Source organism: Nothoprocta perdicaria, unplaced genomic scaffold, assembly GCF_003342845.1.
Source record: "Nothoprocta perdicaria isolate Ctin4 unplaced genomic scaffold, notPer1 scaffold_42, whole genome shotgun sequence".
NCBI lineage: Eukaryota > Metazoa > Chordata > Aves > Tinamiformes > Tinamidae > Nothoprocta > Nothoprocta perdicaria.
The window spans coordinates 3,602,380-3,674,468 of NW_020455666.1; the positions used below are offsets into that span (position 1 = coordinate 3,602,380).

Consider the following 72,089-nt stretch of genomic DNA (forward strand, 5'->3'; position numbering starts at 1 on the left):
TGTGAGATGTGTGGTTGAAAAAACCCCAAATAGTAAGTGTAAATTATTGCTTTTAACAGTAATAAGTTTAAGATGACTTAGTAAGTCAGAAAGATTTCTGTCTTTCCTGGGGATGACTGGGGCTTAGATATTAAGTATACACCAAGTGACATGTCTTCGATTGATACTGATATTTAATATGATAACTTGATTAAAGGTGTTGCTTATTGGTTTGCTTCAGTAGTGCAATTTAGTGATGCAAAGACAGCTTATATTTCAAATTTTTAACACATAGGGCTTACGCAGTAAAGAGTCTTCCTGTCCCTTTGGACTTCTCCCTTAATTGGTTACCATAGACTTCATCAAACGTAGAAGTCTGAAAATTAAAAAATAAGACACGAACATTTGTAGAAGACAGTAAATAAGGAAATTCTGAAACAGTTCTGAAAGCAAAACTTTAACTAAAACATTTAGACTTACAAAGTACAGAAAATAGTTTCCTATTCTATTATTTATTAAATCTGATTACTTACAGGTAATAATAATAAAAAAGATCACCTGTAAGGCTGTATAGCATAACTTTGTATCAGGTAGTGTGCTGCATTCTTGGAGTTACTTTCAGTTTTGTCATGAGATTTTACTCACAAAGTCTTAACATACAAATTTTAGCTCTGATACAAAACAAATCCAATTTATTTTGAATGTATGAAGACAGAACAAAATTATTTGGAATAATAAATAATGTATAAGGACAGTTTTACCTTTCCTTGTTTGTACAGTGTTATGCACACTTCTATTAGTTACCTCTGCCTACATATACACATGCAATRATATTTCTGAAGCAGCAGGAGTAACATAACAACAGCAACTGAATACACTGAAAACTAATTTAATTCCTGAATTATCTTAAACAGTATTTATCAGGAGAGTTCACATCAAGGTAAAAGTAATGTAGTTGCCTCTTTTCTGAGGCAAAGTAAGGGTGCAACATGTGCATGCTTGTTTATATTTGCTAAGAACATTTTTGTGAAATGTGCGATTTTCAGAATTACACCTTAAATATATATTCTTGCATATTTATACATCATCTGACATGTCTTATTCTCTTGGTAGAGCTTTATTTGCCAGATATGAAGCCGTTTGGAGACTATTTCTGTGATAGTCGAGGCTCTGTCTGAGCAAATGTACCTCCTGTCTTTGGTAAACCACACTACATCAGGAGATATTTGGAGAAGTCAGAGCTTCATATTAGAAAGAGAAAAGACATCTGTTTTTCTATTGCTCTTTATGTCTGTCTGTTTTTATTAATGGCTCATACATAAGTGGCCAAAAACTGAAAATGAGGCTTATTAGATTTATGCACATGCTAAATGCAAAATAGTTCCTGTATTGCCTCTGAAGATTTCAGTTGGGGGTTACCTCCAGGTGGAGAAACAGCTATGTTTTGCTCATGGATTCATGAACTACGCAGTAACTTAGGGTGTAGCCGGAATTAGGTGCCATGTATATTAAAACTGCAGGGAGAGTTTTTCATAACCTGACTTGCAGGCTAGAACAGGGAAAAGGGCCAAGTAACTTCAGTATAGAAAGTGATAGAAAAAGGGCTTTTTCCTCAATCCATCCTCAATGTACTCATGAAAACCTTTCATGAAAAGAGTTTGTTCCACGGCTTTCACAGAACACAGGCAGATGCTGGACTTGGGATAGTTGTTGTGGCACTGAGATTGTGTTTCAGCATAGCAGGTTGCCTTGGATTGCTGCAGTGATTGCTGGAGACCTCTTCCCAGCTGCCTGGTAGGTGGAAGCACAGAGGAAGTTCTCCTAATATCCTGTGTTCCTGGAGACAGGCAYAAAAACCAAAATGTTTAATGGAAACTTGGATCTCAAGCACTGAGATCCTTTGTTTATTTGTGGTTTTCTGTCCTTGTCTAGAAAGATAATATTGTTGCCTCAGGCTGGTGAGCGTAACCAAAACTGCTGACCTGAGTGTTGCTTGGAGGTTGAAAGAGAAGGAAGGCAGGAGTGAGGATAGGGGAGTGAGGACTGCCTTTCTTCAGTGTGTTGCTTACATTTTTAATTCCTTTTGAACTTCACATTCAGATTTTTCAATGTAAGGACACCCAAAGGGATGCTGGATATTAGCATATTAAAAAGGGAGTGTGGGATTAAAAAAGAATAGCTCCTACAGAGTTTCAAGGGGGAATTTGATTTGTGCTCTTTTTTTGTTCTGGATTCTTAGAGCACTCAGATCCACCTGAAGGATCAAAAATGTCCTCAAGTCCTTAGACAGATGACTCGGAAATACTTGAAATGTGTTTCATTTTATGGTAAGTTTAATGTTTCTAATCTCAGTGCAATTTACAATTATAATAAATATCACAAAAAAATTAATGTGACCACTTCAAATACAAAGGARCGACAAAGTGTAATCTGAGAATTTTATCAACATGCAATTTCCTTAACAAAAACATCAATGTATCATTTCAGCATGCTGAGAAATATTTATCTTTTGGGACAGCAAAATCATTTGCAGAACGTTTTAACTGCTAAATAAATATTTTACTGGCAACTTCTGAGGCATCATAAATGCAGTCAATATAAACAAAGCAATGTGGAAACCAGCTTCAGTCTCTGTTCAAATGACTTGGCTAGATCGTGGCAACACAGGACTCTGGGATGCATTTGGCTGAGTCTCAGCATTTGGAAATATCTCATTTCTTCCTGCTATTATAAGCAAGTTTACTTAGTTTATTTTAAAATTCTGGCAATTAAACGTACAGCAAGCTTTTAGTTCTAGTGATGCAACTAGTCGGCATTTAAATGTAGCCTGTTTTTTTAATAGTTATTATTTTTTAATTGAATCCAGTGCTTATGAAAAATACTGTTTTTTCAGCCTTAAAGGCGGAGGTTGTCTGCTTGGCTATGGAATAGGAACATCACGGCCATGCTAGTTTGAACTTCCCCCTGGGCTGCTCATCTCTGTACTTCATCTCTGACCTGTAACTACATTTTTTTTTCATTGTCCACTTTATCCATAGCCTCTAACCTTCCAACTGAATTGACACTTGTAAGGACTGTTTTAGAAAGTGCATCTGTCCATTTGAAATAAAGGAGAATTATTTTGTAGAAGTAGCAGAGTAGCATTGGAAATCTATTCCTTCTCGAGACTGTCATTGTAGAACTTATTTCTAAGGACTATTAGTGACTCTTCTAAACTGTCTGAGCTGAGATGGTGGTTTCTTTATTGTCTAGTCATTACTTAGCACTTACCAACTTGAGTTTTGTATATGGATTATTCTCAGTCTAAGGATATGAAACTACCCTAGATTATCTGTCTGCTCTGTGTTACTTTGCAAAATTCACTGTTTAATCTAGCTTTTTACAGAAGCTGCAGCCTTTTCTATTAAGGAAGAGGGGTCTGAGGAGGATTAGTAAACTCTTCCTTGAAGAATGAGCAAGAACGTTGCCTTACAAAGGACAAGAATTTTGGGCCGCCTAGCTGACAAATGTAAAACAAAATAACTGTGTGGGRGAGATCTGCCATTGCTGAACCATCTGCAGCCCACAGGCCAACTGCTTTATTTGAGAGGAATTCAGGAAAAGCAAATCATCCTGAGTGAGCTAAGGTCCAGGAGGTTGGGAGATTAAAAACTGAGATGAAGATACCTGGTTGAGCAGTCATCCAAAGCAAATGAATGAGTTTAACCTCTTTGAAGGCATTTCTCTGTAAATATAGAAGCATCCATTTTTCCATTCTCATTGAAGCAAATATGAAMTAATAGGGAAGAAGCTGGTGATAGCTAGAGACATCTTGCAATTGGCTGGGTGATCTACCAAGACACATGTCAAATATGTGACATTCCAACTGATTAGCAAAGTGGGTAAAGGGGCAGACACAAATTGGTACAGACTGCGCTTTGGGTCTTTGTATGTATAGATACACTGTATAGTAATAACACCTTTTTTTTTCCTGCGGCTTGAGAAAATACATAATGTTTTTGAGAACTCTGAACAAGTTGGGGTAAATTTATCTTTTGAAGGGGATATAACTCAGTCTAATACGTGAGGTGTTAAATGTCTACCATTGACTTTTATGATTTACATTTTCTTTTTAGTAATCTAATCAAAGATATAAGAAAAACCTTTTTTTTGCATTGTATTTACTTTATGGAGTGAATATTTTCCCTAAGCATTTGGAGTACAATTAAAGACATACAAATACTATATGATACAGAGAAAGGTGAACACATGTATCAATGCTTCTTTCAGATGTGACTGGGAAATAGATTATTGTGCTCCTAATTGGGTATAAAAATTACTTAGAGGCAAAAGTTTATTCAATCAAAAAATCCATTGAAATGGCTATGTTACTAAGGTTTCTTGGTAGTAACTGCAATTTAATCCTTGCTTAAAAGGATTCTTTTGATTAATTGAATGCAAAGGAAGAAGCCAATAATATTATTCCTCACAAAAGAAACAGCTATTTTTAGGCATTTGCTTAAATTTTAGGTTGCTTTGTTCCTGTTAAATCTCAGTCTTTACTTTGGCAAAAATCCCATTTTAAAAGCATGTTGCAAARCACTGGGGCTTTAGCTGGCCTAAGAATTATGCATATGCTTAAGGGCTTTGCTGAATAAGTTTTAAGAATGGATTCTACAGAATTCAGACTATCAGTGGATTGCAGAAAGTGATCAAGATTAATTGCACAAATAGTAGTTAGGATAAAAGCTCTATTAAACAGCATTTGGGGAACAAGAGTGACTCTAGGTTTAATGAAAACTGTATGTAGATTCTGGTAGCTGTGCCTAATTGAATACAGTTCTGATTGTTTTCAGACAATTTGACTTAATATTTATTGTAAGAACTTAAAGATAAATTTATTTTTTAATGGTATTTGCATGACCTTTAACACCTTGAGTCTCAATTGTTTGTTTTAATTTCCTTCCATATTTATTCTGCAAGAATATAAAGTAGGTACAGAAAATGAGGTACACGTGCACACAGGTTAGCTGATATATTATCTACATATCTGACTACAGCTTCTGGGAAATAGACTGAGAGAAGGCGACATTTTTCTCTTGAAACAGACTATTTGCAGAACTGGAGAGAATGCTGAATAATTTGCCTCATTTAAAAATGATGGACCTGTCTGCTACCTAAATACAGTAAGCTTAAATGGGATTGATGGGCCATAAATATTGTGATGACCTTCTGATACATCAGGTAATTTTTTGTTTGCTTTTTTCTTCATCTTGTCTTTAGTGATATCTAGGTTGATACTTGTTGACTTCGACTCCTGACAAATACAGTGGTCTTCATTTTCTTTGTTTTCTGTTTTTTCTTTTTTTTTTTGAAGAAAAATGTCCTTAGTTTTTTATGTAGCAGAAAAAAAAAAGTAGTGTTGCCATAGTTTGGGGAATGGTAATTATGTGTGAATGTAACTTAGATAAGTTTGTTAGAATCATGGCTTGTCACCAGTGCAGACTGAATTGTAATGTGGAATTTTGGATGTAGCTTGTTTTAAAGTGGTACTTGTCTACCCCCCAGAGCTACTACTTTAAGTAGYAAACACTAAACAGTGTCAAACTCTGCCGCTGAGGCGCTTCTAGTAGTCAAGGTGTCTTTGCTGTCTTATTGTTTTCCTAGATGATCTAATTAATTCATTAAGGATAATTATGTAAATGTGTTTCTGTGTCTAAATTGTATAGACTTATCAAAATGTCATTCTAATTCTGAAATCTTTCCATTATTAAGAGGAAAAATTCTACAATGAAACAGGGGAAGAATGAGGYTGATGGTAAAATCCATGGTTTTGCATGAGCTAAGAACGCATGATTGTTCACAAATTGAGTGTTGTTGCACAGGGGTTGTTCCATGCACCTTAAAAGCAATATTAAAGAAGCCTCCAAATTGCAGGAACCTATCAGAGAACCTTACCTCGTCTTGCTTCCTGATACTAACAGGAGGAGAGAAAAGTTTGTTCTCTTTACTGCTTGGGCTATGATTTAACTTTGCTGTGGCTCCTGATGACCTGCCAGACTGAGAAAAAGGAAGAGAGCTACTTTAGAAATGTACAGGTGACTTTCATCTGAGTGGCACTGCGAAGACAAGAGACAACTCTAACTGCTTTCATGGTAAGTTTGTGTTCAACCGCAAGTGTGTTCCATGTCTGASGTTCATATTAGCCCACCCCATCCTCTGGCTGCTACCCAAAAAGAAAGGTAATGTTCAGTTCAAGTCTGCATTATGCATCGTTTGCTATTACAGACATAGGAAATGGCTTTTACATGTTTAAAATCATCTTCTCTTGAATAATCTAGATTAAACTTTGACCAAAGGACCAAAATTTAGATATAATTTGAATTTCTTCTCTCTTTATGTAAATTAATCTGGGACTGGAAGGTTGTGTTGGAGATTAGATGGAGGGGAAAATATGTAAGTGGTTCTGAGAAATGGGCTCGTGGGATRAACTGCTGGCTGTGACTTGTGTAGCATATGTAGTTTTGATAGGGACCTGGATATAGCAAAAATYATTTTGTTGTTCTCAGTCCCGTTACTGGGACAGAAAAGATGTCCAGAAGGTATTTGGACTTCTCCTTAGCTTCAAGTCCCTTCTTCTTGCAGAAGAAAAGAGCTTTTGTGTCCTTAATGAATTTTCGCATTGCCATTGAAACTTTAAGGGCATTAAGGGCATTAAGAAAAAGAAGWGTGAAGGCAATTAAGGGAAAGCATGGGGGACCATGTCTGTGAGGGTGTTATTTAACCTGATTTACCAAAAGTTTGAGTTTCTTCCACAATCCCTGTCTGTTGGCATGAAAATTACTGACTKTACCCACACTGTCCTATAGAGATTGAACTTTGCATCTGTCTTATCTCTGCTCTTAGGTGCATTTGTATATTCAGCTCCCCTTGAAATCACCAATATGTGTAGAATGATTCAAATGACGATACTTAAACATGATTAGATGGAAGATAAGGTGGTTCCTAAACTACTTCAGAGAGTCATACGACTAAGGTGTAAGAATTTAGTAGTAGCTTGTTGTGCTCAGATGGAACTCCTGGTAGAGAAGTTCTGTACAGAGTCAGGCAACTGCAGAACTGCTGCCCACATACTTGGATCCTTGAAGTAACCCTTGCACTAAACTCCTCTTTTGGAGAGTAGTAGATTGCCTTTTTAGTGCCACATATCCTGATAGGGAGAGGAATACCAYGTCCAGGAGTTCATGGAGAAGTAGGATAATTAAGGACACTTCTGTTTTTTCAGCGTGTTTTCTGAGAAATAAGACTTGCATGATGATATTGTCATTCAGTCCTCCCAGCACATAATAGGTCCAATATGCTTTCAGAAGCTGTTACCTGTTCTCAATAAGACTTGGCAGTAGCATGGAGATCTCAGAAATACTGGTAACCTTTAACTTCTGTGAAAATAGATTAGAAGAGGTTGGGAGACCTTCTCCACACCAAGGGCACTGATGTGCCTAAGGATCATCTATTTGGTTACCTAATTTCTGATTAGGCAATGAGTGTGTGTATATAGTGTATATTTGGCTCAGACTCGGGTGCGCTATCTTTTTGCTCTAGTCAGATTATGGGAGGGAGCTGAGGTTCCTGTGTTGCCTTTAGGGAACCTGCTGGAAAGTAATGTTCTATTGAAACAGAGGTATAGATTAGAGACACAGGAAAATATAAAACTCACAGGAAAGCAGACCTCATTAGGTCTTTGGCCATCTTGAGTTTTTTTGTCTGCTTCTTTGTGTGGAGTTAGAATAAGAAGGAAGAGAATTTGGTTTCCTTCCAGCTTCCTCAAACCCTGTATTTCTCTATTTCTGGCAGATATCAAGTTCAAGAAAACATCCCTGTGTTTCTGGTATTGAATTTCTGAACAGAGACTGGGTGAGTGTTACTCAATTGTATTTTCTTTCGGTTATAGAAGTGTCAATGTCAGTTGTTTAAAATCAGGAATCAAGCCTTCAAGAATCAAGTGGCTTCAAAAAAAACCCCAGRTTTAAAGCAATAATGGTGAGTTCAAAATTGCTTGTACACCATTCTTAAAGCTTTGCTATTCACCAATGAAACTTAGAGACATAAACTGTTAACTTCGGTAAAGAAAACTCTCTACTATCAAATTCGAGATAAATGATAACAGGAAATAATGACAATCATCAGGTTTAAAGCTTCTTCCTAGTTTATCTGTGGCAATATTGCAAAAAGAAGTCAGTGTGTTTAATCAAATTTCTAATGCTCTCCTTAGTTATATAGGATGACAGGAAAAATTACTCATTCACTTTTAAAATGTTAATACTSTGGTGCTCTATTTAATTCTTGACTTTCAATCTCCTGGTTCAGATGAGCAGTTTTGATGGACAGCTGTTCTCTTAAGGAAGTGTAATGAGTTGGGCTGTGAAGCATTGGAGAATTCTTCTGTATCTAAGTTGATGAATGCTCATTTCCTCAAATCTGTGTGGTTTCACCTGACTTGTGGGAGTGCTGTGGGGTTTTCTCATGAACATTTGTAAAATGCTCTGGGATTTCTTTGTAGGAGATGCTTTAGTGGTTTGTGGTGTTTTRTAAGCAGTACATGTTACTGGTTTTGCATGTGATATCAAAAGTGTAGCTTTCCTGACTGCTTCTGAATTCTCATCAAAAAATGTCCAGGAAGTTTCTTTTAAATATGAGGTAGAAATCAACATAGCTCTGATCTCTAACTGTAGCATACAGTACATTTTGCTGTAGAAATATTATTGTATTGTTAGAGAAGCATTGTTATGTGCACCTGTATTCTGGTACTAAAAATATAGCWGGGAATTGGATACCAAGGCAGCTGAAGAAACCAGCAGACCAATAGTACTAATATTTCACTGAAAGTTTTGTGCGAATATTAACGGGCTTTTGTGTGTCTTGACAGGCTAGCTAACACATAATGTTTTCTGGCTGATTTATTCCAAACCTTACACTTTAAACATTGTATTTATCAACCCTTTATTAAACATACAAAACAAGACCGCACTCGCCAAAGTCTGTCACAACCCATTTTGTTGTCACAGTGCATTTTGGTATATGCTGAGGAATGAGAGTCCAAGCCACAAAGTCGGCTTGTTTTAGCCTCAATGTTTTTTAAAATGCATGCAGTTTAAAATAATACATTATTAAGGTATTCTGCCTTGTCAAAATTAATAATTAATATCGCATTTATGTTCCCCATGCATACACAGAGTCTTTCATTCACTTCAGTGGCTACACTAGGCAAAGCTATTTCTATTACAGCCAAGCGGCTATGAATTGTAACCTTTTCACATACCAGAAGTGCATCAGGGAATTTGAACTGGCAGCTTGGGACTGCTGTCTTTTGATTCTCTGGYGTGCATGTGTGTGTTTCTATATAGGAGCTTATGTAATATTAGTTTTCTTGCTACTTGGTAAGTTGTCTGAGCTTGTATACAATCTGTCCTAATATTAAAAAAAATGGAAATTTTAAGAGGAAGGGGAAAATATATGTTTATTTTTAAGATACTAGAGATACTTGAATCTTGGAACTAAGGAGCAATTTAACAGCTGATTGAGAATGTTTTTAAGACTYATTTCTAAGGAGGAACAGAATAATCTGATCAAATATCATATCAGGTAGCATAACAAAAATTATCCTGTTAAGAATAGAGATTACTTTTCTACTTACAGAACCACATTCCTGCAGTCAGTGCTCAGAGAAGGTGGAGCGTGGAATGATCAACTTTAGTAGTTTTTATCATGCCCCCTTTGTACAGTTCAGACAGCAAAMTAATCATTTCCTTCCTGCATGAGGTTGAGAGAAATCCCAGCAAAAATGAAGATAAAGATTTCAGTGAGGTTTGCTCAAAGATAGTAGAAGAATTGGCTGAGATCYTATTTCTAGGTAAGTGAGTAGCTCCTTAAAAAAAAAGAGGGAGCTGAGTTCTTATTTCAATACAGTAATTAGTAGCAAACTGTTATGATTAACAGTTGATAGCATATTTACATTACATCTAATTTTCAGGACCATATATTTCTAACTTATTACAGGATTTAGGATTTCAGATTTAAATATTTATATAAACAAAAACTATAATGCAATTATTAATGTACTTATCATTTAAGGTGCCATGAAGATATTTTCCATTAAAAATATTGTCTCAGGGTTGTTCCTGGGAATATTAGGAAAAATTACTAGGAAAATTGCAAAGGATTAAAAGATGGAGCAAGACTTGTTGCTTTGTGTGGTCAGTAACCTCCTTGTTTAGGGGTGCTTAAGCTACCTTAGGCAAGGGAAGGTAAGTGGGCCGCCACAGGGACCTGTGTCACTAAGAACACCTGCTTTTGGGAATGTTGTATCCAGCATTAAATGAGAATCCTCATGTGCTTTAAGCTCAGATATTATATTTTGTTTAGAGATGTAGAACTGAATGTAGATGTAGAATCTTTTTCAATACCTTCATTTTTTCCTAAAACATAAACATTATTAAAAGGAGTATATGCAGTACTACTGAGATCCTATTTTAATACTAGGAACTTGTGAAGTATAGTAAGCTTTCTGAGCAAAATGTGGGTTTGAGTTCAATTTACCTCCAGCAATCACTTGTTGGAAGTTAGAAGGATACATATGTAAAGAACAGAGAAAGGTGGGAGGAAGCCCTACAGTACTGGAATAGGTGTAGTACTTAACATACAGTAGAGTGTTTTCTGGAAGAGAGTACGGGGACTTTCATGTCCTTAGGCATATCTGGTCATCACTTGTTACTAATGGCCATATGTTCGGTTGTGTTCCAAGTATTTAAYGGCCCAAGAGAAATATTAATGCCTCTGGCAGCTATTTAAAAGATTAGACTATGTGAGAACTAGGCTTTTACAATGATCTAGTTCCTGAAATGATGAAAATTACAAGACCCGATTGGCCATCGTTTTGCCTCTAGGACAAGACTGTCATACTGCAATAGACACTCATGAGAAACTGGACATAATAAAAAGATAGTTTTGTGTATGATTCCTTAAAGTCGATGCTGAACCGACAACACTTGGGGAGCAGGCAGGAGCAGAGGTCTCCAGGTGCTTGGATGCATTCCATACAGGAAAGGAAAGAAGAGACGATTTATTTGTAGTGATGAATTAATGTAGTGCACTGAGGACCTATTAGCACAAAGCTGGTATTTTCTGTATGCAACAGGTCATATATGCATATTGTGAACTATATTAAAACCAAAAATTATGCATGTGATGGTAATGAGGTATTTTGATGGTAGCCTCCTGAGCATGACTCAAGCAATTCTATGTGGGCAAATTTGCTGYGATTTTGGAAGGAATTTTTAATTCATTAGTGTGGTTTTGAAAGGTCTAAACACAGAGGATTTGCTGGCTCTCTCCAGAAATCTTTCTCAGTTTCAGATCTTTGTAGTGATATGTCTAACTGAGCTTATACACCTTCTTGTCTTCCTAGCAATTGCTGTGGTCTGCTGAAGTAGTGCTAGTCATAGCAGTAGTGTTTTGCATTGTTTTTGTTTTGTTTCTCGTTTTATATATACATACATATATATACATAAACACAYGCACTGCCTGTGCTGAATAATCAGTGAAGTGTGTGCAAAATGTGAGTTAAGTTTGCCAAACCTCCTTCCCTCAAAGTTATGGAGCATTCTTGTGGAAGCGAAGTTTTCAGAGTTCTTTCGTAAACAATATTTCAGAAATATTTCCCTTGAACCAGAATAGAAATTGCTTTGATAATTTGGCAGTTCTATTTCAAAATGGGTTGTAAGAGTTTTATTTTGAAAGAGTGGTGTTAGAGTAACTGCTTAACAAACAAAACTCTGAAAATATAAGCCTTATGTAAAATGCAAGAACTGAGTAAAAACTGTTTTTCTACRTCTTACATTGGTGTCACTATTTTAACTTTGTGTGAATAAAAATGGTGTTTGATTTGGCAGAGGTCAGGTAAAGTGAAATAAGCTGGCACAGCAAACAAACCTAACCGTGTATGTGCTGGAGTTATTAGACCTGGAGGAAGTGAGGAACCATACAGCATTTAGTAGAGGGTCTTGGCAACTAGAAGTAGGAAAGAATGCTATAGGCATTGATAATAGATATTAAAAAAGGATAAATACACACATATATATATTTAACCTTAACTGGTTTATAGTATGAAGATATAGTACTAGTAAACCCTAGTACCCCAGTTGAACTAGTGGCTATTTAAGTAAATATGTGTGTATGTGTGTCTATGTACATGCATACATATAGGAGTTGCTCCAGATATGTCTGGATAAAAGGAATGTGCACCTCTTCCCAAACCAGGATGCGCTCCTCAAAGCCACATGGTGATTCACTGAGTCTGACTTTGGTGGCATGGAAGATAAAGGAGGTGCAAATTACCTTTCCCAGACTGCTTGACTAGGTGGGTGGCATAAGTGTGTCGTTGCTTTCATTGGTTTTGACCCTGAAGGCGATTTGGAAAACCATTTTTCTCTAACATTTGTTGGCATTTCAGTTCTTTCTTCTGAAAACAGTGAGTGTATTAAGGTTAAGCTTACACATGCCCATTTGCAGACTCAGAATTGCTTTATAATACCTACAACTTGCAGGTACCTCTTRGTGTTTTATTCTTCCAGGTGTATTTGTAAACAGAATCTGTGTGTATATTATAAGATCAAATTTACTTTCCTCTCTACATCCTGAATTTTCACTGACTTTCCAATGTCTTAACAGTCCTGAGGATTGTGCACACTGCAGTGCTGGCAAACTCCAGTGAAGAAAGTACATGCAGAGCTGCTGCTTGCYCTGGGTGCAGCTGCAATAGGCTGGGAGACCATGAAGCTTTGTAGCACCTCCTACCCCTGGCAAAATTGGTGTTCTACAGGGAATGCTTAAATCCCAAAACAGCATACAAGCTTAACACCAAAGGTTAACTGGTGAATGAGAAGGCTGGATACAAAAGTGTTCTAGTCCTCTGACTTCTCCAGAAAACTGTCTGGTAGTTTGCATTAGGGAAAGATATTTGTCTTTTCTCTGTTTGTGATGGTCACTGATATAAAGGTAATTTCGCCGTAAATCCTCCCCAAATAACCTGGTCAAGGGTCAAACTTACTCCAGCAATCATTAGTTTGCATTTGGAGTAAAATGAAGTGTTTATAAGGAGCATTTTTTGGCAAAATTCCTCCATTCTGGAGGCTCCAGAACACAAGTGTTTGGGGTACAGGTGTAAGTGTGCCTTTTTAAAAGACTTTAAAAAAATTTCTAGATGCTGGCATACTCTTACCAGAAATGACAGTTTTAATTTGTCCTACTTTTGAATTTAAACTTTACACAGTAAGGGGTTGCTTGGAGRATAGGTAGATGTTGTGTCAAACTTCAAAAATTGTGGTGGTTGAGCATAAACCAAAATGATAGGCACTTTAGCTGGTGTGAATTTATGGCTGGAACAATTTACATTGAGAATAAACTGTTTAATGGATAGTAGGAAGGATTAAAGGATGTTCAATCCATCAGATTAATCATGTCATTCTTTCTGGTGAATGGTGCCATTATCTCTCAGATTTGCAAACTAACATTTTCAGAGGACGCATTTTTATTAGTTTGCAGCTATTGACAAAGGCTTCTCTAATTCACAGAATGATAGCTTGGGCATGCTGAAATCAGCAACAAGAATCTCACTGACTTCAATGAGTTACCCTGTATCTTTTTGATCTGTTAAATGTTAAGAAGTCACTAATGAGCACAGCTGTTTGTACCTAGTTTTTGCATCTGAATGATAAGCTTTGAAATATGCTGAATTTCAGAGGCCAATAGTTAGTGTGGTATTACTCTGTGGAGGCTTATGTTATCATTTTTCCTAAGTATTACTAAAATAGTAAGAGAACTAAAACTGACACAATCTTGCCATAAATCAGTGATGTTACATACTTATTAGTTAGATATGTGGATAAAGATAAGAAAATGCAATGATAAATTAAAAGGAGGACATAAATAGGTTTACTAAGGATTGTATCTCAAGTAAGATGGCTCTTAGTTTTCTGATGTTTTCCATTTCCCTAGTTCAAAAATTAAAAATAAGGCAATTTATTTTACCTTTTCTCATTAGCCAATGCAATGCAGGAAGACTTTTTCTTAGATAAGGAATAACGTATGAAGAGTTTTGCTATATACAAAGTACATTTCTTAAAGCTGGGAAAGTGTTTCATGGTTACGGCAGATTTTAATAAATGGAAAGGGTGTTGTCATGCTACAACTCTTCTGTGAATACATGAGATGTATAAAGTTCTTAAAGAATACRGAAATATTTAGTGTGTAAATATGCAAAACAGGCTTCAGCAGTCATAATGTCAGCTTGTCCCTTAGACTTCAGGATAGTTATTAAACAAGATCTGTTCATACTATGTATGTCTGCCTTCTCCYCAAGCTTTTTCATGGAGCCTGAATTTCACCAAGCATCAAACTGGAGTGAGTTCTGGGTCTTGGAGGCTATTTATTAATGGTTGAACCACTACCTGATCTAAAGTGTCACCTCAAAATTAAATTTAGTGTCTGCCAAATGCAAGTGTCTCGCTTTCTGGCTCTAGGAAGAACAAAAACAAACAAACTTTCAAAACACCCTCCTATTTTATCATTCTTGCACAGAAGCTTCAGGGTTACAGCCTGCAATGCAATTACTGTGACTAAGTGAATTAACATTTCAGTTGCTCTGTGGTAACAATCGGTCTGTGCATTCTTGTCCCATAGCAGAACATCATGAATTCAAATAAGTCTTCAAGTCAGATTTTGCAGTTAGTTGCAAATTACCTCGTATTTCCTGCAAGCCAGGAGACTGTATCAGACAGACATGATCACTTGGGTGACAAGAGGTAACTTATTATGCTGAGGTAATTTGATTTTCATTTGAGTCCTGACTTGGTTATTTCAGAATAAGTGAAAATATATGCTAATCTATCACCCCTGTATGCCATACTATTTTTAGTCAYCAATTACTCAGTACGGGTCTCTACTGTTGAAAGTGGGTTTGGTGTGTGCAAAAGGTGAAAGTCTTCTTTTCTTTTTTAGAAGTTTACGCATTATGCTATGGTAGATTTTCTTTGTTACTTCAAAATTTGYATAAAGTTAATTCTGGAGAAGTAATTTTATCTTTCATAGGTGTGATAGTGTTGAACATCTTCTATATGAAATAGAACACTGGGGACAAGCTCATTTAGAATCTGCAGGTGCARAGATTTGTAGAAATAGCCATTTAGCAACAGGTTTTTGCAGTGTGACGGATCTGAGCTGGGTTCCATATACTCATTGTGAATATTACAGTTTCAAGTATATCAACAATATAATGAAATGAGTGATATGGATGTTAGTGTGATATCTTTTTTCAGTAAGAAGTTAATTTTGATCACCAGGAAACAGTTAGTCAGACTTTTGGAACAAAATAGTGGGTTCCATTGAAGTCATGGTGCATTTTCCTGTTTCATTCAGCGGAGCAGTATTTCATTTGTGTGTGTTGCATTTCATTGTCTGCTTTGCTAGTTCATTATCCTTTTAGCAACGGGATGAAAATCCAATAGGTCATTGGCATATTGTTAGTTACTCTCCCCGTTAAATGTTAATTGAACACAAGAAACATTTTTGTCTACTTTTTTACTCTTTCTAGACTTGAATTTCTGCAGCAGTATAAAGGTAGATTAAATGATGCTTAATGTAGTAATCTCAAATTTCRCTATTGGATCATCTTCCCTGGTTTTCATCTCTTGTGTACAAGACAAACTTGAGTGAGGGTTACATCCAATCCAAACTGTAATTACTAGAAGTAGTCACTTCTTTGGAATCTGCACATTTTTATTTCCATGYGAGATGCAATTGAATCATTAAGGGATTTTTTTTAGCTCCAGTGTAGCATGCCTTCGGAGGAGGAAGTTGACCCCAATTTTGTAAGCGGGTGTTTATGAAGTCAAAGGTGCACTCTTAAACAGACTTAGATGCTGGGCCAGCAGCAGAATGCCCAATCCGGCACACACAGGAGAAATTATCCACGATTAAAGAGTTTCTGATTAATATGGCTCATGTGCCAAAACTGCACATGCAGCGTATGATCTCAATTAGAGTGAAACCTAATTCTTCAAGGCTAAGCTCCAGATTCATTCTGTAATTTCTTCTTTGTTTAACTTGGACTTTTTTGACAACAGGCTCTAAAAGCAATGAGGGGGGAAGGGTAGAATCCCCACCGTCACCCCTCACTATTATAAATTGCAGTTTTGTAGAAAATATCTTTCTTGTGGCACTGTTCTGAATACCTTGGCTACATAACTGCTAGAGGTTGTTGTGCATTCCTCTCAAGCACTGCCATTTAGAGTTGCTAATGGAGCTGTAACAGTTTTTGGGAAAGAATGAATACCCGTGTGCAGGTTTTCTGCTTAAAACGTAACTCTTGCCAAAGAAAACTGCTTGAAGGTGGAAAGGAATAAGTATATAATCACGCCACTGTCATTACCTCTGATATTAAGAAAGTAGGAAATGTCAAAGGCCTGTAAGAAAAATAAGTCCAGGTTTAATGAGTCTGCTGGAGAGGAATTATCAACATTAATCATTTAGCTAGTGGACTAACATAATTGGCATCAATAGAATAACTTTTTCCATCCTGGTTTAATATACAGCAGTTGCTCTAGCTTGTTTCCGAGACTTTTTTTTTCTCTCCCACTAATTCCAAAGCATTCTGGAAAGACAAAATCTGATGAACTAGTATCACTGGATTTTAAGTGCTCTTCCAAACCAGTTACTGTGCTCTTCCAGTTACTGGGAATCTAGCAATTTATGAAGTAATACATTTAGAAATGTTTAGTATAAAAGTACCAGGAGTGAATAATAGTGTAAGACTAACAGGACACATGGAATATGATTCCTTACGCCATTTCCTGTTTTTTAATAGATTATTTTTTTAAACAGGAGATGTTTGCAACATAGGCAAATTCTGAAATACAATCTGGCAGAAGACATAGCTTAAGCATAGAAAAGTTGTTTTGGGAGTGTCTATCTTTTTTTTTTGAGAAGACTATTAGCTGACATATAATACATACACCTATTACATTATAGCATTTTATAGCTTCCTTATTCCTGCTTTGTATTTAAAGAGTGAAAAAGTTAAAGCTAAARAAAGCAATGCCCTAAAAAGGGAATTTAAGAATTGTCATATGTTCATATRTGTTCTAAAGATACTATTGCAGCAGTGTGAACATCCGCTGTCATTTTATTGGTAGATTTTTTACATTTAATGCAATGTGACAATTAGATACCAATATAGACTTCCTTCTAGGGACAGAACCAACACAGTGACGAATCAAAACTCTGCCATTAGACACWGCAGGTGGCTTGAGGACAGCATGTATTCAGTCTCAGAAAGTAGCTGCCACTTCAAAATAGTTTTGTCTTGAAGTGACTTCTCCTCTCCTTCTGACATGCAGTGGCTTCAGCAAACAGCTTTTGGTTGACATCAGAGGACAACTATTTACACACTCTTCCTCTCCTGTAGTATTGTATAATCAGATGAACTCACATTTTGTGGTAACAGAATAACTGTTGTGGCTTCTGCACAGCTTTAGCTCTAGATGCTTTCAGTGAAATGGAATCCATATGCTGGGGTGACCCTTAATGAAACCCTTTCTCTAATTGCTATATTAAGCTCACTATTTCCTTGTCACTGTTTACACTTTTAAATCTATAATGTATTCCAAATTAAGCATGTTTGAATGATAGCATTCTGATTTAATTATGGACATTATCATTGATTAGGCCAGACAATCTAAACAGTGCATAAGCTTTGCTGGAATAACTTCATGAACAAAACCAGGCAACTAAGAGGTTCTTATTCTGATAAAGCGAGGATAAATACAAGTGCTGTATTAGAGAAGTTCTGACTCTGTAACTTTGCAAAATAGTAGCACTGTTCTCTAGATCATGTCCAGCTAACTAGTTTTCTGGCTAGTTAATAGCTTTTTTCTCATAAAATGTTTGAGTCTTCATATGATGTAATTTTAAATTATCCTTTATTGCTTCTAGTCACTCAGCATGCTTGTAGTAAAAATCAATATAATTAACATTATTGAGTTTTATAATACTGAAGGTATACTTCATTTAAAAATAAAGCAGAGGTTCTATCAGTACTCAGTTTCCAAATTAACATATTTAATGAAGTGATTAGGAAATTAGAGTAGAGAGGAACTAGGAATGGGAACCAAAGAGAGAACTCGTGAAGTGTGAAGTTGATCAGAGCAAGGGAGTGGGGAGACAAAAGGAGGAAAGAGGATTCAGATGTTGAAGTGATCCAGATACAGAGGATGATTCATGCAAAGCTCAGAATCCTAGAAATGGAGACAAAACAAAATGACTAGAAAAGTGAGTTGTAAAGGGAATGTGAATGGAGAAGCTGGACAAACATGAGCACCATAATCTGGACCAGAAATTTTAAAGGTTAAACAAGAGTCTAAGTAGATGGAAAAGGTAGGGAACGGAATCAAGAGCCTGTGGTTATGGATGAAGACATTTTTCAACAATGGATCTTCAGCTGGGGAGGAGGAGAGGTACAAGTTTGAGGGGTGGGAAAATAGGAAGTTGCAAAGATGTAGGGGCAGTGTGCCAATAAACATTTGGAAATGATGACAGGGAGGCAAAGTAGGGCTTTGGAGATGCTGAAAAAGAGCTGACTGCCATGACAGGCTGGATGAAAAGTTGTGAAAGGGAGCTAAGCAAATTACATCTGCTGGGGATTTGCAGGGTGGAGAGAAATATCGGAGGGGTAAGAAGTTAGAGTGTGTAAGGAAAAAATCGGTTTGGTTGTCTCCTTGTTGACAACTATTGAACTGGAAGCGAAACAAGGATAAGAGATGGGAAAGAATAAGTTCTTTTCAGAGCAATAGTGACAGTGGTGAGACTGTTGGATGAGAAATTAATTTAAAAATGCTGTCAGATGAGCTCATCCAATTAAAAAGCAAAATGGAAATGTGGAATGAAGTGGTTTTGTTATACTGCTACAAGAAAGACATGAAATAAGAGCCAAAGTGGATCAGAAAATTATAAAGTTCAGAACTCCAAGAAAGAACTCGGGAGCTCARGTACTATGGGTAGTTCGAGCAACTCCATATGAAGAGGCAGCTGTGGCTTGGCTACCGGTATGGCTGCCTCACTTTCAGTGGACAAAGGGTTGGAACTGGATTGTTCAAGACCAGGAAGGAGTTTTAGCTGGCTAGCAGAATATGTCACTGCTAAATTTCAGGTCAGCAGAGACAGAAGGAAGTTGGAGCAGCAACAGAGTGGCTTAGAGAGAATGTATGCAACACTGAATCCAGTGAAAACAGTAAAGAAAATACAGGGGAGACAAGGACAGATAGCATGGACACGAGAAGAAGTTGTGTGCAGAGTGGGGCAAGTATTTCAGAAATGTTTCTGCAAAAGAGTACATTGTATAGTRTTTTTTCCATGTCTGTGCCTTTTGGTTTATTTTATAATATACTAGCAAGTTCAGCTGTGTATGCAACAATGAGTTAAAGGACAATTTGGCATTTGAAATCCTGCAATATCAATCTCTTAACAGATTTGAGGTTTACATCTATGACTTTAAGTCAACTCTGAGTTCAGCTTTGTGATGCTTCCCAGAAGAGCTTGTAGTGCTATAGCAGGACAATTAGGTTAGGATATGTGGCACATGATTTGTTTTTGGTGATTTGGTGGCCACATKGGACAGTTCAAATTGACGAGAGTTTTGCTACTAGCCTTCAGACTTACCAAATGTGAGCTTCCTATTAGAGTATGAACSTAATTTGTATGGGACAGGAGGAAGAATAGCTGGAATAGCTGGAATTCTCACCATAGCAATTTAAAGTTCATTGGCAGAGGCTTGGATGTGGTTTTTGAATTTTTGTGCTCATGCAGATTAGAGGTAATTGCCCTGGAGCTAAAGTGCTGAGCCGCACAGCGAGATGCCTGCCGCTTGTGGAGAGCAGCAGTGCTGGTTAGTGCTGCTGATGCCCGCTTCATTCTGCAGCAGCTGCAGCTTCTAGAGTAGCCCAGTGCAAAACGTGTCATCTTCTATACGTCAGGTATTGCTATACTCTCACTTAATGCTCTATACAGCAATAACAACACAGTTTAATTTATAAATCATTATAGTGTTTGGCTATTGCAAATATATGGTAGTTATTTCTGTGCAATTGAAGCCAAATTATAATGCCATCTGAAACTCCAGGCATCAGGTAACACTTTATTTTATAAGGCAAAAATAACCATTTATTTAAATTGTAAAATTGTGTGTATTTAGAGTGACTGTTTTTCCTCTTCAAGTTTCATAGCAATTACATTGGGAGCTTTTTCCTGAAAGAAATGGAGTCCTATTTCTAAAAAAATAAGTTATCAGCAATTGCTTCCTCTGCTTGAATAATTGTACTCCAAAAAGAAACAAAGAAAATTATCCTTTAATGCTGCATAATAATTGTGGTGGTTAATCCACAAAGACCACAGATTCTAAAAGTTGTGGAATTCAGAAATTAAAGCTGTAAACTAAAGAATGCTTTTTGTGGTTGATCTTAAATGTGTTTATAAGTCAGAGAAAACTAGATTTCACTTAAAAGCACACACTAGAAAAAGTAGGGGGAAAAAAATCATTACAGACATAAGCGGAGTAGTTGACCAGAGTAAGTTTGAAGAGCTTTTTCTGCAGATGAAGTCTTTTAGTATTGCCATTTAAATACTTAGTTTTTGTTGTGAATTTGAGTGTTGCATGTGGTTTTCCTGTTGAAGTTGTTCATTTTATTGTCATTTTGTATTAGATTCTCAATTCTGAATACCTGTAGTATATTTGGCAGCTATACTGCCATCTCCTTTTGATCTCAAATCTCTATCCTCAAAGACTGGAGAGTTGAAGGTGCAGATAAATAGTAAAGTTGCTTTCTATCTGTATGTAGTATTGAAAGTAGCTCTGCTACTTTAAGGTAGGTAGCTTAAAAGAGAAGCTATTTGCAAGTTGCTGAACACTTTGCATGTGTAGCTCTTGGTGATTTTTAATGGCCTGGTTGGTTCTGTCTCTCTCTCCTTTTGTACATTTCTTTAGAATTGTTAGAGATGTAAGGTGAAACATACTTTTGAATGATTTGATGGCTTGAGAAAGTGTTAAAACCTCTGAAGAAAGGAGCTTTGGATGCCTGTTAGATCCATATACACATATAAAAGCAGTGGATTCTTGAAGGAGTTACTGTGATGCAAKGATGTTATGGAGAGAATAACACCTTACTCTAGCAAGTAGGTTTCAAATAGACCTGCCAGATAATTTATCTCCTAATTTTTTTCCTATTCTGTTATGTATAATTTTGTCTTTAATATGGTCTACATGCTTAATACTACACATTTGATGGCAWAAAATCATGTTTTCTACATGATATAACTTTTTAGGTTCTTGACTACTAGAAGATAAAGCTTCCTAGCATTTACACCTGGACTATTAATATAATTGACATTCCTGAAAAGAAGATTTTTCYGAATATCCATTTTTCCAATAGCAATAGCTTATTCTTTTGAGCTTAGCACATAAACATCTAAGTTTGCAGTAAAAGCTACAATCTTTACTTCYACATGTAATTTCTCCCTTGTGGATTTTTTGTTCCTAGCATGTGCACTGAGTGCAGTTTGTGCACAGCCTTGGGCTTCAGAAACAGTTTAAATTGGTTTGGAACAAAGTTTTGATCTGAGAATCTCAATTTTGTCTGATTTTTGTACTTGGACTTTTTTGGCTTCCTTAGTTCCTATCCCTTTCCTTCAAGGACAGAGCTCATGTCAAAAGGCTTGGTGTGCATGGGACAGCAGATCAAAAGGAAAAGCAGTGTGAAAGCTGCAGGTGAAGCACAGTGGGCATGTTCAGCTACTCATGTGCCTGGCTCAGGGAGATGAGCAGCATGATACCCCTGTCAGAATATTTTCCAATTGCAATTTTGCATGTTAAGTTTCTTCTGTAGGTAGGAAACTTTGAGAAATATCGCATTTACTGTTTGTTAGTTGTAGAGACACAATAGCCCGTACTGTCTTGGATTGTAGTTCTGTCTGCCAGCAGATGGAGACCCAGATCATGACACATAGTGCTACAGGCCTATTTAGTAGTTGACACAAKAATTGGCTGCCAGTTAATTTCAGAGAAATTTAGGTATCGAACTACCTTTGAGTTTCAGCTCCAAATCTATGGAGTTCTGGAGGTCTCTAATCCTCTCATAGTGTTTGGTTAAAAAATTTGGAAGTGAAGGCAAAGAAAAGGTAGGTACAATTGCATCTATTAACCAGGACCAAGCAATATGAACATTCCAGTAGCTCTGTTTTGAACTTTAATAAAACATATAATGTTATTAGCTTGGGATGGCATGGTTCTTGCAGGAAGAGGAGGAAAAAAAAAAAAAAAAGATGTAGGAAATGTGTTCCTTCAGGGTTTGATTTATACCATCCCAGGTGCTTTCTGAAAGCAGCTACAATACTTTCCTACAGGACTGCTTGATGTCTGCAGGACACCTCTGCCAAAGGCTGAGTCTGCAGGGCTTGAGTATTTATCCATATTGTTTGGCAGAGCTGAAGGCTGCCACAGCAATTGCTGCTTCACAGATGTATTGTAGGGATGCTTTTTCTCTTGTCCATGCAGTTCCTGGTTTTGGGCAAAGGGAGTTGCAAAGGATTTTGCAGTACCTCTTTCCCCACTATAAAATAGCCACTGTTGATCAGCTCACTAATCCATGGAGATGGCAATTGGCTGGCTGCCTGCCAAGGAAGTATGGTCTCCCTGCCTGCTTAAACTCTGCTTGCCTTACTGATAGTCTTCAGTACTGTCTGGATTTTCTTGCTTATTTCAGATTCTTGGGGTTGGGACAGTGTGAGTAGTGTTCTCAGTTTAATAAAAACAACCCCCCGCTGCATTCTGCTACTGCTTTGTGTCTTAATTTTCCCTGACYTTTGGGAATATCATGCATTTTCTTGCAAGAATTGACTGAATCTCCTGTCATCTTCTATCTGAAGATAGGCTACTCTATGCAGTATTGCTCTTACTGATGGAAAACAAAGATTAATCTCTGGAGAGGTGAAATGAAGGGGCCTGATAATACAGCAGCCAGGATCAGTTGCCATGGGGCACTTGGAGAATGCACAATAGCTTCAGTTGCTTCTTTGTACTTGAACTTGAAACTGGTTTCAGTCCTGCTGGGATTAAATTCAAACCCTGAAAATAAAGTTGCTGAGAAGCTCCTGTTCTTGAWCTTGACCGCTAATGGAGGATGAAACTTGCAGTGGCACAACGCATGGCAAAATCCATGTAATCAAATGTATTCAGAAGTTCTTACACTTTCAAAGATTTTCCTYTAGGCATTCTGAAGTAGAATTGTGATACTGCCACCTCCTTGGAAGAAAAAAGTTTAATGATGCTAAAAGGAGTTGAACAGGGTAGTGGTAGGTGGGTGGTCATGTTCACCAAACGGAGAKTCATACTTTAAAACAAGTTTAAATTCAGTTGCAACTTATCTTTCCACGTGCACCGTACTTTAGCACAAGCTCTTTATAAGCACAAGTATGCCAAAAAGCATAAACATTTTGTTTTAAATGCTTAAATACAATATTTTGAAAAAAATGTTTTAAAGTCTGTTAAACATCTGGTCTTGTATATATAACAGTGATAAAAGTGAGAGCTGGATGTGTTAGTAGTATGTGTAAAGGTGGTCTAACTGAATATTAATGATGTAGTGTGTGCATCTAAAATAAGAATATTCCATGCTCAATTTCAAATAGCAAATATATTTGAAAATCAAGATGCTATGGCCTTGTATGGTGTGAAAAGATGAAAAAAGACATAAGAAAATATTCACTCATGTCTTCTGAGAATGACAGAGTGTTTTTGACATACATTACACTTGATACTTAAAGACTTTCGTACTTTAAATACAAAATACGTATTTTGGTAAGAAATAAATGGTAAATATATTGGAAGAGAGCAGATATTACCTGTAGCTCTTAAGGCACAATTTTGATCTTCTTGCAACCCAAATTCTTAGCAAAGTCAAGTGAAGATCTAGATTTCTGAAGGAGTTGGTGAAGAAATATTTCTGAGAAGAGTTTCTTCTAACAGCTAATGATATTTGTTTTTTTATTTTTTCCAAATACTGAGATCATCTTGCAACGAAGTTGTGGTACCTGTACTCCCTTTTTCCCTTGCAGAGCAGCACTCCTTCCAGCTCCTCTTCATCCTCCCCTAGCAGCCTTGGCAAGGGTTGGTTAGTTCCTGGAATTCAGGGGTAGGAGATGTGTTCTGGCCAGGCTTGCCAATAGCCTCCAAAGCACTTAGTGTCGACAAAATTCCTAGTGCTGTTAAAAGGGCAGAAACTGCACAGTGTGCTGAAGGATAGAGCTGACATCTATGAAATTCTTTTCTTTCTTGATCATTGTCTCGCTTTCCATTCATTTATTTAGCAAATAGAATTTAAAATTGTAGGGTGGGTTTTGTTTTGATTTTGATTGACCAAACTGTAGAGCTACTTACATGGCACCTGTATTTACAGACTGTCCACAGCACAAGCTTCTGAGCTGATCCTGTAAGATTTATATGTTTGAATAATTATGAATTTCCTGATTTCTGGTATATAAGAGAAGAAAGTAGTGATACAGGGTCTAGAGGCCAAAAGTAAGGGCTGTGTAAGACAGCAGCATTTTCTTAGGCTAGTGAGCAGAGGACATGTTGATGACAGTATTGGATTTCAAACTTTTTGGATTTTTGGGACTCTTTTTTCTCTGTCCTAATTTCTTGTCATAAGCTCTTCACATTATCATACTTTTTTGAAAATACAGAGAAAATACATTCTCTGACATRCTCTTTTCATTAAGCTCAGACTAGTTAGTGCAGCCTTGCGAATTTTTTTTTGTGGGAGGAATTATGATTGGAGAATAGGGTGGAAAAGGACAGGTATTGTCTTGCAATCCCTGGAGTCAGCAGGATTCCTAGACTTCAGTAGTCAGTGGTGGGTCAGACCCCAAAAGCTTTGTATATAGTAAGTGTGCTGGTGATCTCTGGGAGAAAGGCCACAAAAGACACTCAGTTAAAATGCTGTTGTTTTTTGTCCCTTTTTCCCATGACAGTTGTCAATAACTCTGAAGTTAGTATCCCTAATGCACTGAAAAACTGTTTAGCAAATTAGGTTCTGGTGATTTCAACCAAGGAGTAAATTTTCTTTTTTTCAGAAAATTAAAAGTGATTTATACTTAGTGTTTACAATATTCAATGTACTAAACAGTTTTTTCCCCTGTGATTCTGCATAAAACAATTGCCAACAATAGCAGCTGTTGCCCTCTTTCTGCTCTGTGTGCAGACGCACGGATGTCAGTGCAAGTAAAATCTAACAGCAAGTTCCATGTCTGGGGCAGAAACTAGCTGTGTAGTAAGAAAAGTCATAAACTGAGTGCCAGCAGCTAATATGTTCCACCTAGCGTGTAACTTCATACTTGTGTACATATAAGACCTGACAAAAACAAAATTCTGTTTTGGTATGTGTAGAAAATATTCCCTGTAAGGGGAAATGAAAATTATTTAGATTAAAGTCAAAACAACAATTTAACATCCCTTTGTGTACACAAACACTCTTCTGAAAGTCACAAATCATAGATGCTTGATGTTCAGAGTCATTTTAAATGCTACTTACCTAAAGCCAGGAGATGAGAAACATGTGGCAGACCTTTTCTTCAAAAGTTCAGGCAGGCGAGGGGGAAGCAAGAGGATGTTTGCATCTGCAGGAGGAGGGCCTAAAAATACTCTAAAAGCCGACAGTTCACTTAAATCATTAATCCTGCGCTGAAGACATTTCCACATTTTAATGGACTGCAATTAAACCCAATATTTCTTAATACGAGTGTCAGGTGTTTTCAGCAGTGATGCAAATGACTGCTTAGTGCTATAATTCTGAAGGGGAAGGCATTTAGACCAGGCTCATTTGAACAGCCAAATATAAACAAGAGCACATAATTCCATCTGCTTTTTGGCAATTTGTTGTTCCTTTTAGGTTCTCTTTCCCCGTTTGTCTTGTGGACACAGTTTGCAGGAAATGTCAGCCTGTGTGATTGATAGCATGAGATTGGATGTACTGACTTCATGCTTTCATAAAGCAAGACAGCTGTTGGGAGAAACTTTCCTTCAGGAGCTGGAAAGGTTTAAATTTTCCATCTCTTTGACTATTTGGCCTGATGAAGGATTGGGTTTTACCAGACAAGTAAATAAAAAGATGGCTAAGATGTACTAGGAGGTCATTCAAATGATCTTTAAATAGCAATTACTGGAGGGGGGTGGAGAGAAAGTACTCTACATTCTGAATCTACTTAAGTGAGCCTTAAAAATTCATGCTTGCGTTCTCTCAGATTTTTTTAAACTGCTTTTAAAAAAAGACAATGTCTAATAATGGGATCTTACAATGGAAGCTTGTCATAAGCCAGTAGACAATGAAAATGTTTTATTTCCCTAGTTGTCAGCTGGGTCTGTGTGGTTCTGAGACTTTGACTCAGTTCTGAAGTTTGTCTACTGTAGCGCACCAGTTTGCAGCTCTTCATCTTGTCAGAATTAGATACGGTGGTTTAAATTTAATTATTGACATTTTAGGATAAACTAACTGTTTCAAATTAAATGTGCTTTTCTTTCAGGGTAGAAAGGAAAAAACATGGATTGTTTATTTTTGAATTATACCTTGACTTGAAGGTTGATATTTTGAAGAATGTATATGCTGCAGGTGTTACAAATAGACTCTTAAAGATTTTTTTGATTGATAAATTGAAGGACTTATGGTTACACTTCTCTCTATACTCATTCTGAAAGTCTTAGACTTACAATTCAGCTGGAGTTAGGCCAGAAGCAGAATTTAGGAACTGAAACCCCTTGCCCCAAAACTTCAGTGAAGATTAGATTTGTGTGAGGGCTTTACAGTTGAGTGACACTGCAAATTTCCATTCAATTTCATTTTTTATAGCCAGACTCATCACTGATTTGTGACAGTTGCTACTCGAGATGTAAACACAGTTTTTTAAGCTAGGTTGTCTAACTGTATTTTAGACCTTAATTGAGCAATTTTCTATAGCAAAGTGTCATAAGTGTCATAAACCAGTAGAAAATATCACCATATATTTTMTTTAAAAGCAAAAAACAAGGCCAAGATCTAGCTGCCAAAGAAACTTGAAATTTGCATCTTCCTAGAAAGAAGCTTGTTGCAAGGATGCTGACCACTCCTGCTTGTGTGTTGTGCAGTCTTCTCAAAAGTAAGTCTTGTAGCACAGAACATCTTCAACATGCACTGTAGATTTCCACAAAGGTCAGTAGAAGACTAGATGAGGCTGRGACTGTGTGCCCAGTCCTGATGTAAGCAGTAGAGACAACTGGAGACTAACCACCACTTCTGTGCCTGTCCACAGTTYGTCAGTGCTGTTGTGTGTTGTGGGCTGTTCTATATCCTTTGCCTCATTCTTCTCTGAAGTCATAAGTTCAAGGCAAAATACTTAGGGAAGAAAAAAATATGTTTATAAAAAGTCATGATTACAAGAAAATTTGATATTACAGTAAATCCTAAAAATGCCTCAACTTTTGAAATGCTTTAGGAACCAGGTTGAAATTGAAGCAGTTACTTTGGGCGAAGAAAGGGTGACATTAGCTGCTGTGTGGGTTCATTTTGCAATACTCTGAGGTAAGAGGATACCAAGGAGCTATGTGGGTCACTTCATTTAGATCCAGTAAACATTTTTGGTAATCAGTAATCATCTGCAGAATTTCTTAACTCTGTATGGCTCTCAGCAACAATCTAATCACTTAAAAAAATATACAGTTTCAACACCACTAATTAGCATTCTATAGAAGTGKAAAAAGCCAGTATATATTCAACTTAAACAACCACTTTATTGTTAAACATTGARAGGACTAGCCATTTGTTCATACCTAACTATTTTCTTCTTTCTTTGTGTGCTTACAAATTGATCCTGAGTGCCTTTATGTACGAGGTGCTGTATCCACTCTTCTGGTAATCCCATTTAAACAGGTAGTGTTTCATCAGAGAGGAATTTAATGCTTTGCATTGCTGTGGCAGATTGTGGCTGAACTGTGATAAATAAGGTTCTGGCAGGTTGCTACTTACATTTGAACCATTGCTCCACTAAGTTTTCAGTGCGATCAAAGAACTGCTTTACTGTTGTTAGTAATACTTCTATAGCATTAGTGCCTGGAGGTCCCTGTTGAGATGAGGCCCCATACTATTAGACATTGTACAGATGCAGCAGAAGAGACAATTCATAATGTCTCTTCTGCTTCTCCAGTCTCTTCTTCTCTCCAAGAAATTCATAATGTAACTAGCAAGAGTAGGTGGAAGTATGACGTGCAAAAAGGAATGACTAAATACTAGGGGCAGACTCTCTGAGCCATTCTTTTATATTCAGAGGGCCTCTGARTTCAGACGAGAAGGTGTTGGTATAAAATTAGCTCATCTCAATTATTTGTAGAGCATATAGCAAGCAGCTGCAGTTCTTGCAGGTTAAAGATGTAGTTGTGCTGGGAAGTGTGTAAGTACAGACTAGATAGATTCTGTGTTTTGGATTTGTTTGGAACTCACTGAATGCTGATCTCATTACATCAAYRTAAACAAATGYAGACTAAACCCAAAATGCTTGGCTAATGAATATTTTGTCAGAGCAGAGAATATGAAAGAGGCTTTGGTTTTATTATGTATTCACTTGTGGTAATTCTTTGTTACTTTCTGTAGCAGGAATTTTGGAAAAGCTTGACTTTTATAGGTGATTAAATGATGCACCTTCTTCAAGGTAATTAGGAGTCTTTAATCACGATATCCTTTACAGAATGTTTGGAGAGGAAGATCACACACAGAAATCAGCAAGGACATTACTTTTGTCATTGTAGCGCAGCGTTTAGTGAAATGCACAGTTACAGAAAGTATCTACTTAAAGAAAATATTTCTTGGATTGTTTTATCRTACTTAATACTATTGTTCTTTTCCCAGATGATCCTATTCTTGCTGTCTAAACATGAAGGACTAGTATGACTTCAAAAATGTTGGRATTTGTAGCAGAAGCAGCACAATATTTGGAAAAATCTTCACTAAATCTTGACCCTCAGAAGGCAAGGGAATGTATTTTGAATTGCTAGTGCATTTAAGTTGATTGTGAGTTCTGATCTTCTGTCACTGGACTGAGAAAGTTCTAGATGCTCCAACCCTTCGTATTAGTTATTGTTATTGAAACAATCTGAAAGTTGCTGTTCACTCAGAAGGTTTTGCCTCCCATCACTGCTAAAACATTATTAGGCAGTTACATAATGAGACTTAACAGAACACCCCACCTTACTAATGTTTGGAGGAATCCATGCGTCTTAAAGTGGTTTATTTGGATTTAATGAAAATACATTTCCCTCCCCTTATTATCCCACTCCAACAAACACACACTTAAGCACCCTTTGTCTGAAACTCTTGATTTCCTTAATCAAAACTTCTGTTGACATCAATCAGAACTTGCCTAGGCAAGTTTTACCTGCTTGGTTGAGTCCTGTTGGAATTCTATTTCCTCCTAAGTAGCAGTTTTTCCTATCCTGTGCATCAAGGAGATCTTGTTTCTCAGGTTATGCTTCCAATAATAAATTTGACCAGAGTTACCTGTTATTTACACTAGATGGAAAATGTATTTTTGAACAAAGGAGCCATATACAACAGGCTGTTTAGCATAATCAAACTTATGCCTGGTTGATTTTTTGAGGAGCGGAATTAAATTGTTCATAAACCTCTGTTTTATCAAAATATCCTATAGCACTGAATGAATTACAAGGGCAATGATCTGTATGATTGATAAATCTTAGTTATGATCTTCAGATATTTTTAATACTCTTACTGTTGTAGAAGCATTTTGTAGGAAGCATTTTTTAGGACTCTGGGTTTTTCTGGTGTGAACTAGAACCCGTGGATATTAACTATTAGAAAATAATCAGGGCCTAAAAATTATACTGAGGACATCTGAAATTAATTCAAGATTTGCTGTGACCAAACCTGATTTGTGTCATGGTAGCATAATACATTTTTCTTCATTTGCATGACATTAATAATCACATTTGCACAATTTTTTTATGGACAAATAATTGAGGCGAATGTGGTACAGCAGGTATAACCAACAGGAATTGCTATTTTTAGCCAAAAATGAGACAGACTTTTGTTAAAAATGGTACCTAAGAAAAAAATGATTTGATTCGTGATGGTGGTGTTGCTTTCACATAAAGATTTTGGAAAGTATTCAGGCATTTTTCTGGGAAGTTATTGTGGGCAAACAAAAGAGAAATTAAACCAATAGCATGACCAAGTGCAGGCATAAAAAACATACAGATTCTATAATCTGAGCAAGTTTCTCCTTGATAGGACAACAAGGCTAGTTCTTTTTCTTACGTGACTTCCTATGGTTCTGTGAAGTTTCTGCAAGGAGTAAAACAAGTAATATCTGTCCTTTCTTGTTTATTTGTAAAGTGCTTGCAAGAGGTTCCCGTGCTGATCAGGAGCTTAACAGGATCATGCTTACAAATGCAGCTCCTCTGCTTTTTGGAAGGCTAGATAATATCTTGCATTCTTTACAGTGTGTGCATCCATTAATTTTTGTCCATGACATTGTGTAACACTTGAGCAGAGGTGAACTGGAAGAAAAGCAATAAATTCAGCTATGTTGTACCTTTACTGTGTAATTAAGCATGAAGTTGAAAGTTCAGTGTCATAGCAGAGGTTTGGTGTTTTTTCTTTTTTTCTAAATAAGCTTTACCACAAAAATATCTCATTCATTTTCAGTAATGCTGTCCAAATTCTCTGAAAAGTTACACAAGCCATTTTTATCTATAAAATTATTTCCTATGGTAACAAGAAATATTTTAGAATGTTATGATGGGCACATGATATTTAAAGGAAAACCTTTATAAAGTATTAAAGGACTTCTGGGATTAGGTATGTGCAGGATACCTTGCAGCGTTTCACATGGCCCTGTGAAGGAATAAGTGTGAGTGCTTCCTGGTGCTCAGTTCTGTTTGCCTGTCTGAAGTATGGAAAATTATATTATGGAAAATTATGCATCACAAACATTTTACCTTTACAGATTGGTGCACAGCTTTTATTGTAGTCTTAAATCAGTATAAGCTGATAGCTATCCTCATAAATCTGTAGTTTAATGTATGAATCAAGACACAAAACATAAAGAACATATAATTAAAATATTACACCAACATTTAGAATATTAAAATATTGATATTTTGAAGAGGTGGCTTAGCCCTTTTTTCTCAGCTAAAATACATAGTAATGTTAAAGGAATAAAATAACCACCAACATATACTATTTTTATTAGCTTATCATTAATTAGAAAAGTTCATAAAAATGGAGAAAAAACTTACCTATTTGACATCATCAGAACTGGTCCAGAAGTAAAAACGGATCAGATATTGTATATATAATTTTGAGTTTCACTTAGCAATTACATAAAATTGGAAAGTTTTATAACGACACTGTTCCTAAAATGACAACATGCACTTGAGAGAATATCAAATCTATAAAGCAGAAAACATGAAGGGAGTAAAAATTATTTTTAGACTTAGAGTGGATTGTATTTGTTTTTTGGTTCGCTTTTATCTAGAGCCAAATAGCACAAATAACTGAGTGCTGTGGAATATCAAAAGAGATTTTTAAAGAGCAAAAGCAAGCATTAGTATGTTCCCTCTGAAGGATAGTTTCAGACTAACGGCAGATTTGGCTCTAGATCARTATGTGTAGCTTCAGGTGGGGGCAGAAAAGATATGAGAAGGTCTTATTTTGGGGTTTACGAGACAGTGACTCTCAGTATTTTCTCCCTCTGTTTTAGACCCAGATCCTACTTCTCTTTGCTTTTGGTGATGTCAATTATCCTGGCTTTCTGGATAAYTGACCTGCAAAACCAGGTTTCTGGTTTTGGTAGGCCTTAACTTCCCTTTAGGATATAGACCTTTTATAGGAAGGTTTTCATTCCCTTTCCAGTCACATCCTTCAGGGTTTGCGTGTCTGAGAGGCACCATTTCTTTTACAGGAGCATCGATGTAGGCTTTGAAAGGGCTCTGCATGCAAATATTGCAATGTACTGTAGGTGTAACTAAAAAACAACTGATTAAGTTTTATTGTTAGTAAATCCTGAATATTCAAGTAAGGGACACAGTGAGGAATTTGCCATTTTGGGGGTGAATTTGACAGTTTCTACATGTTTTGCTAGCTTGAAAMCAGGATAATCAACTGGTTGGAGGTTGGTATTCCATGGGACAACAGCTGTCAGATCTCAAATGCTGATTGTCTTCTACTTGCTGATATGGACTATTTTGTTTCCTTGCAATGGTTCTGTATTCTTTAACTGCCAAATGGTGGTCATTTGACCAACGCATAACCTGAAAAGAACCTATTGCCAAATTTTGCTTCGTGTGTTAGCTTAGTTACTTAGTCACGTTTAAAAATAGCAAAACTCTTAAATTTATCTAAAAGACAACACTTGTTGAAAAATTTACCTCAATAGCTTGATTGTCATAATGAAACAGAGCCTAGTGAAAGGTTAAGATGACCTTGCCAAGCAGCTCCATGTCTGTAGAAGGATGCATTAATTCTTGACAGTAACTCTGCAGTATGGGAAGTTCACGAATGCCAAATACCTAAGAATTTGAGKTAACAAGTTATATTCATGGAGTTTTTGAACTCTGTGGATATCAGATCTGCAAAATATTTTTGATGTAATATAGAACCCTGCAAATGCAAATTCCTCTCTCCCCTAGTTTTATTTAGCAGCTTTATTTGAAGAAAAAAATATTTTCTGGAATACCTTGTTTATTGCATATGTCTTACAGCCAAAGCTAATTTTCCTTTGACAATATCTGATTTCAGACTAAATTATYATTTCCTTCTCAATATTAAAGTGCTTGGAAAGAAATCTTAAAGTGAAAATTGAGGGAATGTAAAATTACTAAATAAAAGGTAATGTACGTGTCATGAAAAGTAAACTTGTGAAGTTTACAAAGTTATACCATCATGGCCACAGTGAGTGAAGAGAGAATTTGTAAYGTGTGGTGTAAGGGCTGTGTTTTATCACAGGTTTTTTGCTTTACCCTTCTTTTCTTTCCCTCCCCAACACACCAATGTTAAAACAACTTGAAGATTTTTCCTTGATTTTTTTCAAAAGGAATTTTTAATTGGAATTTTATTTTGTGAGGATGTGTATATTTACCATTACAATATGCAATCATGAAGGGCATAGAGTGTGTAGCTGTTGAGACATACGCCCTGCTTCTGCTAAGTGTAATGTCTTTATTGTCGTGCATCAAGATTATAAAGACTTCTTGTTCATATAATGGGTAAGTTGCTTGGGTGAGGGGTAGGGGGCTCTTACAATAAAAAGGCATTTGATTGCTGCTGGGATTCTTGTCAGTAAAATACTCAAAGATGGTTAATTGGACATTAATGTGTCAGATTTTCAACAAAATAACAAGAAATTTGCCAAAAATAAAACCCGAAGGAAACACGCCTCCAAATTTTACAACAAAGCTTTGTTTAAAATAGAAGTTAAAGCGGTTAAGATTTATGACATGTTGACATAACTGATGGTAAAGGAGTTGGCTGAAGCTACGGGTGTGAAGGTCCAAATGAGAACATCTGCATTAAGAAGCTAATTCTCTTAAACATACTGATCAAAATATTAATGCTACATGTAAACACAAGTGCTTTATCTGACAGTGATTTACATTTGGAACGACCTAATCCAACTATGCACTGCATCTTTATTCATTACCAGCAGCCTTTACTTAACACTTCATGCCCGCTTGCACAGGTGGACAATCTACTCAGAGTGACTATTGTGTTTATGTTATTTTTTCATAAGCAGGGTTTGAAATTTGTCAAACTGCATCATTGTTTAACTATGTGCCAGTCAAAGGGAAATTGCCAGATGGAGCAGCTTTCCCCTAACCTTGCTCCAGGCAATGAAATTACACATAGGCCACAGTCTTATGTCAAGTCTTTAAAAAAAAATAAAAAATAAAAAAAAGCCAAGCCATGAATAGGTATGACTATGTGCATTCACAAAAACTGGCTTTCTTATGCCCCTAATTTTATATGAAGGCTCATGCCAATGGTAAATAAAACTTCATGTCCGTCATGTCACTCATTAACTAGGTGCTCATAATTTATGTATTTAAGGCTTGCTTGTCCRCCAAGCAATCAAACAGTAAACCATGTTTTATAGGTGTTAGTGTTTATAGAAACTGTAAATAAATGTCAAACAAAAAAAAATCAGGTTTCAGAAAAATGATCAGGGCTAAGTCATTTATCATTGTTCCAACTGGAAAAATCTGAGAACCTACCAGTGCCAAAGCAAATGTTTCACTGGCTTTTTCTAACTTGCAGCTCAAAGTACCAGATTTTAGAATTTCTGTTAGCAGGGTTTGATGAAATGGAAAATTTGCAGATGATATGTTTTAGCTGAACTTCTCCCTCAAAGAATGGGGCAAGCTGTTTCTTTAAGATGGCTGCCTTTTATTGCTAAGATTTGCTGCTCTTTCTGTTATGTTTAAAGACAACGAATAGCTGAGATGATGTAGGCAGAAGTTAGGCTGCCTCAGAAACATGTGCAGAGATGGTCTTTACAAGTAAAGGCAAGAGCAAATCTGCCACCACAACACAGCTGCGGTGGGAACTTTCACAGCTGCTCCTGCCCTCTGAAACCCATAGAAGCCAAGGGGGGTGTGGGTGCCCATCCCAGCCCCGAGCGCYGCAGCCGCTTCGGGAGCGCGGAGCCAAGCGTGGGGTTTCCGTGTGGGCAGGTAGTTACTGGCTTTGGGCACGTGTTTGTGCACTGCCAGGTGATGGGCTATTCCAGCTAGCTGTGTCTGTATGTCTACCCTTGCACATGACACGTTAGCGATAGATTGCTAGATTTGACAACTTTTGTGTAATCAGCTGTTGTTGCTGGCATACATGAATGGTAGGTTCTACGGTAGAAGGCGGTCTGCTGGTTCCAGAGTGAAGTGCAGGGCCTGCTTTGCCAGCAGAGAAGCATGCTTGTGTTTTCAGTGCTCTTTACGTGGGTTTAATGAAAGCACAAATCYGGGTAAGATGATCTATCCTACATAGAAAAAGAATTTAAAAAAATAAAAACAAAAACCTAAGGTGTAACTAGAGATGCTGATTTCCTTGTTTGTGTAAATAGTACAGGGATGCTGGTGGCTGTGAAGGGGAGCTGATTTGTACATTGAATGACAGGTAATCTAAATGATGATTTTTATTATGGTATAGCCCTCAGAATGAGGAGGTTTGATCTTTGCTCCCGAAGAGACATGAATATTTGCTAGTTTAGATGCAAACATCTTTTGTCGAATAGCCCACATGTGGAGATGTGTTGAAAATTCCATGGTGTATTTTTTAATCATAGCTACTATGTGTCTGCATCAAGGTGTTCACAATGAATATCAGTCAGATAATGGAGTGATCTTAGTGCTTTGCTGGAGAACCAGCAATGTTTGGAAACATTAGTAATTGAGTTGCTGAGTTTCTCAAGACATCCAAGAGAGGCAGCCCTGTCCTGTTGTGATCTGAGCAGGTGGAAGACCACTGTGTCACGCTGCCTTTGAGAGTTTCTGGAACATGGCACAGTTCATATTCCTTTAGTATGTTCCCACAAATATAACATGCTTATTYTTTACAACTTAGAAACATTTATCAAGTATTCTTGTAGTGTGCAGTCTGTATGTTTTCAATAGCTAATGAATTATCATTCAACTTTACATTATTCTTGGGCTGGATCTTCATGGGATGTAGAGCATCTTAGCTGTGTTTGCCTTGGTGGGACAGGATGGGCTGATTAAACCTGAGAGCACTGAGGAGTTTTCTGTCATGTTAAGGGCCAAGAATTTTGCTATGAGATAACGATTGTTKTAAGTATAAATAATCTGCGATGGTAGAACTGCAGTTGAGGTTTGCTATGTTTATTTTGTGAAAGACAACTAGGTTTTTAACATTGTATTTAGTGTGCTCTGTACTCAAGCTCAAACTCAGCCATACGTGTATGTTATTAGTAATATAAAAACAATGTAATTCATAAAGTACTACTATTTTCTTATYCCTGTATAGTAAAAATAACTAATTTTAGCCTAAATTAATTTTAATATTGTCCTTTTTATTTATTTTTATAAGTTTAAAATAAATAATCACAGAGAAAATGTTCTTTAGCAGCATGCCCATGTGTAGCGCAGGCCTCTCGGATGTATTTAGGGGTTCTATTTCCATAGCTACAGTGCTTCAATATTTCCTTCATGCTGTTGTGCCCACCGTATATTACTTTAGTTCTGAGTTATTTGAAAACTAATCCAAATTAAACAAATAGATAGACTCTAAAGTTCTAAAGTATGGTAATGTGTGGTATCCAGTTTCATAGTATTTCTAGTGAATTTTTAAAGTGATGTTATTTCCACTTACCCAGCCAACTCCCGAGGCCCTCGTTGAGGGCTCAGTCTTGAAAATTATTTCTGAGTGGTGCTGTGCACCTGTATTAGAGACAAACCCAAGGTTTGTATTTATTTCTTACTCAGCAAAAGTCCCACAGCCTGGGTTCAGATTTGTGGCTCATTAAAGTAAGCAGAAAACCTTCTACAATTGTTGGGAGTCCTATCCACTAAATGGTTAACACCCAGTGTATAGCTATGACAATTTATATACCATATTGTTCTTCAGATTAATTTACTAATTTATAAAGACCATTTTAATCTATATAATCAATACATTTTATTCTGTGTTTTCTTGTTTTCCAGAGGTAGTCTTTGATTCTGTAGGTTATTAAAAAAAAATGCACAGAATAAATACCTTTAGCTAGGAACATAATTCATGCCTTGTAACGCATGTTTTAAAAATCAAGACTTTTTCTGGCTCATTAGCTAGCCTGTAGACCCAACTTTTTTAATTAATGTAAGAACACCTTCTTTATGGCATGTTCATGTTTACTCAAAAGTCACATCATTTTTCAAATTATACAAGGTGTCAGTACTAAGTGTAATGATCTTTTCTGCTAGAATTCCAAAATGAGCACTATATTTTTTCTTCCTTAAATCATTCTAGGAAAAAAAAAGAACCAAAAGTGTTTTTTAAAGATAGCATTTACRTGCAGTGTGCATTATAAATAAAATTATCACAGAGTAGTAGTGAAGCTTGCTTTTATTATAATAGCTAAGCAGTATCAATGAATATACAGCAAATTGTTGCATGTTAGTGTCCAGAGTAAGACTCTGTCCTCATGTGGTGCAAAGTGTGTTTTTTTTTTTTTTTTTCTTTCTTTTTTTTTTTTCTTTTTTTCTGAAGGCAGCTCCTGGTGGATCAGCAGGATTTCTCTTTGGTAGTAGTAGTGCCCCCATCATGGACTAAGGACAGTCCTAAGCAGTCAGAGTTGCTGCTACGTTCATGTGTCTACAAACGTGATTTCTTCCATTCTGTGTTGCTGGTTTACATTTCACTAGACAGACAGTGCAAAGTGGTATACAGAACTAATTGGGGATTTGGCCCCTTAATTTCTGTTGATGATTACCAAAAGCTATGTAGTCTTGATAATTTTAGGAAAGTTAGAAGTGTTTGGCAACCCTTCATTTTCTCTCCCGACCTGGCAGAGTCCTGGAGGCATGAGGAGGGGGTCTTTAATAAAATGCTCCTACTGTATTTCTGCATCTGTTTATTACCTGACTTAGGACTGGTTTCATCTATGCTGCATTAACACAAATACAAACTTACAAGGAGGAAAATATAACTACTTTGCAGAAAGGCTAGTTCTGTTTCTTTTCCAAGTGTGAAACCTTTTAAATTAAATTAGATCTTATTCAGCATTATTATACCTTAATTCTATTAGAGCCCATAAAAAAATTTTTTTTGGTTCTGTTTAAGTAATATTGTTGCTTTAAGTATGCCTGAAAATATCTAGCAAGCAGCTGCCCTCATACAGTTGCCCAAATCAGAAAGTTTGTCACTGTCACATAAGAGGACAAGGAAGCTGGACAGTGTTTTGGCGATCCTGGCAGTGCTTATTTAAATGTCTTTGATGTCAGTATTTGCACAGTGCATCAACAGTCATTGCTGTTAGGAGCATGTTTGTTTGTAGCAGTCACCTGTGGTTGTGTTTTGCAGCTTCAAAATCCCTATTCTTGTTTATTCCTTTGGGTGATATAATTAAAATGTGAAAAAGTTTCTCTTTTTTGTTAGCCAAAATAATCTATCACCCCCATGCTTTTTGTGTTTTGAGAACTGGTGAATAATCATATCATACTCATGTCCACATCATATGTGGTCTGGTAGATCTGTCAGTAGTAGTTCTTGGTMTTGTGGTAAATACAGTACCCCAAAAAGCTCAAATTGGAACTCTGTTGGGAGTCTGTTTCAAACCTCCACTCTTATGTTTATTTCTAGTAGCTGAGAACTTTATTCCTTATGATGGAGCATTTCTATGCTTATCTTTTGGTGACTTTTGCTGTTCTTATTTGTATTCCAGTTAGATATTTTGACAGTGTGATATTAATACTGTTTGAGAAGATTGGAAGGCTAATAGTGCTTATTTAAAAAAAAAAAAAGAAAAAAGAAAAAAAGAAAAAAAGAAACAAAAACCACAATTAAAATCTTTGATTTTATACAGTCCTGCATGTGATGTTCTGTTTCGATGAATGGATGTTAAAATTAGATTTAAGAACTTAGTTGAATCTCAGCAAAATTTTATTGTAAAATGTCTTTCATTTYCTCCCATTCATGTCTTATTTTCTCTGCACGAACAATCTATCTTGAAAAAATYGAATGTCCAAGTTATGGTATATTTTTCAGTTTTAACTTTTTTCTTATTTAAAATGTAATATACAATGAAGGTGGTAAAGAAGCATCTCATTATTTAGTTAATAATTACCTAGACTTTTATCAAATCCTCCACTTAAACTAAAACCAGACTTTTGATCAGGTTAGTTGCAATCATTGAGTTTGAAAATTTATAGATAATTCTCACAAGCAATGACAGAAATTCTAGTTTGCATTTTCAGGATCACTTGAAGACATTCCTTTAGGCTTCCTTTTTTAAACTGTGTGATTCTTGCATTGATTAAAGCTCAGAAGAAAATCCTCTGACTGTGAGATCATAAAGATTATTTTCTAAAAATAAATGTTGCAGATACAGCACAAAAACATGGGTTAGATTTCCTATTCCATAAATTAAATCTACAAGTAATATAATAAGTATGAGTTCAATTTTAACTTAGAAAATATTATAATCTCAAGGATATTATTGAAATGAACATAAGTCTTTCAAGTTAAATTTAATCAGAAGACTTTTATCTATTTACTTCCATTTTATGCAGTAATATATGTTTACTATTACATTCAAGAATTTGTTTTCTAGTGTAGCTCTGTTTAAAGAAGCTTCTCTTGCAAGTTTGCTTGATTGATGTTCCTTAAAACTCTTTATACGCTCCATATCTGACATTGGCTAGGCTCCATAGTTAAGAATATATGGCATTAGTTTGTGTCCGTTTATCATCCAATTGATAAAATAGTTTTTTTTCTCCCAGCTTATCTAGCTAAATAGAAAATGGGTTGAATTATTATTTTGTCAGGTACAGTTTTGATGAATTTTAGGCTATTGTTTTTTAAATTCCTTTTCCAGTTCTTGCATAATATGACTTGTCAAAATACCACTACCAGACTGTCACTGCCAGGCAAAACACGTGTGTGGAAGGTCTCTTGTTTTTCATGTTGGCAAATGAATCTGCTAATGTGGGAATAAACTATTTGAAGGGGAGATGATGCCCTGCATTATTTTGCAGGAGTTGATGTGGTTCTTGTAAGTGCGTGGAGATCAGCTGATAATGAATTTAGTAATGATAGTGCTGTCATGATGGATGTGGTCTTGGCAAAAGTGTCTTTTGACAATAGAATGAAATTTATTAAGAAACAAGCCTATTTTAGTATTCTTCTCTCCCCAAAGAGCATTGTAAAGAATTATTAAATGACATTAAACAGTTAAAACATTGCTCTTTTTCTTTTCTTTTTCTTTTTGGCTTGGAACTTAGAGTTGCCTTTGGAATAGCACAGATGCCAGCTAAAAGCCAAATATTAATGTCTTTTTTTTAATTGTACAGAGACATCTAAACATTAGCATGAACTTGAGCCATTCAGAGCTTAAATCGGATTTTTAAATAGCAACTTTTTAGAGCTGTTGACCCGGAGAACATTCTGTTGTTTCAGTGGAGACTGTACAATTTTTCTCCTCACACATAATGAGCCATGAATTCCTTGCCTGTTGTCTGCTCCCTCTACTGAGAGACAACCCCAGCCAACAAGTCCAGCGCTTCTCTCTGCAATGTAAGCAGTGATGCATTGCAGGTGCTTTCCTTGTCTCCTCACACCTCTCAGAAACATTAGAGGGGATTTTCAACTTCCTATTCAACTTTTGCATGGAAAGTCAGGCCAGTCTTTGGATTAGAAAACTAATAAATCTTCTGACTTATTGTGCAAGTATCCAGCTCGTATCTGCTGTTACTGTGGCTTGCAGTATGTGGCTTACCATATTGAGCTCTTGAAGCTGTTTGAACAATAGCTCAATGAAATATCTAAAGACCCATCACATGATGCAAGCAGAGAAAATGTTACTTCTCTGATATTTGGGTATAAAAATTGGGCCTTAAATTGCTTTCTGTTTTAATCATCCTTTGTTTGGGTTACCTGGTAGGTGGCCCTTCACAAAGATGGGAGCTTCAGTGCCATAAATACAGGCCAGCAGGATGCAAGGTGCTGAAAAGTGTGACTTCACTTGCTCTACTGCTCCAGTGCTGCAGTGAAACGAAAGATTGTTGATTTGTATTTAATGCTCAATTTCCTCTCCATTACTACAAACCATGCAAGGCAGACCTTGTTTCAGGCTATTCATATGAAAGCTCAATCTATCCGGTTTCACATCTGCTAAAAGCCCCAATGTCATAGTAATTACAATCTTCCCTTGGAAATAATTTCGATTTTAAGACCAAAGAAAGATCTACTTATTTATAGTTAATGTTCTGGCTTACACAGTTTGTTGCTTGCATGTTAGAGTGGCACTTTTACATTTACATATATATTCAAAACAGATCAAAAGTACAGGAAATAAGTGTAGTGGTTGTGCATTTTCCAAGTATTTTACATTTACAAGAGTCTTCAAATTACAGTCTCTGCTTTAATTTCTATGCCATAGCAATTATTTATCCATAATCCTTGGCCTATATGCCACAGCTGAGCATAGTGTTATACTGTATTCTTGCTAAGTCAAAGGAGATGAAAAATGAGTCTGTGACAAGTAAGACACATTCATGTCATAACAGAGGAATGATTCTAGGACCTTGTTTGCTCTTGTCCTACCTTCTGTTATTTCTGTCTCAGCTGCTGCTCTTCTCTGCCACTTCCAGTCTTTCAAAATCAAGTCCTCAGGACTGATTTGTAGGAACTAATCCCGTAATTTCCCTGGTGTTTGTTCTGGCAGCTTTCGTTTTGTTGGACCACTGTTTTTTAGTTTTGTATTGTTAGTGTGTGTCTTAGATTCCTCTATCTTTCTGTTTTAGAATAAAACAGACAAACTGGATTCCACCCTCTGGACCTTTATTTGCTGAGGTCCAGTTGAGAACAGGACTTTGTGAGCAATGTAAGACTTGAAAGGGTCTTCTGCCTTGCTGAGCCCAATCCAGTGCTGCTACAGGAAGCTGTCATTAACATGATGTGTCAAAGGTAAGTAATCTCTTCTATCAAATAATCACCCTCAAACTTTAAAAGAGATAATAGATTCCTCTGTTTCTATTGAAACATTTTTTCAGGTATGTCTTGATCTTGCTAATCTAGAAACTTTCTCAACAAAGTCTTCTCGATGCACTCTACGYAGGTGACTATTAAACATATATGAGCAATTAAAAAAAAAAAATCCATGCCTTCTCATATCTAGGACATTGTGATCTTCAACTATTTTATCTATATAATGTTCAGTTTCACTATACTCAATAGCAGATCAGGTTCCTCTTGTTCATTAACTGGATTCTTTTTGTCACAAATCAGGACTTTCAGTTGTTCACAATGCTTTTTAGAAGCTCAAGAACCATCCAGAATAAGTATACAGTTTTTATAGATGTTATAAACGATATTTTTCCTCCTCAGTGTGAGTAATGTTATGTTATGTAATGTAATGATGATTCTTTTCCATGTTTAAAAGTGAAGATAATCTGTCTTTTAAATTAACATGTATCAATAGGAAGAGTCAAGAATTTGCTTCTTCATATTTTAACCTCACAATTAGATATTCTTAGATAATGTTGGTAAAGTGTTTCCATTGAGTGATGACCAGAGTAATCATATATAGAAACACAGACCAAACATATCTACCTTAATTGGTACATATGGATATAGTGAATGGTATTTATTGTATTAATTAAACCTAAAGACTGAGTGAAGTTTTCAGTTTATCTAATTTTGCACTAGACTATTTAATTTTTGAGTGTTCATTTGCTCAGTATAGTTAGTCAACCATTTGGGAACGATTTTTCTTTCGATGATTTTAAAAAAAAAAAAAAAGGAATATGCTTTTTTACACTCAGATTCAAGAAATTTCAGGGCAGATTGATATATATGTGCTTTAAAGTTCATTCCATTTTAGAAAGATGTTTTGCATRTACTGAACTTCATATAGCAAATATAAGATTTTTCTATTGCAGATGAAACAGTTGGAATTAGGGGACTTAAAAAAACATTATATTGCAGGTGTTTTAGGCCAGCTCTTAAGTACTCAAAAGAAACCAATTTTAAATTTCTTATAACATTGTGATGCATCATTTCCTTGTGCATGCTTCAACTACAGTAAATTATTCAATTTATAAAAGACATTTTATTTATTTTTTACTCCCACATGGTCATTTGCCTGTGAAATGCACATTACATTTAGTGCTTGTTTATATTACAGTGAAGTGATCCCTGTAGATGGCCTGAGTGAACAGCTTCATACTGCTGGGAAGAGAAAAGTTTAACTCCTTCGCAAGCTTGGTGGATTAGTTGTGACCTGGGAAGGAAAGCTGCTGGTGATGAGAGAAAAAGCAACAATATAAAACGCAAAGCAGAACCTAGCCAGAAACTAACTGAAATTTAATATTTTAGATATGATGAATAGGTTTGTGTGCCTGACTGTTGTTGTCATTTCAGGTACCTTAGAATGTAGCATCATATAGGTTKTATGTTTATGAAGGTGATCATCCTTTATATGGTTCACAGACATCCGAATCACATCTGTACAATCATGTGCATTGCAGATGTGTATGATGATGCATCTACACCTTTCACGTGAACTACGGCTAACCATTTTTATTATTATTATTATTTTTAACAGAAAATCAGAATCTAGTCTGTAAAATACTTCAGATTTATTCATATCATGCAGTGATGACGGGAAACAATCTGAAGTGATCCAAGAAATGTGAGCGTAAGTTATTTAAGCTGCATTGCTTTGTTTTTACTTTTTGGGGAATGTGGAGCACTGTAGACAGAATTTATGCTTCAACTTAAAAAGATTCCAAAAAGAAAACAGTTCTGTAAGGTGATATAATCAGACACATGCTGCAAACAAGGCACTTTGTTCCTCATGTGAGAACATGAAGAAAAGTGGTGTAGAGCTTAAATTAAAGCCTTTGTACCTGTAACAGCACTGGCAGTTCAGTGTCATTCAAATTCAGTGCTTAAAAAATTAATTTCTAAGCTGAAGAGAACCTGCCAGTCTCAACTTAAGTTCATGGTCAGGTGTCTTGGTTGCATCACTGATTTCCTTTTACACAAGAATCATACTGGCTGTGTCCAACACATTGAATCTCTCTATAAAGAAAGAAAAGAAAATTTAGAGATACAAACACATTATAAATCATGTAATTTACAATTTTTTGGTACTAAGTGTTTACAGATTATGAGACACAGCTGTTGAAAAGCTTATGATGAAAAATGGTACTTAGATATGTCTAAAGAAGTATGAATTTGTTTATTATAATTTTATAAAATACAGCAAAGTTTTCATCCAGGAATTAATTTTGTTAATTAATTTTAAAAAGCCATCAGGCAAATATATGCACACATTGATTCCAACTCTTCTAAATACTCTTTCTGTATATTAAATTTTACATGCTCTGAACAGTGACATCTAGGGGTTTGAATTTGGGTTTGTTTTCAAGGCCACTGCCTTGTATTTGGTTTGTTTCTGCTTTCTGAAAATGGGATATTCTAGCTTGTTCCTTGTTGCTGTGCTGTGTAAAATGTTTTGCTGTTTCACTGCAATGTCATCTGCCCTTATGGAACATGTCTTAGATGCAAGCAAAATTTAACAGGACTGGATAAGACTGTGAGGTCTAGACAGAAAATGAGTTGTGCAAAGAGGTGACCAGAGTTTCATGCAAAACTGGGTTGATGTGAGCAACYGTAGTGACTGCCCCGTATCAGAGTAGCAAAACAGTAGTCTGCTGGCGGTGTGTGTGATTTCTAGTATCAAAAGAGAGGGAAGATTTCAGAAGTTCCCTGAGGATCCCTCTCYCCCTCTTCTCGTCCCTTAAAAAGTAATGGCTGACTGGAAGGATTGTTCTGTGGAGAGCATTTTTTCCTTTTGATCAACTCGGGCACAGTAGAAACATAATGAGATTCTTTTATTTGTTGTGTTAAGCTGACCAGCTCTCCTGTTTTTTGTAATAACAAAATGCAGGTGAGAGACTTACTGCTGAGGTCGTGGGAYCTGCTGTGTACAAACGGCAGTAGCAGCCTTCACCTAGACCAGAGCTGGGTGAAGTGCAGCTTAGCACAGGTGCTGGAGCGTGCAGGAGGGAACCTGCCTCCTACCATTAGCCTGCATACCTCGAGAGCCCAAATCCAGATTTGAGCTTGCTCAAGTCTCAATTTTTTTTTTTTTAGATTGCAATTTGGAGGCATTGGAGTAGCACAGAAATATAAATCAGCAGAGAGATTTGGTAGAGACTTAATGATCTAGACCTACTGAATTATGAGAATGCCATTTTTTATTCTTCTCAATTATTTTTTTTTCCGTTTTGAAATACAGATCTAACCTTGTTTCTACAAAGATCTGAAAAAATAGTCAAATAAAAAGAATGTTTAAATTTTGCCTTACAACATGGGTAAATAGTAGAGTTGCACACCACAGTTATACTTCATCCTAGGCCAAAAGGAAACAGGATCCTCACAACCATGGTGGTAGCTTGACAAAGTCTCTTGGKTAGACATTTTTGTACAGGGAAATGATTTGTTGTATTTCTTTATTTGCTATCCCACGTGACCCTGAGTTTCAGTGAACTGTCAGCTTGCTGTGGTTTATTCCTTTTCATTGCAGTTAAAAGAAAAGAAATGTTGAAATTGGAAACAGTCATGTTGCATGCATGTCCCGTCTTCAGTGGAGCCAATGGGCATCGTAAWGTATGGGTGTCGCTTTACAAAAATCTCTCCAGTTGACTTAGGCATTTAAATGTTCTAACTTTCCACAAGATTTTGAATCAATCTAGTGCACTCAGACAAAGCTTCCTCTGGGAAATGCTGGCTTTGTGTGGGAGACTATACTGTATACGTATCTAACTCCATATGGAGACGACATGAATGAGATACAGCCCAGGGGTTAAGTTTAAATGGTGGATGTTAGTATGYGTTCCTGTTATGTTTATCCCATTATTCTCTTACATCAGCAAAGTAATGTGTGGCATTCTTCACAATCTTTCCTGCCTGCCTCAGGTAAAGACACAAAATTTAGGTCATTTCCTTTGGTAAAAATGAAATATTTAACCTATAGTAATTTCTCTGGCAAATGATATATTCAGACTGTTCTAGAAACCTAAGCACTRTCATATCCTGTGAGAAAGATAATATTCAACCAAAGCAGTGGGAGAGATGCAAAAATTTCCTACATATTTCCTTTCAGATAGCAAATAACTAGAATATGTATTTTACACAGTGTCATTATTGGCATTAATTTGTACTGGACRCAGAAATCAGGCTATTTTAGAGTAAATAAATTGTTTGATCTAGCTAGTAATGAGAATAAATGCAGTAAATAAGAATTATTTATGCCTTATGGTTTCAGTCTAGTTCTTGGCAGGAACTAGCATCTTTATCTCCTGGTGATTAACGGAATAGTCAAAGGGTGGAAGAGTTTTTCAATGTGGTACCTCTGTGACAAATAAATGAAGAAACAGGCTATGTAACTGCCAGTATTTTTGCTGTTATCATTCTGTGGACTTGTCATCAGGACTCCCACTGACTTTTCACAAAGGATAAATTCAATTATAAACTCGTTAACATAATTACTTCTCTTAAACTGAGTCTACACACCAACTTGTTTGTGCCTGTGGAGCTGACTAAACYAAAACTACCTGACACGCAGCCCCCGTTGATCCTGGGCTCTCACTTGCACTCTCTGTGTACTTCTAGGCAATCAGTTTGATTTGTAGGCTGTGTCTAAACTTCATATTGGGCCATCCAGCTGCAGCAATTAGCAAGTCTTGAGAGACTTAGGGATTAAATAGTTCTTATTATAGAAAGTAGGAGCAACAAATAACAATAAGAGACACAGTTATTGAATTCCCATGTTACAGTGTAAGTGGCCCTCCTATTGCTTCCTCATGGTCCTAGGCACTACCAAAYAGATATTGTTGGTAGAGATTATGAATTCCTGTACTCCTTACTGTGTGTATACACTTTTCTGTCTGTGTATGTTGCAATAAAATAACATGCCTTAGGTTATAAAAATAGTCTGGAAGTGACTGACATGCTAATAATGCTCAGTCAAGGCAATAATGCTCATGTAACAAGCTCCTGAGAAAATAATGTTTCTGGTCAATAATATGTTTTTTAAAAAGGAACTGTTTGTTTTTAATTAACCTCATATTTAGCTATTTAGTCATACCATGTCTATCAACCCTAGTAATAATAATAATAAAATGCTGCCTTAAAATACACTGTATTGCTGCTTAAACTTCCATCTCTTCTTGGCTTTCTCCTCTGCATTCCACCTTGGCATGTTTTAGAAGACTGAGGCAAATCGTGGCTTGTCATGTTACCTGAAATTCTGTGCTCATCTTTTGTAAGAACGGTGTTAGGTGATTCATTTGTGACAGAGCATCCCATTTTAGTGTGACAGATTGTCAAGGAGAACCTGCTCTAAGTACTTAGCAACAATACAGTGCTTATAAAGTGTCACYTGGCACTTTTCATTTTCTCTTCTTCCCCTTGCCCTCCTTCTGGAGYGGGGCTATAGGCTGACAGATTTTAATCCGTTAAGTGTTCCAAAAAAGCAGTCGGTGGAACTGTACAGTACTCCTTAGAACAGAGCTGGACAAGCAGTGCCCGCAGATTCCTGACTGAGAATAGATAGATCCTGTGGTCTTAATGTCCTTGTGATGTTTAGTAGTATATAGTGGGGTTTGGTTTGTTTTTTGTTAATATTTTTTAAAGGAAGAAACATACACTGAAAAAAAAAAATTAAAAAGAAAATGGATTCATAGCCCTTCTTATGAAGCAGATCTGAAATAAATTATAAGAGTTGCAAGATGACTTTCAGATGTGTATTTCCTTGTGCTGCTTTGTTTTTGTGCCTGTACAGATAGAGTCCCTGTCTCCCCAAATCCTAGTGATCTGATTCTGAGAAGAGGGGTTGCTTTCTCAGCCTTGCCTCTGTTTGCATTTTCTGTTCGACTGCATGACATATCAACACTGGCAATTTTTCACACCTTTGCAAGTTATCCCTTGCAGAATATGATTTCACAAGCAGGTCTGTTCCTAGACAGATGAAACAGGACTGGAGGATTGTCTGGATTGTTGGTTCCTGTCCTACCTGTGTCCCCAGCAGTCCTGGCTAACTGTGCYTTGGTGCAAGCAAATGATCTCTTTCTGCAGCGCTTGTAATGAGGTATCCTAATTATGTGCCTAAATGTGAGGTTAGGAGCCTATTATCTTGTCCATTATTTTGAAAGCCGTTGCATGCCCATGTTTGAAGAGACCAGTATGTAACTATTAGCATGTGTTTTTTTTTCTAGAAAGAATAGTAGGAGGATCATTTATCTGGTTAAAAAAAAAATAGGGCATTGCTCTAAAGAAATTGCTCTAAAGGACAGTAATCACTCACCAGTGCTGATGATCCACAGCTTGTCTGTTCCCAAACTCTTATTTTTGGCTAGATTTTTTTTTTGGGGGGGGGCCGGGGGGGGGCGGGAGGGGAAGGTAACTGTTTAGATTTTGCTTGCAAATGCAAAAAAACTGCATTTCTTTGAAAAACGAGATTCACAGAGAAAGACTAAAGTTTGACAGCTCACACTAGGCATAGACCTAACATGAGTTCCACAAACAAATTAGTTGTGACACTTACATAAATCTAAAAAGCTCCTGCTATGATCAAATAATCTTTAAAAATATGCTATTTTAGTTAATTGCTGTTTTTTTAATTTGCTGCCCATCATTGTTGACTAGCCAATTTCTTGGGCCTAAACCTGAGCTTCCTCATTCATTTGCTCCTCTTTCCAAATCATTCATTTCTGTATGTAATGTGGAAGAGCAGTCCATACTATCTGGAACATGACATCAGCTCTAGATTGAAATTTTACTTGTACCTAATGTCTCCCCTGTTGAAGTCAGTGGAAAACTAGATAAATTGACTTAAGCAGAAGCAGTAGGTTAGTTATAAAGTAGAAAGTACATGCAACCTTTGTTATTAATAAAAATCTTTAGGTTTGGTGAGTTTGAATCAAACTTGGATCAGAATATCTGGAGGCCTAAAAGGTGTCAATGGATTCTCTGAGTCCCACCCCTCCTTTCCCATTAATAGRCTTGAGTRTTTAGTCATAGAATCATAGAATGAATCATAGTCCCTCGTTTTTATGTTCATCTCATCTCTTAACTACACGCAGGACCAAGGAAAGGCACACAGGAGGATGATCTCTTGCAATGCGGAATCTGAAGCCTTGGAACTGTTCAAACCATGGACACTTTGATTAATTTTGACCATCACACTAAGTTACTGAGTAGAGCTCCCCTCATGGTGAAATGCTTTTATTTTGTAAACCAGAGTAACTGAACCTGAAACCAGCTTGACAGCTTTTGTGGGAGAAGCTCTTGACACAGAGGTTTTAATGCATAGAATTAGGGTTTCAACTTACTTTGCTAATGAAGTACTGAGGCAGTGCAGCCTTTCTGAGTGGGATGCATGCATGACCTACCTGTGTCATCAGGTAGGATGTGATGCTACTTTATTGAGCAAATCAGTCCAGTATGTGGTAAATGCTATGTTCTTTTCAATATTGTAAGCAGGCTGGAATGCTTTTTGTGCTTCTCCAGTGATAGACCTGGAGATACTCCACATGTTATTTAGCTCTCTATCTTTACACTGAAATTTCTTTAAGGACCTAAATGAAGATCAGTGACTTTCAATGGGAAATGAGCCAGTTAAATCGGGCTGAAACCTCTGAACTGTTTCAGCTTTGAATCCAAGAGACTAAGAACTCTCTTTCCAGTGATGTTTGTTTCACAATTGATGCTGAATGTCAAGAATTAGATAAGATTTTTCTCAACCACAAATTATACCATCCCTTTTGCTAATCAATGCTGAAGTCATGCTTTCTAAAAAAAAGTGCATGAACAAGTAATGTATTTCTCCTTAGCTGTGTTATGATTGTATCATAGCAAGATACCTCTGCTTTTTCCAAAAAGAGAGTGTATGCTCAAGCTTTGAGGGAGTGTTTCTCTACAGATATCAAGTTTTGAATGTTCTGAAATAAAAGGTAACTTTAGAGAAAAGAAAAAAAAGCTTCAATTTTACCTCTGTGTATACAGAAGAAATATGCATATAATCAGTTTATGAAAGATAGAGGTTTAATACCAAGATTTAAACTTTTTATGTCCTCTAGTGGAGACTTTTACTAAGATGCTTAAATCTTAGATAGAATGCCAAGCAGCAAAAGGAATAAACTTGAAATCAAACTTTTTTAGCTGTATGTGAGAAGAAAAATCTGAATCTAGGATTTTTTTTCTGTGTTTTTTTTCTGTTTGATGGCTGGTGATGTACTTTTTTTTTGGCTCATCTTTGAATTGCTCATAATCCAGTTTTACAACTAGTTCCTTTTTAAATGAAACTTTCTTCAGTTGGATTTCCTTTAAGAATTCTCTCCTCCTTGTAGTGCTGCCATATGTTACCTACACTCCTCAGCAGGAAAGGTGTTTGGATGGTATTTATCACCACGGTGAGAACAGAGTGTGTGTGCCATGTCAAGTTGTTCATCAGATTTTTATTTAAATGTGAAAGATTTAGAAAAAAATTTCAGTCATGTAACTGAGTGATTTTAAACCAGCAAAACAATTGATGACCTCTCAAAACTAAATTAATACTTTCAGTCCTGCAAATTCATTTTGTTGGGCAGGGTTGCATTTGGTACAATTCATTACTTAAAAAAATTATCACTGACCAATGCTACACAAAAGACATGTGCGGAACACGTGACAGTGTTGTTGTTTTTACCTTCCTTATGAAGCAGAGCTTAGGTGTTTGTGTGTATGTCCCTTTTTCCTTTCAGCAAGTGCTAGAAGAGGGAAGAGAGCACGCAAGTAGCTCTGCTGAACAAAGTACTGTAACGTGAGTGCGCTACTTGTTTAGCACCCAAGAACCCAACTGGAAGGAGTGCATGTACAGACATTAGTTCAGTGTTTGTGAAACAAATGTCTGCTTTTTTAGAAATGTTTAATGTGGATGACAGAGTCCTTTATCACGGCAAAATATGAGCATTATTAAGGAATGTATTCATTGTTTTTGTCTCACAAATAATAGACACTGTCTTCATCATCAATTTTATTGAAGTCAGGCCCGAAAGCTTTCAGAAAATAGAAAACACATAAGTATCCATTAAGTGTTCTTGATCTTTTTAACCTTTATTTTGGAAAGCAGACTAGCTATGAGATGTGAATCACTTTATAATGCTCCTGCTCAGCCATTCACCCATAGCATTTCTTGAGTGCTCAGTTAACAACTCCTTAGGAATTTTGCATCATTGTTACTTAATGTATGTGTAGGTAAGGATGTGGTTTAAACTGACATGAGAAAGTTTTCACTTGTTCAGATTCCCGCTCAGTGAGATGAATGCACCTCAAATGGAATTAAACATATAATCTGTTTGCATCAAGTCAGTCAGTTGCATAAGCTATCCATTATTATAAGCGTTCCATAATGCCTATCACTGTAAGTTTTGAAAATCCTGATAAGTATGAATGATATGTAAAGACTAATTCCATTCTGTAGATAGGGGGACCAAGGAAGACCAAATGGGGCTTCATGACCTATCTATGTCCAGAAGAATGAGGAACCCAAATCTATTCTTTAACCAGATGGAGATATAGATACTTGTGCCTTTATTCCTAGAATAGGAATAAAATATATTTCTCTGTAAAGCTTAAAAAAATAAAAATATTTCACGTGGGGACCTGGTGAGAAGTAGATTTCAACACTACTCTCCTATGATGATACTTATGAGATATCTGTGATTTCTAGTGCCGTAATGGTTGTTTGGCTCAGTTTTGAAAAATGCCAGAAGGGCAATGGCTGCATGGGAGCAGTCACACTGCTGTGTGTCCTCAGCCATTCTGAACTTTCTGAACTGTAAACGTGAAGATGGGCGATTGCCCTGATTCTTCTACTTCTGTTGAGAGCAATTTCAGCCAGCTGTCACCTGATCTGTTGTCAGACTCTGAGCAAGCACAGCTAGATTGCCCTATAAAACATGAAGAAAACTGCTTTTGAACCCATGGTGAATGATCCTGTTTGGGAAGTGAATTGATGTTACAAGACAATCGGTAGGAAGAATTTGTCAGGTTTTCATGTCACATCTGTGTTGATGATCCTAATTCCTGCTGCACATAGTCAAGTTTTGGTCAATGGCCTGCTGAATTGTCTGGAAAACTTATACTGTTGCAGTCCCAGAGGGTGAGTCTGTGGCAGGTTCTATATGTAAACATGTTCATTTCTTTTTTAAAATTTAGAATATATATGTTAAAATATGTAAGGAATAGGATTATTAAGTGTTGATCTGTGTGTCTGTAGATGGCATAATTGGTATGTCAGATGTGCACGGGAATGCTTACATCACTACTCTTATTTGATGTGTTAATTACACACTGTATATTTTAACTCAGCTGTAACTTCAGCTTGGAGCAGACTCTACAAATATTTTGAGGTTATGCTTGTGCAGTCAGGACAAAGTTTTGAGCCCTAGAAGATCCCTATTTTTATATGATTGGTCTGTATTTTTCTAAGATTTCTTTTTACAGGTGCATCTTAGAGTGAGTTGCATAAAGTACTCAGATGAAGTTTGTACCAACTTGAGGCAGGTGTGGTAAAACTAGTACTCAAATCAGTGACCCATTCCCTCTGAATAAGTGACTGGAAAACAGTCACCATGACTGCTGACAGCGTTGCCATGTTTCTGGATGAGTTCACCATCCTTTATTCCAAAGTAAATATTCTGTCTGTATGAAAAGATGAGGCTCCCTGAAGTGACGTTCCTTTTGGCTCCCTGAAGAGGTATGTACTCGAACAGCAAGTACGTGGCTAAAGTAGATACAATGCTGACTGGTTAGTCTCAGTTTTGCCCTGCCCTGACAATTTCTCCAGAAGTGTTTTTCTGTTCTTACCCTCACAAAAAGAGAGGTAGAAAAACCCCTTTACTCTAGCATGTTATTCAGTAGCCCCAGGGTTAGTTCATTTTTCAGATGGGCAAATAGTTGACTGGGGCAGTCTCAGAATGTGCAGAAGAAATGTCTAATTATCACTTGCTTGATTTGGCTATGGGAACCCCTTCCTGATGTGTTTGTTTTCTGAGACTCTCTTAGCCAATGAACTTCATTGGGTTCAGTGAAGCGGGAAGCTTTATTTCAGCTTCTTGTTCCTGTGAAAATTTTGAGTTTATTGTTTTTAGTGTGATACAAGAAAGAAAATTCCAAGAATTAGGCATATCTGACTAACATATTTTGAGTGCAAGTGCTTTCAAGAATCTGCTCCAAAAGTTATTTGGCAGAAGTGTATATGTGGTATTCATAGACAGATTTGAAGGGAAGGGAGTCTTAAATGGATGAAATAGACTATTCATTAACTGTTACTCATCTAGTGCTATTAGGTGACTTTGGATCCTTCCTAGCTAAGCTTTGGATTTTTAATTAGACCTGGCAAACTTTCTTGATGTAGATTGTAAATGAAGCTAATTGAATTACCAGTTCTCTCGTTTGTTTTCTGGAGTGCATAAATACTTGGATTTTAAAGGCAATATTGAGGTAAACATTTCTGCTGTTGTTAAATACCATTGTGGCAGTAGAAAAATACTTCATACTTCCACTGGCCATCTGTGGACTTGAGGAGTTTGTTTTTATTTATTTTTATTTTTATTTTTTGGTTGATTGTACTTTAGAGTACAAATTGTCTAAGTGATAATTCTTGGAAGAAGCACACCTCCATACACACAACACTGCCTTTGTTTTTTTCCCTGGAAGCTAGAGGATTAAGGGAAGGAAGAGAACAGGGCTTGACAAAAGCCAGTATAATTCCCACCACTATTGCCGTTGGTGTAGAGTACTGCTGCCCTATGAGCCCATGTAAATGAGGCATTTGGAGTACAAGAGAGGGAAGAAGATGAAAACAGGTACATGCCTGTAGATGAGCATTTCCACAGTGACTGTTTTTGGCTAGAGTGATCTGCCACTGTAGTGGAAACAGGCTACTGAGAGTAAACGTAGAATAATCATCAACAGTAGTTGACTTGTGAGGATGATAATGCCACTTTCGGGTCTTCCTAAAGCTGTAAACCCAGTGATTCAGCAAGCAGCTGTTTCAGTTCTTAGCAGCTATCCGAAATTAGCCAGTTTGGGTTTAGCAGATTAACATTCAGGCATTTGTCACTGGGTCTCAGTGGTACCTCTCCATAATGTTTAAAGATTAGGTCACAAAGTTTAGTGAAGCAGACTAACCACTTCTTAAACTCTGCTGACACTGTGGCTGTGGACACCTTGTGCTAAATCGTCAGGACAAAGTTTTGAGCCCTAGAAGATCCCTATTTTTATATGATTGGTCTGTATTTTTCTAAGATTTCTTTTTACAGGTGCTGCAATGCTGCATTTCTTCTCTTTTGAGATGTAATATATACTCTTTTTGTGCTGAACATGAATGCGATTCTGAAACAAAATAAGAACTCCTCTTTCCTAACCAGTTTAGGTAACCCGAATGAATAGCACAGTAGCTGTAAACTTGAGAGCAGCCAAGAAGAGCTGAATACCAGAAGGTGATGAGTCCTCAAGTTCCACTAAAATTGTTCCATGACTTCATCTGACTATAAAGTCATGTTTACTCATTAGCATTAAAAGCAAAAATTCCCACTGTATTTCTAGCTAACAGGATTTTTTCACTAATAAGCTCCACACAGACCTCTCATTAAGGTGTCAAAAAGGTCTGTAATGGCTGTACCTTGACTAAAACTTCTGGCATGGATAATGGCACAAGCCTGTGGGATTTATTACTGACTGTGGATCCTGTTTGCTTTTTCCTATGGAAATCCAAGTTTATACAAGGGCCATCAGATGGAACCTGCACGCCTTTATTATTACTAATAGCAGTTAGGACTGCAGCTCCAAATGATGCATAACATTTTTTTAAAAGTAAACCATAAGCCAAGTTAAATGAACTTTAAAAGTGAACATGATTCATAACAGATACGCTTTTAAAACTGACCAGACACAGCAAATGTAAATTCTGTCCTTTTAACTGTAAAATGTTTAAGCTTATTTGCAAAAGTTTGAAAAATTAAAACCATACCTTCTCTATATTTCTCCAGCCATGAAGAAACATCATAGTTTGCATTTGAAAGGATAGCAATAGAAACTGTATAGACAGACTAGTTGTCTACTTGAATTATCTTGCTTCTTGAGGGGAAGTCTTAAACTGATGATCACATATAATCTGTAATGTATTAAAAGCATATTCTTTATTGGAGTCCCCATATTACATTTCAAATACATTTCCATGGAATGTTTCAAAGTGTCATCTAAAATTATGACTTTTTTCATTGAAATGGCATGTGTCCCCTCAACACTCATCTAGAACTTTATTATTATGATTCTTTGGACAGTTTAAAGACATGAGATCACTTTTTGTGGTTTTGAGCGCCTCACACTACCTCTGTTCCTTCTTCACTGCTAGTGCCAGCTTCACATTCCCTTTAACAGTTTAGCTCTAGCTTCTTGCCCTATGTAGGTTTGTTTCAGTTGATCAGAGGTTTGGCTAACTTAAATATTTAGGCAATGTATAATAACTGTGTCTCAAACAAACACTTATAATGATCACTTGCAGTGATTGCTGTGGTTACGAAATAGAGTTCCGGCTTCCATTCTAGCTCATTTTTTTCCCCTTCCCTCCTCCTGGTTGTTTTGCTTTTCATTTACATTTATTTCTGTCACCTGGAGTGCAGTCTTGCTATGGGATTATTTTGAAGAACTTGCATTAAAAATAAACTTTGTGAAAAGCTAGACATCAAAGATATATTCAGTATTTGTGAGCAGAACTATATGAGAACACTGAATATATAGAGAATTATGCTGAGTGTTTACAGACTAATTGCAAAAATGTGCATATAGTTGGGACTACATATACACCAGTGACAATCCATGAGAGAAGTTCAGGGCAGTTTCAGTACTTAAGATAGACCAACCATCTGTGCTCCCTGAAGTCAGCGGGATCACACAGTGGCATTACAGCACTTAAAATCTGCAGGCTCTGTGCTGAATTAGAGACTTCAAGAGAGTATCACTTCAGCTGTTTAAATCACTTTATATTAAACCCTTGAGCTAATTTAAGACTGACTTTGGTTTAAATGTATTTTGTCTAATGAAAGCTTAGGGTGTGTTTCAGTGGTCTTAACAGAGGCAAGACACCTTATGTTCTTGAAGAGTGGGCTTGAGGACCAGCAATGCTTATCTGTGTTTATTGTCCTTCTCTGTCACCTAGGAAGGTGGAATTTAGTAGAAATATTCCCCATGTTAACTGTACAAAAAGGAAGCTTGAGATGTATTTTACCACAATTCTAATCAATAGATTTAAAATAATGTTATCTTTAAAGTGGTTACTTTTTCTATATTCTCCAGAAGATTGACTTGATGAATGCATTTTAAATCCAACTCTGACAAATTAGTCTAATTCAATGCGCAACTGCTGTAGTGGATTGGAGGTGTGTTTGTATTTACTTTCTAATTTTGTTTGTACTTGATGGCCTTAGGCTCCTGAGGCTACCTTTTCATAGCTAATGGATGCTCAATTTCTACTTCTTTCTAGAGAGGAAAAGCTTCCACTAATGGACAGCACATCAAAACAATGATTTTTCTGCTAAAAAGAACAACAGATATCTGAATCTTTCTGTACACTGCTCCTAAAAATGTCTTAAACACTTCACTTGTGTGGGTGTGTCCTAAACTATTTGAAAATGGGAAATAAAAAGTCCTTATCCTTCAGTAGAAATTTCCTCTCCAAAATGAAACATTGTTGATGTTGGTTAAGAATATCAAATTTGTGGTGTTATTGTTTTTTTTGTGCTTCTTTATGAAAGAGAGAGATAATATTTTCAGTTGTTACTTGTATCTCATCTTCCAGTCATGCAACATCCATTCAAGGTAACAAGGCTTGGAAATGCTTCAGATTTTCAGTAACCAGTACATATTTAAATTAGTCAAGGGCCTTGGGCTTTTCATTGAGTTACTTGGTGTGCTGAAATACAGGAAATGCATCTCAGGTGCTTGGTGGCTTTTTCTCCTTTTTTTTTTTTTTCTCAGAAACCTTTGTTCCAGATCATCTGAGTGTTTCAGGAGCACTTGAACAAGAAGAAAAACATGACAGCCAATTAAAAAACAATTTTTTTGCTCTGGTATCATTAATCAAATGCACAAGCAGCCCAAGCACTGACACCTGGCAGGGTTAATGTTTAAGACCTGTGGCAATTACAGCTCCCCTGAAAATCACTTGACCAGCAAGTTGCATAAAAGCCTGTGATTATGAAGGAAATGGGAATTAGCAGAAAAATTTAGGGAAACTAGATGAAATGCATTGGTAGCAAAGAAGGCAGAGAAAAATTTGACTGATTGGTGCTCCCCTGGGGAGAAGAAACAGGGTCTAGGGGTCACTTCTTTACTAAATTAGTAGTGTCTGTCATTTGAAACCAAAATAAAGCAGAAACAGAAGTAAAAGATTTTCTGTAGAGAAATTGAACTCTGTTCTTTTGCACCTACCTCTCAGGGAGGCCAAATGCAATTAGTGAGTTGGATTTTTACTGATGCTAATTTGGTTTAATTCTTCTCACTCAAATACGTGTCTAAAAATATTTCTAAAATACGCAATGCCCAGAAAATCTTCCAAAGTTTTTAAATGAGCAATTCAAAAGCTATACATGACATTATTTCCATTAGTTCCTTGTCTTTCTCGTGCTCTGTTTTGCATCTTTGCACTTCCCAAAAGTTAGTCAACTAGACTAGGCACAGCTTTAATGAGAACTAAGCCTGTTGTGGTTAGAGCGCACTATAGTGCATATGCTTTCCCTCTTTGAAGAGTATTAGCTGAATGCTTTTTGTGCAGACACAATCACACCCAAAGAAAATATCTGATAAATAAACAGTAGCTTAAAGAAGGAATGATGACTACTTGGAGCCAATTTCTTAATATTAATTGCTTTTAAAAAAGCACTAGCTGGAGCTACTGAAGGATCTCTTAGTACCAAACATGGTATCATAACCATGGTCTTCTGAGCTACATTCAGTGTTAGGAAAACACAGAGAGAAAGTGAGCAGCCTTGCTTCCTTCTTGGCAAAAGCTCCGGTTCACCTGAGAGCACTTCTCTGCTATGGCAACTTGTTCCCTGTGTCCGTGAAACCGGCAATTTGTCATGGGCTCTATTATAAACACTTTTAGTTATATCGTATAAGCGGAAAGTATAATTGGCCTCTGATTTAATTTTAAATTACTTTGAATTGTGACATAGTCCAAAGAGCAAGTAATTGATTGCAAATTGTGGGGCTAATTCAGTAGTGATTAAGAAAAACAATTGATGAAAATGACAAGCTCTGCTAGGCCACGGCCTGTGAAACCCTCGAGGAGCTCTGTAGCAGGGCTAAGTTTCTGTGAATGTTCTGAATTTAATAATAACACTATTTCCTAATTAAGTGCCCCAACTTGCAGCTTCAGTACTTTAGGTTGGAAAGTAACTTAAAGCAGCACAAATTTCAGTAGCTTGGTGTATGACTCCTTGCTCTGTGCAAGGAGGAAAAGTGGAGGAGAGACTCCATGGGCTTGCTGCAAGGTCTCAATCCTGCAAAGCTTGCAATTCCTACTGAATTACTTTGAGCTCACTTGACTAAAGATAAGCAAGTTCTTTAGAACCATATGAAGTTTCTTTTTAATGATCAAGGAGAAAAAAAGTGTATTTTCAGACAATAAAGCAGATCAAATAAGAAGAAACTGCTCTATGATATTAAACATTTCTATGAAATAAATATTGCTTTCAAAATGAAGAATAGTAAAGAGACAGAAATGAAAAGCAAGGTCTATAGGTTTATTTGTGACAACTTTGCAGGATCCAGGATGACAACTCAACAATATTCAAATGCTCAGAAGGAAAGGATTTGTCCCAAGGAGATGAGGAACTGGATACGTAATGAACAAAGTAGGAGCTCGAGCAATCAAGAAAAGAAAAAGTGAAGTTACTGAAAAATTTCCTGTATCTGAGGAAATTACAGTGATGTAAGGGGCTTTTCTGGCTTTTTGAAAATAATTAATATATTTAAAATAGTGCTATGAACAAAGCCCTGGCATTGCAATTGGAAGTAAAATTCCAGCATTCCAACTGCAGAAATATATTAATGTTTATATATGAATAAATAAAATTTATTGTACAATGCATTATGAAAAGTATGAATCAATGCACAAAAGACATTTAAATTGTCCCCAAATTGAGTATTATTGTGTATATTTAAAACATCTGGTATAAGCTATGATATATTGTGTATTTTGTATATCTTTATGTGGACTGTTTTTCATATTCCAGTTAAATGTCATTCCAATAAGCACAGTTCATTCTCAAAAGGGGGTTTGTTTGTTTTTCCTATTTACACTAATGTTAAAATTATGTGGGGAACTTAGGTAAAAATGTAGTAAAAGTAAGCTACCTTAATTAAAAACTTTCCTATTCTTAGTCTTTCATGTTTAAATAGATATTTTTAGTACAAGTTTTTCAATTTAACTCATATATTAGGTGATTAATGATTATATAAGGTATATAAAGCAAACTAATAATAACAATGAAATGAACTTAATAAATCCTTTATACTAAGTGGATGGAGCACTTCAAGATACAGTACATAGAAGTGTTGCTCCCACTCTTTTATTTCTGTGATATTTTGCTGGAATCTTTGTTTGCTTTTCAAATGCATTGTTAAGCTTTCTGTTGATATCTATTCCAGATGTTTTCAAATTCGGCTAATTTTTTTTTCATATGATACCCACTTACAGAAACATTTCATATGTAGCTATAGCAATTGTATCTGCTAGCAGCTTTCCTGTCAAATGTAATTTTTTTCTTCCATTAGGATAGGTTTCCCTGCTGCTTCTGCAATTTATTTGTGTGTTTCCACTGGGAGGATGTCCAGGTGCATTTAAAGTTTACTGCTTGAGATTCGGAACTTGTAAGCAGGTTGATACTTTGGTCTGTATGAGTAGCTAATGAATTAAAAATGATAGTAGGGAATTAAATCCAAATTAGAGCTCAGTTTTAGAAATAGGATAATGGAAGACTCAAGTCTTTTGGTTCTAGCTTTCGTTCCTAATTTCAAGCATATTGCAATAACGGTTTTGTATATTATTTTAAATTCTGTGAAGTTAGTTGCATTTAAATGTACACTTACAGACTTTGCTGTCCCAGGCCTAAGTACTATATGTGGTTATACAAAACAACTGTTCTGATATGGTATGAAAATGCGAAGAGTTTTCTTGCTTTCCGAGTCTCTATCTGCAGTTTCTGTTTTACTTTTTGGACTTGATTTTGCTCCGAATTTTATTTTTCTTCTCTCGGCATACTGCTTCATTATCAGAATTTAAATTTGTAGGAATGAAAGTAAAGGATCACTCTGGTCCAATTACTTCTTGGTATTCTGGCATCTCAAAAAATATTTTTTAAATGAAGAGGTCTACACTAGTCAGTTGGCTGTGTACTGAGTTGCCTGATGCTCAAAAACACTGAGTATATACAGCTCTGAAAACAGAACAATGGAAGCTTGAACTAAGCTTATATTTCTGGATGACTCTGTAAGATATTCCAAAAAGTGTCTCTACCTAAAAAAAATACTGTTTTCAGATGTGATAATTCTGGAATTCACTATTCTAGCACTCAGTTCCTGCAGTGTTGCTTCTATTTGCTGAAGTGCTTAGCAAAGGATTTAGTGCACAGTATAAGCCAAGTAGAAGTAATGGGTTTAACAGAAAGTCCAATGGTGAGAGTGAAAAAAAATATACAAGGTATTATAAGAGGAGAAACTCCCAGCATTACTAAATATCTACTGATAAAGTGGGATGTGGTTTGCTAATTCTGTTGATTCCCAATCTGCAAACATTTGTTCATTAGAGAAATAACAGGTAGATTTTGAAGAAGTCTGGATTATTTACTTAATTAGTGCTCTTCTAGTTTGAAAGTGGAGCTTCCTAGTCTCTGCCAGCGCATCTCTCCTCAGCTTGTGTTTGTGTTGTTCCGGGCTTGATGAGCGCTTTGAGACAGCCTATGACACGGCTTTGTCAAAAAACAATGCTGCACTGCTGTTGAATGGAATTGGAGAACTACATATGGCATGCACACAAGGATAATTTCTTGTTTTGCAGTCATGAAGTTTAATAAGTTCTTTAATAATATCTAGCATTATCCTTAAGAGAAAAAGTGTAGTTGCAATTTTCTTGGTAGGATTGTCTTCCTTGTTTGCTTGCTTGCTCTAAGCAGAGGTGCTGCTCTGCATGGAGATTGTTGCAGGACGGTCAAGGTTAGGGGGGTTACAGCGACAGATTTAGGACAGTGGTTTCTGCAATGCTACCATGGGTACTTAAGTACCTTTCTTTGATAATACTCTTTTAACATTTTTTCTTTGTCTTTTTTTTTTTTTTTTTTTTTCCTAGCTATATGGCCAGAAGAAAAATTGGCAGTGGATCTGATTTCCAGTTGCAGAGGTGCAAAAAGAAGGTATCAAGTTAAACAATGAGAAAAGAGGTAAAATCTGAGAAGTAGAGGTGGTAGTGAGAAGTAGGAATGGAGAAGAATTAGTTAGATGGCCTTGTGAAAGGCTTGATTTGTGATTTTTTTGAAATTATTTTTATGTTAGCATTTGACATAAATGCCATATGTGAGCCATGCAAATAAATAGCAATTGCTATATGCTTTTAGTTGATGTTAGATTTACTACTAAAGTGTTTGATCCCACTGAGTTTTGCGTCCTTGGCAATTCTCAGGAACGAGATCAGCTTATGTTTTTATGAAAATGTTATGTTTGTGTGTCTGAGTTTTGTTAGTGGTTTTGTTAGCTGGCATAGTCTCGTTTTTCCTTGCATTTTTATACTTTTTTTTAATGTATAGCTGAAAATTAATGCATAAAGAGATTTTTCAAGGTTCTTTTAGGAGCTGGGTTTTTATGCCACATGAACAACTAGTTATACCATGTAAAGAATAATCTTTCATTTTTATATCAATTTTCCTGGAATTTTTGATATATATTTGCAAGAACTTTAGGCTATCTATGACTGCTAAGAGCACAGCTCCCGAACAGGTGCTCCTCAGAGTAGCAATTATTCAGCCAAAGTCAACAAATAGAATGAAACTGGCTTGTTTTTGTTTTTTATTTTCTCTCTACTGGGGATATTACTATCATCTATGAGAAATGAAAAATATACTTGTATAGTCTGGCCATAGCGACTCTCCTAATGCCAGTATCAAACTCAAAGTGCTGAACTGCTGAACTGATAATTCTGCAAACAGCCTGCTCAGTCTCCAGTATAGCAAATCCATGCAACTTAGGTTTTTGCAAGCGAGGACCTATGGGGACACTAATGCCAAGTTCAGGATGTCAGAACTTCTAAGGCTGCGTCTTTCCCCTCCCTCATGCACATTGTAGTCCCTTATGCGCTTGGACCATGCGCTAGGATGATGATGCAAACGGTGTATGAGAAAAGGCTAGGTTGCTAATGTGAAAATTGGTCTCAAAGATAAAATTCTATCCTAGAAACACATTTAGTAATTAACTGGACCAGGCAGCAGTTTTCTTGGCAAAGCTCAATGTGGTTTCTGGTTGCTGTGGTCTGTGCTAAAGAAAACTTTTCTGTAATTACAGGTTAAGTCAGTATGCAATGTAAATAACACAAATAAGGCTACCTCTTTTTTATAACTTTCAACCCTGTTAAGCTCTGGTATCTGGTACACAAACTTAAACCTGAACCTATTGAAATTCTTCAGGAAATCAGTATAATTAGGTAATATAAATATATATATTTAAGTTTACAGTGGTCTTTAGAAGCAGAGTGTTAATGTTTAGCTGAATATACATCTTTAATGACATTTGGTATGAGTTTCTAAAATTGCATATGAAAGAAACCAGATAATTACCAAAAAAAAAAAAAAAAAAAAAAAAAAAAAAAAAAAAAAAAAAAAAAAAAAAAAAAAAAAAAAAAAAACCAACAAAAACCTAGAAATGAAGTCCCTAATGGAGATATGAAATTTAATTTAATCTCTTTTTTCCCCCCTCAATGGTAACTTTTTAGGAAGCTTGCAGAAATAAGATCTTTATCTTTCTTTCCTGATTTGTTTTTTCTAAGCTTTGTGTTTTATGTCATTGTTCTGAAGCCTACCTGTACGTTAGAAAGTTTTATTTTGAAGAAAAAATATTTTTAAGAACTATTCTATCCTGTCTTGAAGCTTTACATCTCCTTCCGTAACATTCTTAATGTTCTTCCTTTGAATAATCTATTGCAATTGCTGGGTTACTCTATACAATGTTTTTTTTATTACAGAATACACGATATAACTGGCAGGGATGATCTGCTGCACCTGTGCAGATCTTCAGGGACATGAGCGAGGCCCGATACCAGGGAAAATATCAGCCTAGCCAACATTAGCTCAGGACTAGATCCAAAAATATTTTTTTGATACGATAAATGCATGATAATCTGGCACACTGCATTGGAAATGTTCCTATCATTGGTTTTCAAACCATAGTTTGTAACTCTTTGATATTTATCTCGTTTTAATGATCTTTAATGTTTGGTACTTGAGCACTTTGGAATACTTGCATATGCCAAAATCATGACATCACTTTGTATATGACTAGACTACAAGTAGATAGTTGTCCCTGCCTGTTTTTGCATATGGGTTGAAGCACCAAGTAGTAGAAAGTGTATTGAAACAACTCAGCATTACTGTGGGAGGTTTGGTTGGGTTTGCTGAGTTTAGAAGAGTAGACGAAAAATATTTTAATCAAACTTGGTGGCTGATTTGAAAACTATCAAGTTTTGAATAAAATTAATCCCATTATCCAGCAAAGATGTACACATTTCATCCTCTGGATCATTAAAGATAAGAATAGTGACACATCCAAAATTAAATTTGTGTATAAGTACTCTCTTAATATATTCAGTTCCTAAACCTTTGAAAGAATGGAACAAAATCAGGTAGTAATATCTTTTTATTATTTTTTAAGTGGGAAAAAAATGAGCATTAGCAGTAAGGGCAAGTCTGTATTTCATTATGAAAATATTTTGGATATTTCCATTTTTTTCATTCATATAGTGTTTTTTTTTATATGTAAATATTGGAACAGTACTTAGAGAACAAATGAATTACCCAGTACTGACCATTTTTATAACTGCAGAAGAAAACATTTCATTTCAGGGATTGTAAAACTTTCGTAAATGGGCTGGACATAGTCACAAATTGCTTTTCAGTTGTGATCAGCCTTTCGTAACGAACTTGGATTTCCTAAACCTTCTCAAATTGAATTTGTATGCATAATGTTTCTATGAACTTTTCAGATGTTCACAAATAATTGCACTTGGCAATAAATCCTTTGAAAATGGATTGTATTACCTTTGGAAAAGCTTGACTTAAAAATGCAAAATTATTGGTGAAATAAGTTACAGTCCTACAGACGATTATGTTACTTAAGAATCTTGGCCTTTTCATGTTCAAATTTATGATGTACTTTTCATTTAGCGTACCTTGCTGCAGCTAACACTTGTGGAATTAATGGTATTTTATTTTAGAGAGCTTTAAAAATCACAGAATCATGTTGTCACTACATTTCAGAATATTATTATATACTACTTCTAGTAGGAAAATTGTAAAAATGAGTCAGTATCAGTGTTTTCTTGTTTTAATGGCTGCGTTACTTCTTACCTTACTGCTTTCGATGTAGCGTCTTTGCGTGCTGTGACACTTCAGATTACTGCACTGTGGGTCTCCTCTTTGTAACTCACTGTGCAAATAAAACCAAAGGCAGCAAAATAACAGAATGGAATAAATGTTGCATCATGGATAAATCTCATATTTCATTCAGTGCTGTGATCTGATAAACCTTGCCACATGCATGTGCTACATATTATGAATAAAATTTTAAAAAGCCTTCTTTTATAGCTGTTTATGTTATGTGATTGCATTCTTGTAGAGAGAGAATTTGCCAGGACTAAAGGTTATTACTGGCTGTTCTGTAACTAATATTGCCCAAAACTAAAGCAATTAGGCTTGACAAAATATGAGCTGCTTAAAAAAATGTGCTTTTGAAAGTTAGGCTRTAATGGAGCTTGATTTAATACATGCTACTGACATAAAGACTTTAATTGAGAAAAAGAGAGAAAAATAGCAGCACTATTAAAATGGGAAGTGAAGGGGGATTGCTTTGCAGGTGACCACGGTGGAGCTCTTTTTGTAGAGAAAAGCAATATAAAACCTCTAAGGGGACGCATGAGAGGGTGGATGTGTTCTGACTTGTACGGCAATGATTAACATAAAACCGTGCAAAAAGCTTGTAAGTGTTTCATCTTTTTATATTTTTCTCTTAGGAGCTGGAAATGATGGATACTCTGATATTGTTCAATGAATTACGTTTACTATTTATAGCAAATCCTAGAGATTTTGGCCATGCRTGATGAGGTACTAATTTCCATGCTTTATTACATGGTTATAAAATTGTCCTGAAGATTCTCATTCCTCCTTCTGCCAGCGAACCCTCTCTTAGACCTTTCAGCTTACAGAAGTAAGCTATGATGAATTCTTTGTACTTTTTACTTCTCTGGACAGGAGCCAGGCATTTGGGGCTTAGCGAATAATTCAGAGTCTCTATAAAATGAAAACTATTTAGCTTTCTCAAAAAAAAAAAAANAAAAAAAGAAATTGGGGATGGAGGAGAAAAAGAAAAAAAATTCTTAAACCGCCCCCAACCAAAATGCTTAGCTCAAAAAAACTCACAACTTTTAATTGGATTATTTAATTTTAAATATTTATTTTATAAATATTTATTTAGTTGGATTATTTAATTTTAAATGAAGCAAGGTTGTGTCTTGAAATGGTAATTAACCAATGAATCAAAACTATTTAGGTATTGCTTACTCCTTGCTTGTCTCTTGGGAGTGGATGTGTTAACATCTCCATTTACCTGAGYAGGTGCTACTCCCCCATGAATGTCTTCCCTGTTGGTCCTAGTATTTTTTAAATTGTCTTTTACCAGTGCTGTTGTCTCGTTTGATTTTCTCAGTCTCCTGGCATTTAATTTTCATCAGTTGCTGATAAACTGAGGTGAATATTTTAATTCTCTRATGTTTTCTATACGACAAAATGGTGTTGTCTTAGAAGTAAATATGCTTAGTACCTTGGTTGCTATGCTCCCCATTAGTTGGCAGCTTAAGACAATTTCAAACACCTAGACCAAGTACAATTTTAATATAGCTATACCTCATGCATAGTACTTTAAATTAAATGCTGTTTTCTAAGAAAAATTTTAAATTAATCATCACTTAGGTAAGCAAAATGCAATCGGCTGCTCATCAGAGCTGGCGTGTGTGTGTCCTCTAGCTTAAGTTTTCAGACAGCTTCATTCCRGGTGTTACTACAACTGTTGTCTTGTAACCTTCCTGGGTTTCTGTGAGCCTTCATAAATTGGACTCGAGGCAGGGAACTGGCGGGCTGCAGGTTGGCAGCCAGGCGCGGGCTGGTGAGGCGGCCCGTGGGCTCAGCAGCGCCCAGCCGCGCGGTGCCCGTGCCTGCATCCCCGGGGAGGTTGCTGCTCGGCCACGAGGCATCCGCGGCCCCGGCCTGGCTCTTTACCGCGTGTGCAGGGCAAGGGAGCAGGGTGTGTGCAGTGCACGCAGCTGAGGCTGCGTCTAATCCCGAGGAAAATTTAGGTAGGGTGACAGTAGCTTTACAGTAATATAGGCAAGGAAACTGTATAATCTCTAAGTGATTCTTTTAAAAGGCTTTTGGAATTTTCTGTTGTGATATATTATGGGTGTTTTTTTTTTATTTTCAAGGGTTTTTGATCAAATGTAGCCATTTAGCATACAAAAAGTTAAATAATATTGCTATGAGCTATATCTAGGAAAAGCCCTACTTACAGTATCTGTCATAAGTGCCAAATTGCCCATATAGTGAACCAAAATCTGCTTTACGTGGGTGCCTTTTAAACTGTTTTGACAATTATAAGTCAGAAAATAACGTTGATTTCTTTCTATGTAGAAGGCTGTGGAAACCAAACTTTTTCAGTTTAGAATCCTTGTGAATCATAAAAGTAGTATAATTATTTTGCCCTGTTTTCTAAACTGAATAATACAGTCATTCTTCTGGATCTTAAAGTTGTCATTTTATAGTACAGTTCAGGACTTCAGCGGTAACATATTTTCCAAAGGTCAGTTTTCCAATTATAATCCAAATTTGACGTTAATATTTTTTCTTATAGCCATGTTGTAACCGCATTCTGTTAATTTCATAAAGATACCATTTAGCTGAGGTAGGTGGTATTCTGGGCATATGAACAGTCACCTAATGTCAACAGTAAGCAGTAACTGTAACTACTGACTTCCCATCATTTGCAAAAAAATATTTTCCCAAAAATTATAGCATGTAGAACTAGACAGCATCCAAGTCTCTCAGTGGGAAATTACAGAGATTTTCTTACTACTTTATGTAGTSTAGGTTGCTTTTAAGTCTCATTAGATTTTGCAGGCTACACCATAAGCTCTTCAATTAATATCTGAGATAGGCTTGTTTTCAAAGCACCAAAATTGTCGCTAATAACACCTGTAATAACACACCTTTAGTAACTTTGAGATAGAACTTGAAATACTAACGTAACTATTGGAATAGACATAGAAGGCAGTACTTCTTAGTGTTGGTTTTCAGGTTCCTGTATTTTTTTGGTTCACAATAAACTTATTATTTATACAATTAGGCATATTAAATATAAGCTTCCATGCTAAAAGTTCAAAATTGCTGAGCTGTAACCTCAGATCTGTCGTAGAAATTCTRTAATTTTCTTTGGCCTCTGAGATCCAAATTTCATCTCTTCGCCTCCTTTTATTCTTGGTTTTATAGTGTGTGCTATAAGATCCTGCCCTTCCATATTCTCCTAAAGCCAGCGTACATAAACTGCATGCAGCTGAGAAGTTTTACTCCATGATAAAGGAGGGAAAGGCAGCTGACACCTCTGTAGTCTACACAACATGGCTTTTACCCATTTTCATAACTATTAAATGGAGTGAAAAAAAATGCTAGCTTTTCAAACATTTTTGCAGTCAGCATTTCAGGGTTATGTCACATAACTTCTGCTCAATAAATGTCTCTGTTCTAAACTGGTAAGTGAGGTGTGCACTCCCTGAAACGGGTAATTATCTCATGGCAAAGGCACTGGCTCATGGGCAGACCCAGCAATTGGTTTAAGAATATCCTGTGACTGAAAGGAACAAAATTCACTCCAGTAAATGGTAAAAGGCTACTCCTCTTCCTATTCTGAAGCCACAGGTACAAGTTATTTCATTCACATTGGCTTTTTTGTTAATGAAATGCATAGCACGTTTCAGTCACTGTAAACAGATAGTTTCCGATGCAGTTGTTCAAACACACGCTAGGTGAAAATTGTAAATTAATGAGAAACTCATTTAAATTAATGAGAATTTTGTCCTTTTGGTCATTTGCCTGTGCATATTCTAAATGTCCCACCTGGGATCTGAAAATCTCTTACTGGAAGAGCTCGGGAAAATTCATTCTGCAAGCAAAACAAATATCTCTCTAGCACTTTCATGTTCTGTATCTGAAAGCCAAACTTTCAAAACCARAATATTTTAAACAAATTCAGTGTTGACCTCTTTCTTGACCTTTAGGCTGTTTCTTTTAATAATTCATATAAACTATTGAATGCTGAGTGGAACAATTATTTCTGGTAATTTCATTTGATAATTCACATGTAATTAGTGTGTGACGAAGAACTAAAATTTTAAACTTTGACGATTTATTGAATGTTTAAATTGTTATATTTTCAATAGCTATATATTTGTGATATGTGATATTTTCTATTATTAATTATTGTTTTTTGAAATACTGAAATGAAAAATTACTGGTTCAGTCTTTCTGCATTATATGTATCTGAAATAACAAAGACTCTTTCAGTGGTAAAATGAAATGACTATAATGAAATTCCAGAGTTATTGAAATTAATGAAATTAATGAAAAAGCTATGAAGGAAATCTGTGGAGTCATAGCTTCATCTTTCACTTTTTCTAACTATTTATACAAAATTTATCTGAAACTTCAGATTTCAGCTGCTAGAACATTTCTTAAAGTCTTTTGAAGTCAAATAATCTTACCAAAAAAAAAAAAAAAAAAAAAAAAAGAAGAAGAAACCCACAACTTTCTTGTGTATTACCTGTATAGGCATAAAGGGATAATGTCTTTTGCTGGTAATCTTTAATTCAGCGATTCACTGTGAATGGATGATGTGCATGAGGCTGTAGCTCTATGAGCTCTATTCATGGGGCAGGCAAGCAGTGGTGTTTTCCCACGTGCTCCTGGCGGCAGACCACAAAGCCAACCTGCAGCATTCCAGCTATTTCGGCTCTACTCTTCTGAGCRAAAACATTCAAGGGGGTAGATGTGTGCCAAATTATGTGGAGCTTTTGTAGCATATGGACAAATGTGTTTTGCTYTGAGACCACCAAACTCCTTTTCACTTGGTACTTGAACTAAGTTTGAACCCAGGACTCCATAAAGAAAGGACTAATATATTAACCCTCTCAGCTTCTGTTACAATTAAYGTCAAAGACTATGTGCAACCATAAACACACAAACGTCATACACGTCTGCCACGAGGGATGGTGTATTCTAGGTAATGGTTTTACATAAATGCCTATGTAAATTTAGCTTATTATAATGCATGTAATCTGGCATTTTATTAGTTTACTAWTTTTTTCTACCTTGTTTCATCTTTTATTTTAAACCTGTAGGTATATTTTTTTCAAGTAATATTTGGAGAAAGTYATACATGAATATACTTAATCCTTGCTTTTAATATGTAACAGAGCTGCTCTTAATGTTAACATCTTCTACCTTGCATTTGGGAAATAAATACCTGATTCAGCAGGCCAAATTCCATTTTTGGCAATCCTCTGCATTTTCATTTATCTACAGAAAAATGATTATAACAAGTAACTACACTGAAATAGTAATTATTGGAGCCAAGTATATCTAGTCGCAGGAAAGCAGTGTGGGATTCTTTCGCTTTTGCAGTGCATGATTAATCACCCACATAAATGCAGAAATTGTGGAAAAATAAATGACGTGTTTTAAGAAGGGAACAGGGCATTTCATAGTGGAATTTTGAATATTATGCCTAAAAGTCTTTCCAAAAAATAAATCTTGGAGAAATTTTTAAAGGTGCTGTAACTTTTTTTTCTTTATAAATAAGTCAGTCCTTCATAACTTTGCATACTCATGTCATAAAATACAATGTTCATTTAATTCCTGCTGGATATCCAGCTGTGGCTTCCACAAACTGTTAAAGTTTTTCACAAAATAAATTACCAAGTGCTTTCTGCATCATTGGTATTCACTCTTCCATGGCTGTTAAATGCAATCCTGGGTAAGCAAAGTTTAAGCAAAGGAGAGCTTTCTTAAGGACCTGATCTTATATTTTTATTTCCACAATCTTAGAATTTTGTTTCTGAATCGGAGTTTAAAAATTGGCACTTTTATTTTTTGGTYATATGGTTATTTCTGAGTGGTTGTACTACTGAGATAACAAAACATTTTACAGTTAAAATTTCTAAGAGGCCTTCCTATTGCAAGAATTATTTAACATGCAATTTATGTAATTCAGTATTCATTGCATGTAGGAATTACCTTTCTATTCACTAGGACCTGTCTGTGGCTGGAAAAGCTGTGACATAGAGAAAGCAATTACTGTTGTTTTTACATTGTGGGTTCAATGGATTAAATCTAAAACAAGACCTGCATCTTACCTGTAATGAGGGAGGGAGAAAGGGGAACAAAAACATGCTGGAAGTTTCTACTGAATGCTCTGAATGCTTGCAAGCTGTGTTCGTTTTATTTTTTTTTTTTTCTTTTTCTCTCTCTCGTCTCTTTAGATTATGTTCAAATAACCCAAGAGCCTTCTTCAGAGGCTGATGAGCAGCAGCATTTCAGCCTGATGATAATTCCACTGAATAATGGCTATGATCCCACTAAAYAATCATTTTGTGCAATGCAATAAGGTAGGAATAACTCACATCTCATCTGAACGTTTAGCTTGTCTTGCCCATTTATCTATTGCTTCTTAATAAAATGTGTATAGGTTTTGCCAGTCAGGTTACTTTGCAGCTTATTGCTGTCAGTCGGGCTTATGTGCATAGCACATGCATCAGAACTAAAATAGACTCTTATAGACTCTAAGGCAGTGGTGGTTATTTGTTGCTCTTGTCTTGTTTGTTAATACTGCTTTATTGTACATTACATCACTTGTTTTTGAGTTAGGCTGTTAGACCTTTATGTGCTTATGGGTTAATGTCTGTAAGTTGTCCCCAAATAAAATATTCATGAATGTAGATGTTATTTTTGAGAAATACAATAAATGTATATAGCTAAATGTTCTCTACATGTGTTATCTGATARTTTGAAAATCACATAAACTGTTTATTAGGTAAAAGATATCTTTAATTATGGGAGTTAGAACTAAAACAGTTGGAGAACTGAAATTCTGAACAACGTGTTTCATATTTGCAATGGGAAACTAAACAGTAGACTGAATTTTTTTTTTAATAAGAAAATTCAACACTAAGTTCATCCCTAGTATTTTTATTTGATTATTTCACTATGCATTGTGTTTTAGGAAGCTGTATGCTACTCTGCAAAGCTGAAGAAACAGAGCTTCCAAGAAGAATCCTTGTAAAGGTAAAAGCATGCACTGGTATTAATGGGAGGGAAGAAACGACAATACTGTGTTGAAAGATGTCTAGACTGCTAATTTCTTGCTAGCAGAGTGATTTTTGACAAGGCCAAAGGACAGTGCACCAAAAGCAGCTTAGCTTTGACTTACTTTGTTGCTCTGACAGAGTTTATGTTAATTGCTTTTGAAGAGATAGTAACGCCTATTAAAGGATGAATGTGCTTGTCATAGATCTGTTAACAAAGAGAAATTCATGAGCAAACACAGGTGTAAACTCCTAAATAGATTTATTTGGCTTATTTCTTTCATAAGGACCATTATCATTATCAAACTAAAAACATGTACATTCCTTTTGCCTTAGCTACCAATAAAGAATTCTTTGGATATTCTAGAGCRTATTATGCACAGTCTGAAATAAGAGCTTTTTCCTAGCAATAGTTCAGGTGTGCAAATATCTGTGCAAATATTAATAATGTTAAATTTTTCTTATTGATTAGCAGTCTTACAGAGCATATTGGTTATCTTTGTAGAAAA

The 72,089-nt window shown here is 36.2% G+C and overlaps 1 long non-coding RNA gene across 4 annotated transcripts; it reads left to right on the forward strand.

Annotated features, from left to right (window-relative positions):
• The first annotated feature begins 2,222 nt into the window (after window positions 1-2,222).
• LOC112953010 lies at window positions 2,223-58,828 on the forward strand. 4 transcript variants are annotated; one of them, XR_003250500.1, is made up of 8 exons: window positions 2,223-2,306; window positions 2,873-2,978; window positions 5,067-5,202; window positions 5,943-6,113; window positions 7,813-7,872; window positions 41,606-41,768; window positions 42,988-43,500; window positions 58,685-58,828. It is a non-coding gene; the product is annotated as an uncharacterized LOC112953010 (long non-coding RNA). The 4 variants fall into 4 exon arrangements; XR_003250497.1 differs by lacking the exon at window positions 2,873-2,978; XR_003250498.1 differs by lacking the exon at window positions 2,873-2,978 and having other exon boundaries at window positions 43,408-43,500.
• Window positions 58,829-72,089: the final 13,261 nt, after the last annotated feature.